This window comes from Molothrus ater, chromosome 2 (genome assembly GCF_012460135.2).
Source record: "Molothrus ater isolate BHLD 08-10-18 breed brown headed cowbird chromosome 2, BPBGC_Mater_1.1, whole genome shotgun sequence".
NCBI lineage: Eukaryota > Metazoa > Chordata > Aves > Passeriformes > Icteridae > Molothrus > Molothrus ater.
Genome location: NC_050479.2, coordinates 23,819,384 through 23,891,472, shown reverse-complemented (window position 1 = coordinate 23,891,472; position 72,089 = coordinate 23,819,384). Strand labels below are relative to the sequence as shown.

The 72,089-nt window shown below is 38.0% G+C and overlaps 1 protein-coding gene across 1 annotated transcript; it reads right to left on the bottom strand.

The window, feature by feature from the left end:
• Positions 1 to 35,279: 35,279 nt before the first annotated feature.
• Positions 35,280 to 54,052, bottom strand: MXRA5 (matrix remodeling associated 5). The gene is made up of 7 exons (XM_036393648.1): positions 53,963 to 54,052; positions 51,615 to 51,830; positions 49,198 to 49,327; positions 48,473 to 48,863; positions 41,012 to 45,988; positions 39,479 to 40,379; positions 35,280 to 37,949 (listed from the first exon to the last, which is right to left on the bottom strand). The coding sequence occupies exons 2-7, from the start codon at positions 51,803 to 51,805 to the stop codon at positions 36,038 to 36,040; spliced, it is 8,502 nt and encodes a 2,833-aa protein (XP_036249541.1). The 5' UTR covers positions 51,806 to 51,830; positions 53,963 to 54,052; the 3' UTR covers positions 35,280 to 36,037.
• Between the last annotated feature and the right edge of the window lie 18,037 nt (positions 54,053 to 72,089).

Genomic DNA, 72,089 nt, shown 5'->3' with positions numbered 1-72,089 from the left:
ATGATCACTTCCCTGGGGAGCCTATTCCAGTGCCCAGCCTCACTCTCAATAAAGAACCTTTTCCTACTATCCAGCCTAAATCTCTCCTGACACAGTTTCATACCTTTCTGGTCACCACAGAGAAGAGATCAGTTCTGCTCCTCTTCCCCTCACAAGGGAGCTGTAGACTGCAGTGAGCTGTCCCCTTAGCCTTCTCTCTAGGCTGAACAAACAGTGACCTCATCTGCTCCAGATAGGGCTTTCCCTCTTGACCCCTCTTGATCTTTGTGACCCTCCTTTGGGTGGATAAAGACTCAATCTGAGTGGGGCAGCTCATTTGCTGGAGGGAAGGGATGTCATCTGGAGGGAATTTGACAAGTTTGAGGAGTGGGCCTGTGCAAACCACATGAAGTTCAACTAGGCTGATGTAAGGTCCTGCATGTGGGGCAATCACAGTACCAAAACAGGCTGGGGGATGAATGAATTGAAGTAGCCCTGCAGAGAAGGACTTGGGGATACTGGTGGACTAAAAATATTGTACAGGAATCAGCAATATTCACTTGCAGTGCAGAAATCCAGCTTTATCCTGGGCTGCATCAAGAGCAGTGTGCCCAGTGGGATGAGAGAGGTGACTGTGTCCTCTCCTCTGCTCTTGTAAAATCCCATCTGAAGTACTGTGTCCAGATCTGGAGACCTAAGCACAGGAAATTTGTGGATTTTTTGGGTCCAAAGAGTGACCATGAAGATGATCAGAGGTGTGGAGCACATATCCTAAGAAATGGGTTAAGAAAGCTGGGCTTGTTCAAGGGAAAACAGTTTTAAACAGTCAGAGGGTAGATTTCAATTGGATGTAAAGGAAGACATTTTTTACAGGGAGTGTGGTGAGGCACTGGAATGGGTTTCCTAGAGAAGTTGTGGACATTCCATACTTGGAAGTGCTTAAGGCCAGGTTGGATGAGATCTGGAGCAACTTGGTCTAGTGAAAGGTTTTCCTGCCCATGACAGGCTTGCTGAGCTAGTGGATCTTTAAATATGTTCTTTAAAGGGTGTCCCAATACAAACTATTCTGTTGTTCTATGGTTCTATGATGTTATTATTCTACATACTTGAAGTCTTAATTTTCAAACATATTCATTAGCCTAAACTCTCAATTTGACACTTGTTTCATCTTACAAAGCACTTTTCAGACACTGGGGAAGAACTTCAGATGCCTCTCTTGTTTATATTAAGGTGGCATGTATGCTAAATCTTAATAGGAAGATTGGAACACATTTCAGAAAAGTAAATAATGTTCAAATGGAGCAAAAAGTTATGGGTAAAAGACAGGGAAAAGTACAGCAATAAAATGCATTCATTGTTGGCACAAGAATAGTTAGATACTCCATCTGCTTTTGCATTATCTGAGTAATTTAATGATAGAACTTTATGCTTATAGATTTCCTTCTTTGGATCGTCTCAAACCTTATCAATAGAAAAATAAAAAACAAATTTTATTTGTATACTTTTGATATTCAGAGGAATGTTGTGCTGGTTTTGTTGGTCATAAGTCAATTTTATCAATTCCAGTAGTGTATTAAACTAACATTGCAATTTAGTCATCACCTTTCATACTGAAAAGTAGGAAATTATCACTCAGCTACCTACTCTGACCTTTGTACAACGTGTTTTAAAATTTATACATGTAACTTAGGCAAATGAGCGCAAAGTAAAATATTTCCCTGGTTATGGTGATGCTCTTTATGTTTTGTTTACAGGCAAAATAAATTCAACCACCTGGAAAAGGATCCAAACTTAGTATCTCTTTTCTCTTGCTTACATAGCAAGAATAGAAGAAGAAGTCACTCCTGAAATAATTCTTTGTAGTGAGATTGTTAGCAGATCAGTGTTGGCTGGTAAGGTCTCATTACTCAGATGCTGTCACACTATTTTCTTGCTTGTTCGCCTTTGAAGCACACGTAGAAAGTGAGCTCTGTTGCACAGGGAAGATTCTCGTCAAGAGAAAGTACCCAGTGCTGCTTCTCCTTTTGTGAATTATAGTGGCTTTGTTCTTACTGAGTCCAGTGGAATAGACCATCTGAAAAAAACCCAAACTTTTCACACTTCATCAGGTTAAAACCCATGACCTTTAGCATAATTTTTTTAGCTGCTCAGCTCTTGCATGAGGTATCTTTTATTCTATATGAGACAACATTTTTACAGCAGGTTTGGGGTTACAATCCAATCTGTGAAGTGTTTGTCTAAAAAAGAAACAACATGGCTTCCTTTGCTGCTAAAAATAGGAAAACTACTGAAAAATCCCTGGCATTCAATTGTAAGCAGAATATGTTTTCTAAATCTTTGGCTGCATCATTGCATCTCATCCTTTTATTGGTAACAAGACTTGTGTCAAAAATAATATCCCCTTCATTAAGTTGAACTGATACTGCCCAGTGACTTCAAAAAATAAAGATATTGTCAAATAAAAGATTTTTGAGATTGAGCTAGTGGGAAATCAAGAAACGTTTTTAAACTAATTTAGCACATTGAACTTATTAAAGTATGAAAGCTAATTGAAATCTTACACAAACTTAGAGATGACAGGAGTAGCTCCTCCCAGTAAACTGCAGTGCAGTCAGACTGCAGCCTCTGGCTGGTGTGTAAATATTCTCCATTTTGGTTGGTGGTCTGTTCCTAATGCTTGCATTTTACTTAGTAACACAGAAACAGTGAAGTTTTTAACTGATTCTTTCTTACATGTTTTTTGGTGGGTCAGGTCAAATTACCTTTTATATGCATCACTATCTCTTCTCTATTACTGAATGCAAAATTTGTAGGCTCCTCAGATTGTGACCCCTTCCATACCAGAAAACATTGTAGGAAGTGCCTAAGCTATTTCAGGTACTAAAAATGCCTTTCTATTAAGGTGGTGCTGTGTCCCAGCAAATTGTTTTGGTACATGGCAGCTGCATAGCTCTGCTCTGTCTAATCCTGCAGCAATAATTCTTCTGCTGGTCTGATCAATAGATATGCTTTGGCACTGCCTTAAACATCTGTGGAAAACTGTGTAGAAAACATTGAATTTGATTACTTAGCAGTCTCCCTCCTTGCCTTAAAACATGCTTGGGCTTGTGTTATGAAATTAATAAAAATTAAATTAAAGACTTGTTGAATATTAGGAGCTCTTCTGATGAGCCTCTCCTTTTTTTCTTCTGATTTTAGTGTCAAATAGTTGGCAGGAAAATCTTTATACTTTCAAAGATGATGAACAGATCTCTCTAGAACTGAATTTTTTTGAGTTCTTCATCTATAGAATGAAAAAAAAAAAAAGCAACTTGAAATTGTTGAGAGAGAAAAAAGGAAAACAGGAAAACAGGTAAGAAAAGAGGGGAGAAACCCATTTACCCAAGCATTAATATATTTTTCTGTGATCATAAAATCAGCGTCTGGTAGCTCAGTTAAACTAAATTTCATAAGATTGACCAAGCAGAGGGGGAAACTGAATCTCAGCTACCACCACTGAAGGTGGATTCTGTCACAGTGCGACTGCTTGCTGGTCCAGGAACTGCATCTTCTTTTTGCTGTTGAGCAGTCATTCAGTCTGGGTGAATTTGGCTCATATAATGTTGCACAAATTGATTCTAGCACATCTCTGATTTTGAAGAAAATTGCCTTTTATTTGCTTTTGTGGTCAACGGTACACACACTCTTCTATACAACAACTCCCGTGAAAACTGTTAATACTTCACCAGCCAGCCAGGGTGAAAGCATCTGTCTGGGGTGGAAGAAAGTTATTGAGATGTCAACAGGGATTCAACAAAAATGGAGAAAATTATGAAATTGTGGCTGAAATCCAACCTATAAAAAACTAATTACATGTGAAACCATTACGTAAGGCATATGTTTCTGTTCATTTCCTTTGTGTACCAGGTCAGCTTGACTTGATTGTAATATTATGAGAAGGATTTTATCATCTGCAACACTGAGATGACTAACTCACTGTAGGGCTGAGATTAGAAAGTGGTTTTGTAACACTTCAGTGAAAGTAATCCGTGTTATTGCTCACCAGAGAATGCTGTCATTTTAAGAAAAATGCAAAGTTCAGACGTCAAAGGTCCATGAGGGTGGAAGAACAAACCCTTGTGGTCTGTTCCTGATTGCCTTTTCCTTGGGCAGAGTTTATGGAGGAGTGTAAAGTAGTCTACCTACTGAGAGCAATACAACTACACATCCAAAATATTTTTAGACCACACCACTTCTGCCTTTTCTACAAACATCCATAAGTGAGCCCTCTGTTTGGGAGGTACAGATGCACAGAGTAATTAATACAAGCTCCAAACAGTAGGAAACATCCCTTGATCTTGATTGGAAACACCAAGTCCAAGCAGCATGGGTATAGGCAAGAGTGACTTCTAGAGCAAAACAAGGAACCTTCCTTCAGCTCCCTTTTCCAGAAAGCATTTCCTGAATTTAATTCAAGAAAGAATTTTTAGCTAGTGAAATTCTTTTGACAAGATTTTTGATCTTGTAAGACAGGAGAAAGAAATAAAAAACTGAGTTAAGGAAAATTATTAATAAAATTGATATTAATTTATTATCCAGAAATTTCATCTATTCCAAAAACACAGTATAAACATTTAATTAAGAACAAATATGATGACCACAAGTTGGAAATGTAATGACATGTCAATTAAGTTAGATAATTCATTCCACAGATCATAGTCAGTTTCAGGTCTAAATAATATGTTCTGAAGAGCCTAATATAAGCTTGATTTTATGCACTCAAAATAGCAAGAGGACATACAAAGGGAGGGAGGGAGTTCACAAAGCTTGTGAACTTACGTGTACATATTAGTGGATTTATGCCTGCTTACTTTATTGTTATTAGCAAGTCAGGTGCACAGGCAGAATATTTGTCTTGCTGTGGTGTCTTGGTTTCAAGATATGAAACCTTAAAAGCCTAAGCATGTGGTAATTATGTTATATAAATATATATATTTAGGAGAATATTTTGTTACAGGAGAAAGTTTTAGTTTGACAGTTTGTATGGAATATATTTTTAATACTTCATGATTTTTCAAAAGTAATTTCCAATCTTCTTTTGTTCGTTCCTTGGCTAATTTGTTAGATAAGAGATCTTTTTACTTTTACAAGGCCTCCTCACATTGCAGCTGTGACCTAACCTACAGAAATACCTCCCCAAATATTACAAAAAAAAAGGGCTCACTATCACTGATTAATTCATATATGAAATTCTCCAGATGCCAACATCACCTCTTTCATCGCAATAGTATCTAGCATTAAATTCTGCACAAAAAAGAGACATTCCCTCAATGTCTCTAAGCAGCTGCTTTTTAATTATAGGGACAATAGACCAGTTCCCTAACTGAAGCAAATTTCTATTCCCAAGATAGCTATTATGATTATCACCTTCACAGCTTTCTTTTAGTACTGTTCTTGTAATGAGAAACCTCGATCTGGAACAATACTGGTCATTAAGTATCTCATCTGATCACTCTGCCTGGCTACTTCAGAGCAGCGGAAAATCAATCTGGGACTTTGGTCCCAGATCAACACTAATTACCACCCTTAGAGATAAATGAAGGAGAGATTCAATAGCATTCTGAAATTTTTGTGATGGTTTAGATGGTGTGAGAGACAGAACAGTTTTTGTAGTCTCTGCAACTCACTGAAATCATTCAAAAATATGTCTTTTGTCTGAAATGAGGTATAAATTAGATAGAAACTTTGGCAGTTTCCCTGGTAAATTTGCTATTCTATAAAAAAGCACAGAAGTGAGGTATCTGCTGCTAATAGTAAATTTACCAGTGTGATTTTTTTAAAATGTACTATTACAGCAGTGATTAGCAAAAAAAAAAAAAAAGTATATCATATGAAGAATCTGAAGCAAATATTAAAGAACAGCTACTGCTAGGGAGTTTTCATTTTATTATTTATATTTATTATTTATGCCATTCATGAAAGTTTGTTTTCTATCTCGTTGATACTTGAGTATTCTGTGTTTAACCATATGGTTTGGAAAACTTGGAACAAATGGGGCAATTTAACTTTGTCTATACTGCTTTCAAACTGGAAATATGTAAGACAGTGCATTGTGGTTCCTAAAGTTTCCAAGTGATTAAGAGTAGATTCAACAGGAATTTTCATGACAGATGGAGGTCTCCTAAACCTAAGGGTGCTGGTGGACAATAAGCCTTCCATGAGCCAACAGTGCCTGTTGTGGCCAAGAAGACCAAGGACATTGCAGGGGGCATCAGGAAGAGCCCTGCCAGCAGGCAAAGGAGATCCTGCCCCTCAACTCTAGGTAGGCACCCTACCTAGCCCTGGTGAGGTACATCTGGAGTGTTGTGTCCAGCTCTGGCCTCCTCAGAACTAGAGAGACGTGGAGCACCTGGAGCAGGTCCAGTGGAGGGCAACAAAGATGATTAGGAGAGAGGAGTATCTCTCTTATGAAGAAAGACTGAGGGAACTGGACCTATTCAGCCTAAAGAGACAGATGAGAGGGGACTTGATCCATAAAGAAGCATCAGTATAGAAATATCTGAAGGAAGGGTGTCAAGAGAAAGGAGCCATGCTCTTCGCAGCAGTGCCAAGCAAGACACTCTGCAATGGGCAGAAACTGCGGCACAGGAAGTTTTACCAAGAGGAAGAACTTCTTTACTGTGCTGGTGACCATGGTGCACTGGAACAGGTTGCCCAGAGAGATTGTGGAGTCTCTCTCACCAGAGATATTCAAGAATTGTCTGGATACATTTCTGTGTCATGTGCTCTGGGATGATCCTGCTCGAGCAGGGAGGTTGGACCAGATGACCCACTGTGGTCCCTCCCAACGTGACCCATTTTCTGATTCTGTAAACAGACTACAACAGGTAAGGAACTGGAATGTACACTCTCAGTGCCATGATACAGAATTTGTGAGATGTGTGAGGTGCCTAAGCATTACCATTATAGTCTTTTAAAATTATATCTGATTATCTGTAGTTGTTTAAGTGAACTTCCATGGAGCACACTGTGAAATTAACTTACTTGCATTTACTATTTAATTCAATCTGTATAAAAGTTTAACTAGATAAGGGGAATAAATGTAAATAAAATAAATAAATGTTGCAAAACATTCCATTCAGTTGAGAAAAGATTATCTCACAATTTAGATGGAAATTATTAATTTTTTCCAACACTGAGGAGAGCCTAGTGTTTCCCTAACCACTGATTTGTGGTGATCTAATTTGGGAATTTTATTTTCTAACCCAGATGTTTCCTTTATTACACATCTCTAGCTTGTTACAGACATGAGGGAGCAGATAGGAAGGTGATTTTTTATCTCCAACACATGTTCAGAATTTATTCTCTCTTGTTAGTCCATTGGTTACAATTTTATTGTACATTTTACTAGGTTTCCCCTTCTCTTCTTGCCTCCCTCATCCTCCCACCAAAAGCAAAACCTGTTAAACAAAACCCTTTGCTCAAACCTCGACAAGTCTATATGCCCATTGAAGTTAACAACAAAGTCACATACACAAATATTTAGTAGGAGTTTGTTTCCCTGTAAAATAATAAAAGAAGAAAAGGGAAAAAACGCTAATTTAAGATCTTAAAAAGCCACAGATTAGAATGATCTAGTAGGTGAAGTCAATTCTAGCAAGGCTTTTTTAAAATTTGCAATGACTCAGACTTCTGCTAGATCAGCAATTCACCACATTACTTGCTGAGGTCTGGGTTCAGCTCATCCCTACGTGGGTACCCATTTGAATGGCAGATCACCCATTTGCTGGTTCGGGACCAAATCCTCCCTTGCTGTCTCCCTTGTGAGGAGAGGATTAATGCAGGTAATACGACCCAGACAAGACCTGGTAGGAAAAAATTTTGTATTAACTGAAAAGGAAGAATGGTGGTTTAGGGTCTAGGGTTTAAAATGCAAAGCCATATCCTAGGAAGAATGAGAGAAACTAAGATTTCTTGCCCTTATTCTAAAGGAGGAAAATCTGGCCTCTTGAATGCAGAAAGTCCATCAGTTCTTGTGTCCTTGCAAGGCAGAGCAGAGTGAAATAAAAGTCAAACAAGCCATAGCAACTTTAAAAAACATTAGAGAATTAATTTAATTTTTTTTCAAGATAGAAGTTTCAAAATACCTATAAGATTTAATTTCCATATTAGAACAAAATTTTTTTAAAATTCCTTTCATACCTGATTTTCAGTGAATTAACATCTGGCAGAAAGAGACTGAGAGAGAAAGCATTTTTTTCTTCCCACAAAAATGAAGTTAAGAAAAGGAGACCTGAATTTTCCTTTCAAAATTTTTGACAGAGTTAGGACGTTTCCCCTTTCATTTATTCACATATAAACTTTCAGCAGTTTGCCATAATGAAAAAAGCTGATGGAATGTTATGTGTTCCTGTTTTGGTCTGTTTTTTTTGGTTTGGTTTTTTAGGCCAGATACACCACAGTGTAATAGGCTTAGTCTGGGAGCAGTTTGTAGACTGGATAGGCCCAGGATGTTGTGCATTAAGCTAAATCCATGTTGATATTCCACTGTGCTACTGTCCATGCTCTCTTTATGCACTTCTAGGGACCACACAGTGAGGTTCTAGATTAGTCTGTGCAGAAAACATTGCGGAAGAAGATTTTAAGAAGGGGGAGAGAAGGGAAAGGTTAGAGTGCATTTCTCACTGGCTTTACCTTCTATTCAGATGTACCAGAGTTCTGGTGATAGTAATTCTATAATGGTCTTCCTTGACCAAATTCAAACACTTTTGATGACAAAAATTAACTTAAGTGTGGTTTTTTCCAATGACCTAATTAGAAAAATTAATTAAATTGTTTTATTAATTTCATATATAATCTGAAGTCATTTTAGCTCTATTTTTGAGACTATTATGAAAGAAATGGATTTAATAGACCAGCAAAGAAGTCTATGATTTTATTCCTGCCTATTAAAGCATCTACACTGTCATGAGATTATGGGATTGCCTGCACTGCTTTATGGGCTTCTTATGCAGGTTAAGGATCCCTACTACTCCCTGAGACATTTTTATTTGTAAAAGTGTTTTGTTGCAGATGCATAGGCACTTTCAGTTAAAAACTATATCTGAAGCTGAAAACAAGGTACAGTTTCTCCCAGTAGTATAGATTTTTTCAGCCTGAGAAGATTGAGACTGTTCAGATCTAGATATTTTATTTTGCCACAGAACTATAGGACTGACTTACATTAAGAAATAATATGACAATGGAAAAAATGGCTGATTCTTAGGTGAATATTGTTCTTACTTAGCCATGTCTGTGAACTTTAGCAAGGCAGATATCTGATGTGACTGAAAATGCTCCCTATGCTGCTTTTAGGCTATACAAAACTACCTTCAAGTCTTTTCCCACAGAGAAAGAGGAAGATTGAATATCACCTGGGACAGCTTAAGTTTTACTTCTCTAGGGCTGTTGTCCTGGCATGCTGGTGCAGTTCATGTGTCCAGGGGGGAGTGCCAAGGACCAGGTTCTTAGGGGCATCTTGGGCCCTAATATATTATTGTTTCAAAGGTGTTGAATTAGACTAAGTCACTTGCTTTAATTCCCGAACAATGAACAATTATTGAATTCTTTTTTTTTTCACTTGACACCTATCTTAGATTATATCAGTGAGACTTTTTCTGTTATGTTTACAGACAGCTCAGTTCATCTTGCTATCAGTGTGGGGAAAGAGGTCCTTTTTCTTATTTTATGTCAGATCATTTCTTCCCTATCTCTTACATAGGAGCTGCTTATCCTGGTACAGAGAAGTCAGTTACAGCTGTAACTTCACATATTTTCAATCTGTCAGCTATTCTTTTAGGCATATATACTAATAACCAATATATATTGCATAGTTCTATAGGTTCCATAGATTACATTAATGGAATTTTACTTTTGCTTCCACTAGAGCAGAAACTTGGTTGCATTTCTAGTATTTTCTGCTTGTAATTGCAGCCCTTCTTTGTCTTAGAGTTAAAATATTTATTTTTAAATAAATATTTAAAAACTGTCCTCAGGGGGACAAATTTACCCAGCACAGCCTAAAATCCAGATTTGCATCCATTCATTTTTGGTATACAGTGAATTTTAGACATCTTCTCTATGGTCCATTTGCCTCATGTCACAGCCATGTTTACTGCTCTTTTAATCACCATGCACGCAGTTAAAGTAGATCCATTCAGAGGTCAGTGGGTCACTGGTGTTAAGACCAGGCCCAGGAAATTTGTGAAGAAGCTGTGATCATAACACTATCTCTTTAAAAGAATTCATATAAAGAGCCATGTGAATAGGATCCTTATGCATATTTGTACTTTATGTGTGTGGCTTTGTTTACTCTGATTAAATCCTCCATCTTGGTATAAATGTGCATAATTTCTTTTTAAATTAGTCTGAAAAATGATTAAAATTTCTGGCTTGGCATGCAGCATGTTGCCATAGAGTGACATGTGCTATTTGTTACTTAACAAACCTACTTTTGAATTGTTTTCAGTGATATAGTTAACATTTGTGAATTTATAGCATAGAAAATTTGCTTTGAAGACATTTTAATGTAAAAAAAGTAATGATCATATCTCTAGACAAAAAGTTAGCACACGGTGTCAAAACTATACTGAATAATGGTCCTCATCAGGAGTCTGCTGCAGAGCTTTTCCTAGCAATAGCTTTACTATTTTTTACAAGTCTGTGTGAGTATGTATACACAAGGAATGGAGTTGGCTCAAGACACATAAACTCTTTAGAACAAACAGTTGCCTTAAATTTTTTTTGTATTGTTACTGCTAGTATTGCTCACAGTATTTATACTTGTTTCAAAAAACATTGTTTACACTTATTGGACTCTTGTATACTCATTTATCTTTCACATCTGATCTCTCACATTGCTTACATAAGACAAATAAATTTTAAATTTATCTTTTACTAAAAGAATAATTACTCACTCCTAAAGAATTTGGTTTAGACCATAAGGAGAGGGGATATGATTAACAATTATAATTTATTGTTTCCCCCAAAGATAACATTTACATCAATGTTAAATAAAATTATCAAGTCTGCATTTCTATGGCCTATGATTCCCTTTCATGTTGAGTTGTCTTTTTCTTTCTTGTGAAGCTGCTCCTGGATGAGTTTTAGTGCAGAAACGTAAACATGGGAGCACCATGGTATTTCTGGCAGTACTTCCAAATGAATTGGAGCAAGGAATCCATAGATACCATCACCATCATTGCTCCTGAAGATTTCAGGATAGTTTTGCAGCTGCAAGTAGGGTAGTTTTGCAAGATGCTTGGATAAAGTAATTCAGGATGGCTCCATTTTTCTCTGGTGTCAATGTTTATGTATTGTGGAATGGTGCTCTACTCAGACTGAAAGTGTTTACCTTCCCGTTAAAAAATAAGGGGAAGGTAAATTTTATTGTTTAAAATTATTAACAAAATCTGTCAAATGATCTGTAATGATACTGGGAATGTGAATAAAATTGCTTCAACAACTTAAAATAAGCTTAAGAATATTTTAGATGTGTTACACGAACATCTTGAGCACACCTCCTCTTGGTCCCACGTAATTTGGCTTTAACTCATTGGCAGGTATGCACTCATTAAATATAAACATCCTTCAAACATAGCTGCCCTTACTCCACACTGTCATCTCAGACACAGAAATTTTTTGGTTTCCTCATTTTCAATTTCAGAAGGGAAAATTACAATGCATGCAAATTTCACAAGTAAATTCCAGGTCATGGAGACTATCAAATTTAAACCTAACATCGATGTGATCACTGATTTCCAGTGTTTTCTTTGTTTTTGACAGCAGAATATAAGTTTTGGGAGGAAAAGCCATGACATCTGGCTTGAAATAAAACTTTATAACCCACCTATTCCCCTGACAAAGTACTTGGCAATAACCTGAGATGATCATCTGTGAATGAACACTGTCATGTTCATTACTCTGGACATCATATCTGTGTTCTGTGACTGCATGGAACTGATACTTGTCAAATAGTTTTGCTTTCCTTTTTTTTTTTTTTTTGTTCTTTGATGGCACATATAAACCCCCAGATGGGGACTGTACTATGGCAGATACTCTATACAATATATGAACAATATATGATTATGCTTTGCATGTACCCCTAAGATATTCTGGCCGTTGTCCACCCTTAGATGCTTAGTCAGCCAGAACCAAGCATGAAGTTCATATTCATAGTAACAGCCTTTTCCCAAGTAGTGGAATTTAGATATATGTTTGTCTTCTGAGCAGAGATACATGAGAAATAGGATCTAAAATTAATTAATTGAAGCATGGATTTTAAAATGGAAAAAAAAAATGCAAACCTTCTTAACTTGTCCTGAAGGCAAAATTAAAAAGAAAACAAAAAACCTCACGATAAACTAGTAAAAAAAATATCTTTATCAGACATGATTCTCAACCTCTTAAAAATAACAGCAAGTATCAATGCTTATAGCTGTTATTTATTCTTTATGCCAGTGGGGATAATCTGGATGTATTTAGCTCTGAGCACATCTTGTTTAAAACAAATATATTGGAAATAAATGAACTCCAAAAAATTTAATGAGCTGAAAGATAGCTTGAGGAAACAAAGGGTGTTTCATTGTTATGTATATATATATATCTACAATATTCTTTAAAATTTTGATAATTATTTAACTTAAATACTTCCATGTTCCCCATCTCGGTAAGGAATGCTGAAAAATAAACTGAAACGTAAAGAATGGAATGTTTTTTATAGAGAACTTGAAAATATACACTCTGAATAAAAAAACTAAGAAAACTTGAAACTGTTATTTTCTATTTACTGATGATATTAAACATTTCTGTTAAAGGGGAAAAAATTCCTCTCATCTTGATGCCATCCAGATGTTGGTTAATTAGGCTCTTATGTCTTGTTCCTACTTTAAATTAATTTAAACTTATTTTAAAGGAAATTATTCTCAGTGATATGGAACAAGTAGTCCATGAAACAAAACAGTAGGCTGCTATCTGGATGATGTGCAGGAAATCTTTCCACCCTTTTTTATATGACTTCTGAAATGTAAACGAGGCTGATGGAATATGAAAGAGCTGATATAGAGAGGATGCCATCTGGGAAAGATGTATGTGATTCCCTTCCAAACTGCATTATTATACAAACCTAAGTCTAAAAATCACACCTTTCTCCTCCTTACATTTGCTGCAATTTCTTTTTAATGCATTTAAACTTGGCAGATCTAAATAGCAAGACACAAAATGGTTCAAAAGGAGAAACCATTTTAAGATGAACCATGTTAATAAAACACATGGATTAAGAAAGTGCATAGAAAAGAGAGAAAAAACACAATATGTTGGATTAGAAGTTGAGAAATAGTACAAAGAATTTTAAGAAGCATTTCAGCCTAAATAGATTCTGGGTGTGGCTTCAGTCTGTGTAGAGAGTTTTATTGTACACTAACATTTGTGAATAATCTGAGAAAACTTTTGTTCATATGAATGTTTTCAGACAGCAGATTCCAAATCTGTAAGTAATGGTTTTGTCTCAAAATGTGTTCCAATAAACAGGGATCCAAAATTCACTGTGGGTGGAACAGCTGTAGAGCTTGGCTCTACTAGTCAGAGAGCAAAAGCAAAATCCTGTGGCAATTGACAGAAAATATCTAGGACCTTACTCAAAGGATGTCTATAGGTACAGGATGAAATTTTAAGTTCAAACAGGCCAGAAAACAGAACAATTGCTCAATAGTTTTGATTATCTAATATTTTTATAATAAAAATTGCAGCTTATTGATGAATTAATGTTAAATACAGAAAACATTGTTATTTAGGGACCTTAAAGACAATCCAGTTCCAGCCCAGCGTGCCATGAGCAGTGACACCTTTCACTAAACCAGGCTGCCCAGAGCCTTTTCCAGAGATGGAGTGTCCACAATTTCTTTGGGCAACCTGATCCAGCGCCTCACCACCCTCACAATAATGATTTTTTTTCCCTGATACCTAATCTAAATCTACTCTCTTTCAGTTTGAATCCATTCCCCCTGTCACTACATGCTCTTGTCAATTTGGCTCTCTGCATCCTTCTTGCAGGCTCTGTACAATTTTCCTTACATGTCTAAGAAATCTGTATTTCTATGGAACAAAATCATGAATGCTTCTATATGTGCATCAGACATTCATTCCCTATAACTTATGAGGTGTCAGAAATATATCCTTGTAATTTATTCATTCAACGAGATTTCTTTTGAACAGACGCAGGTATCTTCCTGAATTATATGTAAATATAAGATCAGTGTTTGAAGATAATTGTAAGAAATTATATTTTAAAAAAGCCAAACTATAAAGCTATAATTTAACCACTGAGTTTTATGAAACATTTATGGGGTTGTGAAATGTACTTCTTTTGCCAGACAGCAATTCAAGGGCCAAGGGGCAATAGAGACATGACCACAATACATATGGGAATGCTGTAGTACAGACAGTTTGATGATAATTAGGGCAACAAAACAAATTTTAGAGAAGGAGAGAAATGTGTATATAAATCCAAATCTACATGCAGTAATATGTCTTATAGTATAATATTGCTGCTGTTGCAAGTGACTCACCCTAACAGAACTTCAGAATAGAAAATTCTTTGTTCAGATAGCAATGTACACAATAAGTCCCATAATAAATAAAAGGAAGTTACAACACTACATGAGAAGAACTCATTTTTTTTTTACATGTTTACCACCGGGTCATTTTGTAAAAGTAAAGCTCACAATTTAAAATTCGGACTTGCTTCTTTAGGAATGTAGAAACAATAAATACCTCATCCAAATAATGGAAAATAAACATGATGATAATTTAAGTTCATGTTGCAGTGTTTACTTGTGTTGAGACTTTATTTGCTATAACTGACCCTGTGAAGACGTTTTTGAGACAGAGTTATTAAGCCCTGAAAGCAAGGGTGGAACTGCAGAACAGCTGGAAACAGAGGGATCACAGCTTTAATAATGGCAGGGCATGCACCAGTGGAATATCCTGTATGGAAAACCCATTGGGAACTACATGGTGTTTCCCTGGTACACAAATAAGACAGCAATTGCACTGTGGCAACTGTCCAGCAGGCAGTTGTAGCAGGTGGTGGGATGCATACTCTGCAGCTTGTCTGAGGTGGAAGAGCTGTCTTTTCCATTTGAAAATAGGAATAGGACTGTGCCCTTGGAGTTTCAAGGCAAGGAAACTTCCCAGGATTGTAAAGTTTGCTTTGAATGTTTATCTGTAGTATCCATGTGTCTTTTTTTTAATTTATTTTTCTTTCCTGCTGAATCTTGCAACCAGTTTCTTTGAAAGACATGGATTCGTGACAGACTTCATTGCTGATAGAGCAGCCTCTCCTAAAATGTTTAGTTCCCTGCCTCTTCTTTTTGCGGTTTATTCCATCTGTCCAAACACCACCCCACCTCAGATATTGTTGTACTGACTCTGGCTGCGGTTGATGTTTCCTCCTACACATGGTAATACTTACCATGGCCACAGATAATTTTAGAATGACAGAATGGAATTTTTACCATTATGCACAGAATTTGAAATGTTTCTTTTTGTGATTGCACAAAATGGTGCAAAAAGCCAAAGGAAAGTTTGACAGGTAATTTGCCTTAAATGTATTACGAAATTGTTCCTTTACATAGTACAGCTTCAGGAGAGAGCCTATATTGATATGTTTAATATACATCTCTGCAGAAGACAAAGATACTCTATAGACAACAGGAAAATGTTTCATACAAGACTAACTGATCTTGTTTGGTTAATAAAATAAATCTCTTTGCAAAGACAAAGCTTTTAATATATAACTATGATATAGTTTAGATTGTGCTTAGTCTAGATTAACTGAGATTTCTGAGTTTCCTGTCTGATGGGAATAAGGAGGCACAGCTGAAGCCTTACCTTGGGTCAAATCCAAACTAATTCTCACAGGGAACTATGATAGGTGGTTTTGATTCCTCAGACCCTAGTCTAATTTTGGAATTCACTAGCACATGAAAGGCCAAGGTCAGCTGAGCTCGTGTGATTGCCATGCCACCTCAAGCTTTGCACCATGTCACCTCAATTAGCTATTCAGTCCTGTACAAAAAAAACCCCTAACATCTCTGTCTCTCTCTCCTCTCTCTCTCTCTCTCTCTCTTTTGTCGAACCCCAAACTGACAAAGCATTTTTTTAAATTGTTGGCGGGGGGTGGGCAAGAGGGAAGACGCCTATTTTATATTTGGATAAAATCTTCTGCTCCAGGTGTCTAGCCAGCCCTAGAACATTGCCAGCTGAAATCCACCAACTGATGGCCCCATAAAAGTGGTGCCAAGAACACTGGCTCAGTATATGGCAGCCAGTCCATTGGTGAATGCCAGAACAGGGAGTGATTTCATTAACTCTTGTGAGGGAAATAGGGAATTGCTTGATTTATTGTACATACCAAACTTTTTACTCACATCAAATGAAATTCTATAATCGCCATATGATTTTTAAGGTAACCTATCAAATTCAAATATGTGAGGTGTTAATTAAATTCACCAAATAGAAAAGATACACATGCAGTAAGAAATTGGTCTGATATATGATGGACACTGAGATATGTGAAACATTTTGTCCAAAAGGTTTAAATTACAAAAAAAAAAAAAATAGAGATTTATTTTCCTGTAATTTTCCTGTTTCCCGGAGTAAAAATGGTCTTCCATGGCCAGAAAAACCTGCGAAGAAATGTTGATGGAAATGTGTTTTATTTTATCATAATCCATTATCATATGTTTTCTGATGGTTGTTGACTAGTCAGACAAGTCAAATACTTCTGAGATGCATAAAAAAGTGCAGTCAAGTTCATATTTATTTACATTTCTATATCAGGCAAGTAGACCTCCATGCACAAATGGACGTATGCTGAACAGCAGAATCAAAGCCCTGTATGTGATAACTAAATGTTCTGTATAAATTTGAAGGACTGCCAAGGCTGGGAGTACAATTTTCCTAAAGTTACCATCAGATCCTGATGGAGACAGCTGTGCTTTCTGAGTCTCACTCTAATTATGAAATTTGATTATCTCCCTCTATCATTCCTTCCTCTGGGATTTGTCTTGACCCATCATTTGCAGTTAGAGACTTTAGCACTAGAGAGGCATAACCTTCTGTCCCACCTAAAAAAACACATGGAGGAAGGTATGAAATACTTGATCCAGTTCTCCTTCAGTGCATCTCTATGCGTATATGCTCAGTTCTGAGAAAAAAAAACCTCTGAAATAGAGTAGGGTCATCAACAAAGGCAGTGGGACCAAAGACAGACTAGTTCTTAATGATATTCAGCAGAGCCAGCAGCCGGTATGTTACTGAGAAACATTTGTGAGAGCCAGCTGTTTCCAGCTGCTGACTTTTGTGAGTATTTTCTGGTTCCTAAAACCACTGAAAGAGAAAAAATGTGGTGTGCCAAACAACTCTGGGAAGACTGTATATATTGAGCCAATATAGTTTAGGGCTAGGGAGAATATTCTCCTTCCCACCTGCTGAAGTTGCTCCACTTTGCATGGACAGACTGGAGTTTCCCACTCTGTGCTCTCCCTCACCCTGAACAACCATGAGCACAAATATGATCCAGGTCATGACATAAGCACAATCATGATGTAAGCACAATCAGTGCCAACATTTATGCACTGTCAAATCATCTACAGTGTCTGATAAGGAGCTCAAGTTAGTTGTGTGCCTTTGTCCCAGCCTGGATCTGGACGTGCATGACCAGATGATCCCTGATAAAGTTTAAAATGTTAGCCTAAACACATCAAAATCTTGTGGTCACATTTGCCTTGGATCAGTGATCTGTGCCCTGTGACTATGATGTCTGACACCAACTTGTAACTCTAATCAAAGGTCCCATAATGTCTAGGTCCCAGAGGAAGTATGATCATAATGATGTTAGCAATAGAAGTGATGACCTTGACCTCAGGGGACAGGGAAAACAAGGCAAGATGGAAGTATTGTTGTCCAGTTCAAATATTAACGTGTACAATATTTGCATAAGCAATAATCATAGATAATTCTCTCCTGCACACAAAGAAAATAGTAAAAGTTTATGTAAAATCTGCTTTTGAAGGGGAAAGAAAATTCATTTATTGTCAAGATAACAACAAACACTTTGTTGTTATCTTGGCAATAAATGAATTGCCCACCCAAAGATATTTTGTTTGATGCAGTTTACAAGGGATGCAGTTTGTGAGCAGTTTATTAGTTTGTTTTCTGCTTGGGGATTTTGTCTTTCGTGACAGAGATCCTGAAGCACAGCACTCAAATGAAGGCTTCTGGCATCTCTATTGCTTTGTCATTAATTTCAAAGCTCTTCAGACAGAAGGATTACCCAATGGGAAAGGCTCAAACAATGAAAACACCAGCATCCTGAGAGCAGGAAACACAGTCTTACACATTCAGTTTCCACTTTTTCAAAGGTAAAAGTCATGAGCAGCAGTGAGAGATTCTGAAGGATAAAGAGAAAGCAAAAGGGACTAGATGCTGGTGTCAAGCATGTATGGAAATCTTCTGAGCAATATTTGCATGTTTTACTTCATTAACAGAACATATGGAATAGAGATCTGAATAATGAAACAATATTGAAGGAAGTCTGATGAATGAGGTGGCTGGAAGGATTTGCAGGCATCTCCTGAATGAGATGAGCAGAGAGTTATGAGACCTGAAACATCACACAACATATGGATGCCAAGGGCACAGAAGTCACAGAAGTGGGGAACTGAGTGGCAGAAATGTTCTGGTAATACTAATGAATACAGAAAGGAAATGAAAGATGTAGATGTAAAGCAGAGAAAGAGGGCATCTACTGCCAGAAGAAAGAAAGGACTATGATATGAAGGTAACAGAATCAGGACTCCAAGGAGAAAGAGGCTGATGTTTAGGATATCTTGAGCAAGAACGAGAGAAAACATAATCTACATCTAGCAGGAAGAAATAGAAGATAGAAAGAATGTAAAATTTATGCCAGGGCCAGGAAGTTTTCTCACTTTATGAGAGATCTCCTTTTAAAGAAAAAATTTCATAATTTCTTTTGATGAAGAGATATTTATTAAGAAACAAAACAGTCAATAACATTCTAGATACTTCAGGATTTAAAACTAAACCAAACAAAATTAACAGCCAATGTAGGTTCTGTCTTCATAGAACACTAGTCACAAGAAATTATTTAAAAATACAAAAAATGTAAAAAATAACATTTATGTCATGAGTCTTATCTGGGGATATTAACAGATAACATGGAAAACTAAACTAATTGGCTCAAAGTTGAGTACAAACAAAGCTTGATATGGGAATTTGCTGTACTTCAGTGTGTTTCTTAACTATTGCTAGAGAAATACTATTGAGAATTATGTAATTACAGAAAAGACTAATTATTCAGAAGCAAATTATAATAGTAATGTTTGTGAAGGAAATAATAAATATCTTCATCACTTACATATCTAGGAAGAAATGAAGTTGTTTGAGAATTGTTGGAAAGGGGTGAAGACACTATACAGAAACAGTGTACAAAGTAATTTTGGATGGACCCCAGAAAGACAATAGAGTTTAAGTGGAAAAAAACCCCAGAAGTAATTAAAAAACCCAAACAAAACAAAAGAAAACCAGCAAAAAAAACCAAATTCTCCTCAATTACAAAAGTATCTAAGATAGATATTAAAATATTTATTAAAATATTTATTAAAATATTTATTAAAATATTTATTAAAATATTAAAATATTCATTATTTAAGATAATTTAGTATAAATTATCTAACATTAATTTTTTTTATTAAGCCTTGGTAAACTGTGAGAATAGTTAACGAAATGGGCCAGAAGATAAAAATCAGGGACCTATATGGGGTACATCACAGTTTGTGCACCAGTGACTTGAAAAAAAAAGAAACCCACCTAAACTCCTCTATTTGAATTTGTACTCAAATCACAGGAAAACTTTGCTAGGCAAGCGTTTTTGATGGAACTGGCCTAAAAGCTAATGAAGAAAGAATATAGATACAAGAGAGAATTCTATCAAATGAGGCAACAAGGTGCAAACTACTCATGAAAGAAATCTTCTTTTTGGGGAAATAAATAGTTGAAGGAAAGGAAATAGCAAAAAAATTAATTGAATAGGCCCTCTGAAAACCAAAAATCTTCCAGAGGAAATATTTGGAGATGAAAAAAATTGTGTTTAATAATTATTTCCAACATAAGTTTTATAAAGAATAATCTTTATAAAACAGAATATCATGCATAAACTGATGAAGAGCATATAATGAGATGGGTTTCAGCAGCCTTCTAACCATGAGAGTATTGAAATGTCAAAACATCCTCCCTATAATAGGTAACTTTCTAAATATCTAACTTTCTTAATATGCATTAGAGTAGCTCTAAGAAGGACACAAAGTCACCTTTTCCTAGCAGACCTGAATCAAAGCCCTTCTATAAGACATGTAATCTTATTCTGCAAGAGAGAAAAACTGAACCAAGCATCATATTTATGAAACAGAATTCTCTTGACTGAGGTACTAATTACAGGTATTTTCACTGAAGAGTAAAAGGAGAGGGAGAGAAGGGAAGATGGATGCAAGGATACCACATTTATCCATCTCATTTTTTTCCTTAGGCTTTGTGTAGACTTCAATGAGTATTTGTCCTCAGAGGAAGCATGCTGGGCTTTGTTTTGGGACTGGAATTGAGACAGACTGTAACTGCACAGTATTTCTCATGTTGAGTTTTCTCTGGACAGAATTTCTGTCAGCTAGGGAAAAACTGTTTTCTCAAACATAGATTAGATATGGATCTTGACACCAAATTTTCATCCTCTCAGCTGCAGGCTAGCCATGAATTAATGCAAAATATGAGTTAGGACTATATACTAAATCCTTCAATAGGCCTAGTCTGCAGTTTGAGAAAGTTTGCCTTAAAAGGTAAAGATGTAAAAGTTCATTAAGCATTAAGCTGGCTCTGATTTTGCTTGCATTTAGATGTCTTTTCTCTTTTAAATAAAAAATGTCTGATTTCCTTCACCAAATTTGCTTTTTGTTCTGGAATAGGAAAAAAATTCAAAGGAGGACTGCAAGCTTGTTAAGACTACTGGCCTGACTAATTGGTGAAATGGTAACACAACCTGACACAAACCAAGCAGACAAGTTCTGGGGAGACTGCTGGTTTTCCTGGAGATCCATAGAGGTAAGAACTGAAAAGTTGACACTGCCAAGGAAAGCTGGAAAGAAAGGGATTTTTTCCAAGTCAAGGAAGGATAGCTCAGACTAGGGAGGTTATTGCATTGCACTGAACTAAATACAGTTCTGGCAGATTACTTGAAAACTGCTTAGGGCCCCAATCCAGAAAAGCACTTAAACGTATGGATACCCTCTTTGCAATGGTTGAGTAGACACCTACCTAAAGTTATGAGTTAATAACTCAATTTTTTTTCCAAGGACAATAATCTGAATTTTTTTCTCAGAACTAGGCTGAAGACAAAAGCCCAGAAAACTAAAGAAAAATCTTTCCCTGTTGCTGTGGCTGAACACACATTCTGTTCATTTTTATTTGTGATGGCATTTTAAGCCTTGATATATCTTTATATAATCAATTCTTGTTTATAATAGAAGAAAACCTGTCATGACTATCCTCATTATTTAAACCCTCTCTTATATTGTGAAAGGAAACAAAAGTTTTGTAAAAAAATGCATCAATCCCCTTGACATGTAATGTCAGGGACATTTTTATGGCAGTAAACAAAATCACTGGCTACCAGATGTGACACCACTTTTATAAGATACAGTAGGAGAAGTCAAAATAAATTTAAATCAAAGCTCCAAGGATTGTTTCAATGGAAAATAAATGGAAGAAAATCCCATAGGAGTCCACAGTGTGTAAAATAGCAAATACTTCAAAAGTGCTGACAGCAGGGCTGAACTGCTAAGGTGACAAATGCTCAGGAAGCTGTACAACATAAACAAATGTGTGCTTTAAGTACACAAGGGAGGCCATACTTTGAGAACAACGTCATGTCCTCTCAGCCTCCGGCTGCCTGTGTCTAATATTGTCTCAGTGCTGGTAAACCAGGTGATTACATTCAAATCCCAAAGACACTAAGACCTCAAAGAAAAATGTAAATGGTCTGCATTACAACTCTGTGATATTTCAGCAGTATTTCTTATAAAAATATAGTCAGCAATATTTCTTGACTGTTGTTAAACCAATTGGTGAGAATGCAAGCCCAATTCAGTAATTACTGGTCTATTCATTGCTCTGTGGCAAAGATGCTTAACTGAGAATCTACATTAGAAATATGTCATCAGGAATCCCAGAAAAAGTGTAATTTGACTGACTGGGGTAGTGTAATACATCTCTTTTTACAGCATTGTCCTATGGTCAAGAAATAAAAATTTAAAAAAAAATAATAAAAAGAACCCATAAAGAACAATATTCTCTTAGTCTGTTGGACAATGAACACATTTATTTATATTACTGAGCCTAGGAAGCATTCCAATTTCCCAGTATCCTGTATTCATTTTGAGGCAAGATATTGGCATGTCACCCACCTTTCTGCTTCATATTCAAGTCTTTTTTATAGAAAGGAGGCCTGGACATGTGAGCTTGCAGGGATCCCTGGCAGATGTCTGAGCTGGAAGACCAGGAGACAGAACCATGGTTTTCACTGCAGTTAATCCCAGCAGGTAAGTCTAGACAATGAATTTATTTTTTTTGATTGCACATTGTTTTATAAAGCAGGAGGGATTTGATCACTCTAGTAGTTCTTCTTCATTTCTGAGCCCTCAAACTTGCTGGAAATCAAAGTAGGGCAGAGGGAGAAGATCTCAGTTGACATATAGTTGGTTGCATTTTCCTGAAAGGAGACATAAAATCATAAAAAAGAGATATTCTGCCAAAAGAATTACTTCTCAAATGTCTGAAAAAAATTAATATGCTCTCAAAGCATATCATGCTTGCCCAGAATTTTACAACATGGCAATATTTGTTTACAATTAATTATCACACTATTTGGGGATGTAGAACCTTTATTGTTGTCCCAGTTTGAGGTTTCCAGGACTGCTGGAAAAAATGAGTATAATTATTGAATTACATTTATTTTCATGTAGATGTGGGAAATATTTTCAAAGGCTATGGTCTTCTCATACTTGCCTGTATCTCTGTTTTACTTAGATACTGTTGGTTTTTAATCTGATGACCTCTTTACCAGCTATGTCCTAAAATTGATTTCGATAAGACTACATTCATCAAAGTCAAGTAGTCAAGTCAAGTAGTTTAAAAACTCAGTTCCTCTGCTGTCATGGATTCATCTTGATTTCCCATGTCAATGTTTGAGTTTGCTGGTTTTGGTGATGGTGGTGGTAGTTTTTTTCCTTTTCTTAGAATTCAGTTCTTCATTATCAAAATTTCCTACATTTCATAAAGAGATGAAATCCTTATTCAATTTAACCTGAGGTTTATTTCAGCACAGTGAAGAAGCCCAGCCTATTCTGAAAGATTCTGAACATCTGTAAGTGTGGCAACTTAATTTTCGGTTCTTATTCTCCAAGATGGAATCTGTCATCCTTACAGGATGTAGAGGCACCACAGGGAATTTAGTTTACAGCATTTTCTTGCTGGGAGTCATATTAACCAATATGATGTTCGACCCATATCCACATCATTTGTGGTAAGAAGAAGCCATCTGAGACTGAGATTTAAAACAGCAAACACACACACACACACACATCTCCTTTGATCCTAGAATTATTTTCTTCCAAACATCTTAGTCTTCACCAAATGCTTCAATGAAATAGTTGGAAAGTGTTTGCAATACTGGCAGAAAGCTTTTCCTTAGCTTCATTTTTGGAAACAACTGAGCCTTTTTCAGCAATACCCTTTAAGAATTAAAAAGAAAAAAACCCACAAAAAACTGAAAACACCATAAATCCTGCATCATAAGCAAAGGACAAGTATGGAAAATTTAAATCCAGCAATTAGTTTAACCAAGTTATAAATATCTGCAAGCTGAAGCTTTTCGTGTTTCCATTGCATTAGACAGTCTTAATTTAGACATCACTACTTGCTATGCTTATAACACAATACCCCTCCCTCCCCTGCCCTTCCAAAAATGAAAAGGTCTCAGTTACAGCATTACTTATTTGATGGTTTCTATTTAAACTCTTTTAGACTTTTCATGCAGATAATGTAGAAATAAGAATCAGTGTCTGAATATTTTTCTAATCTGTCTGAGTATTGTTCTAATCTAATGAACACATGAAGTAAAATAATCAGACACTGGCAAGAACAGGCTGTTTGGACAGTTCACTTTCAAACTACTGTGCAAATAAGTCTTTCAAAATTTAACTTGATTCATCCAGTGGTTTCTGTTGCTATTCTTGTCCAGCTTCTGTGTTCAGTTCTCTAGTTCTTAAAATTCTTCCCAAAATTTTCAGTACTTGTTTTTAATTTACTGTTCTTACACACAGACCTGCCAGCTGCTGTCCTGTGATTTGAAAATTGGTGCCAAACATAATGATTGCTTCATACATTTCCTGAACTAAAAGCTGAGAGTATAGTCTTGATACTATAATAGTCATAACAAAAAGTAACCCTCAACCCCCCAAAAGAATCTTCCTACATGATATCTGAGATTTCTTAGGTTTCTGTGTCATCTTAATTTTTCTTCAATGGAGAAATCATTGCCAAGGATTGAGCTATGTTCATGTATCAGAGCTGAACACAGGCTAAAATCTTTCTTAATTTTTAACTATCTAATCTCATCAAAGGATTATACCAACATGAAACAAAGCAGCATTTATTCACTTGCCTCCATTCTCTGTCAGACTGCCTATAACAGCAATAGTTCTTTTGATAACTTCTGCATGTCTTGCCTATTGTATCTTGTAATCTTGCTTATTATCTTTCTCAGCATGTCTTGCAGATTAGTACAAAAGTAGAGGGAAAGGTTAAATAGGAAGTGTTGTATAAATATCCACCACCATCCAAGCATGCTTGAGTTCAACAGACACTGTTTCTCTCTTGCTGTGCTGGATATAGATTTTGGCAGCCTTGAAAACTTCTAAGAGAATGTTGCAAGACTAAGAAAACATTAAATTAAAAGCTTCATCAATACCATTTTAATATATGTATTTTTAAATATGTAGTGTAATCCTCCTGCTCATTTGTGTTATTACTAAGCCAAGGAAAATCACGATGGAATTTTCAAAAATCTATTTGCTTTATTTAGATTGTAAATCTCATTCATATTCCATTAGCAGATGCTGGTTACTGCTAGCTACTGCTAGTGTCTACTATGGATCATGCTGGCAGAATATAAGATAAAAGACTTCCAGAACTGAGAGTTTTCCTGAGATGATCAAAGCACTGCAAAATTTGCTGTTTCACTGTAGCATCTGCAGCTGGGTCATCAATTTCCAAAGCATCTCATGCTGGCTGAGAAGAGCAAAAAAAGGCTATTCAAAGATGAGTTGGAAGATACTCCCCTGCCAGGAAAAGCAATAACTGAGCCTCTGAGTGAGGTGGAATATCTGGGTACTTCCAAAATCATAAAAAATGTTCCCTCGGCGAGCTTAAGTGTGGTATTTCAGACTTTTGGAGCACTGGCTGGTTTTCCTCAAATCTAAGACTTCATTCACATGACAGTAGAGTACTTCATGCTTAGATGTAAAGAAAAAGCATGTTTTTTTCTTATCAGGCCAAATAAATTTGCTCCATTCACCACTACAATTTATTTCCCTCCTTTATTTACAGAGAAAGGGCGGTGTTAAACAAAAATTTATATATGCACATCCAGATACACACATATATACCAAGAGAACATATGTATGGAAACATAAAATACATGCATGCACAAAGACACACATATCTAGCTAAAGAAAGAAGGAAAGACACACAAACGTGTACACATACAAGAATCTGCACCTTTGGAGACAACTGATATACCTGCAAAATGTTACACTTAATTTATAATTAACTTGATACAATGGTATAATCCTGGGGTTTCTATTTGGCTGTTTGGTCTAAGTGAAGATTGAAAGCAAATTATGGTCCAGACAGCCACACTGAACAGCATGTCGTAGGATTACTTTTGGAGTAAGTCACTATGACCCAGGCTGTTAGAAACTGGCTGTAAGTGACAGCACCTCAACTCCCATTTTTTTTCCATGGGTACTTAAGCTCACAGAACAGCTGCAACAGGGAGATGGTACAAAGCAGTTGGACACTGTTGAACAGGAAGCAGAGTTTAGCCATTTTGTTTCCCCATACCTGGGACCAAAATTTCACATTTCAGCCTCTAATTATTAATACCTTGCTGCATATGTATGTTTATCAACTACAGTTATATTTTACAGGCAGGTAGTAGTAAGGGTGAGAAAAGCTAGGACAGTGTCCCTATGACTCAGTAAAAAAATTACTCTAAGCTACATTTTCCTCTCAGGAGTGGTCTGACATCTCTAATTACTGCAAATTTTTGTTTTCCTCCATTTGGTGGAACCTCATACAATGTCAGGAAGAACAATTCTAATCTTCAGTAATTGAATTTGGCTGATTGGCTACATCAGCCTGTATGGAGAAATCTCTAATGAGGGACAGCTCAAGACGGTCTGCTGAGTAAGTTTCCCATGATCAAGTAGTTTTGTTTCCTATATTTTCAAATGTTATGTATCCATGTGTTACCATGTTTTATGTGAGGGTAATCAGACAGAGAAACCACAACTTTTCTGATTCCATTAGCTAACAAATATTAAGCCTGTCACCATTTGCTGTGTGCGATTATGCAAAAACAGTCTGTTTCTTATTTGTTTTATTTTTTATGAGCTGGGAATCTCCCTCAGATTCACTGACATGTTGAATGAATCACCAGAACTTTTTTTTATTTTAATAATAGGTCTTTTATAAAAGTTCAACTGGGTAAGCTGAATTCTCTTAAACATTGTCCAGCAGTTTAAGAATGGAACTGAGGGCTGTAAGAAAAAAACGTAACAGGATATATTTTGTTTTAAAGGCTTGGCACAACATATTCCAAATACATTCCAAAGTGAATTCTGAAATACTAAAAGAGTCACAATTCAGAAAACTCAAAACTCAGTCCCTCAAACTTTGTCTTGCAGATAATTTTGGTGATGTGGGGTCATATATCCAGAGGGTCACCTCATGCCTCCTCTATTTTTAACTTTTTATATGTCTTTATCTTGACACAGCAAGAATCCATTTATATCAGTCAAAACACAATGATTAATGGAACAGCATGAAATATAGCATAAGTTCATGGGGCCAAGCAGACGTTTGTTGTGTGTGTCTTACAGTGCTTCCCTGGGTACACAAAATGTTCCTTAATGAGGGGAAAAGGAATGAGACCCTTGCTTTTCTCATTATTGTTGGCTTCATGGCCGTTATGAAGCACAATTGTCTGTCAGTGTGTTGAGGTGACTAAGGAATAGATTAATGTTCCTTTGTTGTGCAAGGTTATGAGAAAGTTGAGGATATGGTCTGTTTGAGGGCAAGTCTTCAAGATGTCCAGCACACAGAGAAAACTGAGAAATTCCTTTGGCCTTAGAAAGCAGCTAAAAATTCATTTGAAGGAGTTCCTCCTTTACATACTGGAGAAAGCATAATTAAGCATTTCAGTTTGTGAAAAACAATAAAAATGTTTGTATAATAGATTTTGCCTGAATTTTCTCTTTCTTACCAATATTGCCTTTTATAAAGAAAACACTTCTCCCCTAAAATGATTATTAGAATACACAGCTATCATGCAATCAAGAGGAATGAATACACTGTGCATTGCACGAGGAGGTACTGCTTCATTATGATTGCAGTAAGAAAGGCACTCCATAAAGGGAATTTTAAATCAGAATTTAATAGAACTAGCATTATAAAGAGGGGAAGTAAAGTATAGATAACTTTTTTTTCCCTTCAGGTTCTGGAAACCCTGAGTTGTGCAGTGCCAAACAGGCCTCTAATCAGGATGAGGAATGCTGGGCAGAGCCCAGCCATGGTACAGTTGCCCCAGTTTGGTAATTTGAACCATTTTTAAAAAGTAAACAAGTCTACTCATCATTTCTATTGTCAAACAAAGAAGATATGCATGTGTGAACTCACACTGTGAGACAAAGGCAAAGCCATGCAGGCAGTGTAAACGCTGGCATTGAGTGGCAGCTGCCTGCAGAGCTTCTCTTTTATAATTACTGAGTTAATTTTACAGTCAAGGGATGTGAGCAGGACATGATGAGTCTGAAGGCCATGCTGTATGTGTCACACAGCAGTGCAAGCTCTGCACAGGTCTGCACCTGTTCAGGTTAGTTGTGATGTGGGTCACCAACTCCCCAGTTACAGTGGTCTTCCTGTCAGCATCATTACCTGCAGTTATGAAGGTACATATACTTCAGGAAAACATCCACAAGTCTATACAAAATTATGCATATTGAACAGTTTAGGTATAAGAGAAACATCTTTTTATACTCTAAGAGGGTATTTTTCCCCAGTTAGTCAGTGGTCAAAGACAGATGAAATGTCGGAGGAAGCTTAACAGTTTACCACAGTTGGAGAAGGTGATCCTACTTTTCCTTGCTTCATTTCAGATTGATGCATATTTGCTTTCTTGCTCATGGACCTTTCACTAGTAACTTGGATGAGCCAATTCAGCTTACTGACCAAGCAGAAAACTACACACTCCATGTGTCTCCCACCCCTCTTGATTAGTTATTTTAGCAAATTAATGAATTGAACTGGCTGAAGACAGAGTACACATTAATAAAAGAGCTGGCATAACTAGATCATGGGGAAATTTACTGCTGAAACAGGGAAAGGAGAGTGTAAGTTGAGGGTTTTTTTGGCAGCATGCTAATAGATTAGCTAATTCCACCTAGCCTAACTGCATTGTTAGCAATCTTCCTATCCACATACCCACTGCCCCCCATATTGTGTTACAGATGTGGGACCTAAAGATGAAGAGAAATAAATTTTAATTATAGAATCGTTGCAGCTTACAATACGAAGAATGTAATATAAGATGCCTGTTATAGTTTTCCTATAACTATGTGTATTTGTTTATGTACATTTGCTGTAATAACAGCACAGGAATATTGTCACTAGGACTCCCTAGTAACACTTTGTATTCAGATTTTAAGCAAGATATTAGCAGAATTTTTAAAAGCAACTGAGCAGGACAGTAATGCCTTTTTTTGCACACTGTAAAAAAAAACTTTGACAAGATGTTAACTTTCTAAAGGTATACAATGAGATGTTTACCTCCATTTTTATATAAGAAAGGCTCTTTGCATCACTTATTCAAGTCCCAATTGTCATACTTTCCCTTTGCTTTTTCAAAATACTTAAATTTTTAATTTCCTTATCCTCATCCTTTCCCAGTCTCACTTTACTGAAAAAGATGATTCAGTTAAGAAATAGTTAAGAATTTCTTTGTCTAGACAATATGGAGTCCAGGAACTTTCCCACTGATTTCAGAGAGATGTTTGGGTTGCTAGCTTCACAGGAGCTGCATGCATTTGTTATCCATGACTACCAGGGTTTTTTTCCCAGGTTAGTAAATAGGGTTTTATTAAAATGTTCCTCATCTTGTCCATTACTGTAATATTCCAAAGAAGCTCATAAAAGCACAGAGCAGTTCTTAGTAGTTGAGTACAGCAGCTTACTCCATTGACCCTTTGTGGCAGAAGCAAGGAAAAAAAATCTAGTTTTGATTCAGAGCCTGGAATATTTTTAACTAACACTGGGAATAAACGTAACAGGGAAACCCATACATGTGTTGTTAATTCAAGGGTTATGGAATATACATATGATATCAGGTGTGCTTTGAATGATACAGAGCACCAGAGGAGGTACTTAGGTGTGACAGTACCACTTGTTCTTTTAATTTTATGATTTGACTATCCATCTCATGTCATTCTACTCCTCACTTGTCAAGACTCACACTGCTGGCTGCCATCTCCAGTCCTGGCAGCTGTGAGACATCATATATTTATGCCTCTTAACCACTCAGTGATCTGGCACATCATGCATGGCCAGTCTGTGAATTCTTTGATATAATGGCCAGCTGTGCTTGATGAATGGGGTCATGGAGAAGGGAAGAAGCAGCAGAACTGCTGCCAACACGCATTTCCCTTTGTGGAGGTCCCACATTCAAAGAAGTGCTTAGTAGGTGGTACACAGCTGCAGTTCAACCTCATAACATCCACAGTCCAACGTGATAGCATCTTTGCTGCTGCATTACCCCATGTGTCAGAAGCATCACTCTCGCCATATATGAAGACTAGCAGTGGGTCTTGCATATGGGAAAGAAAGAAACATGAGAGGTCTACCTCCCAGGCAAAGAAAAGTGTTCTTATTCAAAAGAGTAAGTAGGGGTCAGAACTTCCCATGTGCTAATGACTCTTGAAAAAAAGGAGTGTCCTCCATTACCACTACACTGTCTTCTTTATTGCTTGCACTCTGTTTCACTCACTATTGTATCACCTATGAAACTCAATTTCCTTCCAAGTAAAAAGGTAGGGATGCTCACGAAGTGGGTGAACATTTTGGGTGGCTCTTGAGCCAGGGTAAACTGATTTATGGCAGGTGAGATTCTACCTCAGATAATTACAAAAACTACTAGAATTTCTGCTAACTGTTCCATGCTAGTGTTACTGGACTGAGCCAGCAAGAAAGGTTTTCAGGAAAAAACAGTATCTTTTCTTGGGCCAAGAGAAATAGCAGCAAAAACTATACACAGCTTTGGGGCAAACAAATTCTTAACTTCATACATCAAGAAATTGCAACAGTTTCAACAAACCAGTATTGCTTCCACAGGATTATAATCTGCCACAATCTACTTGATGTGCTTCCCCACTGTGTGCAGGGGCTTCTGTTTTATCATCTTTTTCAGGATGATTGAGGGGTGATTAATGGAGTGTTAAATGTTCTCTGTGAGGATTTACTCTGCCTTCTATTATTCAACACCTGTTGTGGTCAATTTGCAAACAATAAAATAGAGAAAATTATATTAAAAGCTATACATGTGCTTGTACAGCTTTTAGGATATTTTCAAGGTAGCTGGCTGCATTGAAAGATTGCAAATGCATTTTTGAAAACATGTAGATAAATAAAACCCAGGCTAGGTAAAAGAAACACATAAAGTCCTCACAGTTCCCTATTTCTGCTCTGGACAAGCCTGTAAATGATGTGGTGTGAGATGCCTTTGTCAACCAAACTATTTGAATGACAAAAATATCCTATGACATAGCTGCTTCTAGAAATCTCTCCATGAGATTTCCATCACAAACATGTGGTCACAGTGGACCTATTTGTCACGTTCCTATATCTGTTATGTATTAAATGGTTAACAACCCCATAGATTATCATGAAGATTACATAGATACAAATCACAAGCCCAGACTAAAGCTAGCAAACAAATCTTTTACAAATGCACCTAACTAATAGGAAAATCTAGGAAAGATAGGAATGTAATGAAACCCCAAATAAATGTAATAAACTCCCCAGGTAAATGTAAAGAAACCCCAAGATTTCTCAGTTTCTTGGACAAGGATGTTGATTACCTGTTTCAGTTGTCAGACTAAACTTCTTTTAACTGTCTACAAGAATGGGAATTTCAACATTTTCTCAAGAAAAATAATACATTGTTCAACTCTTCTTACAGTTACAAAGTTTTAGTATTTAGCCTAGAGCTTGCTCGGAGTAAGATTCTCATACTAACCTCAGTGAGCTCAAAAACAACTCATCACTGTTTTGTCAAGGACTACACATTTTCTTAACTGTTGTATTTAATATTTAGCCTTTTTTTCTTACGCAGAACAAGCTCATCTAATTTCAATTAGCATTATAGGTTACCTTTTCTAAATCACTTCCTTGGATTCTTTCCAATTTCTTTGTATTTGAGCCTGACTGTAAGAAGAGTATGTCCATTATGTTCATTCACACAGCCCTCATGAACGATTTCAAAGTGATAAGGTTTTGTTTGGAATGTCACGGTGTTAACTTGTGCAGCTCCTACACCTTCTTCACTCTTCATTGTTTACTGTATGTGTATTCATTGTCTTTCTTTTGAATATAATTCTCATACTTATATTTATTGGAGGGGGGGAGTGATTAGTTTTTATTTCTGATTATTTCACCCATCTAGAAAGATCCCTCAGAATTGCAACTTGGTCCTAGGTACTTTAATATTATTCAATTCAATAATATTTACATATCTTTGAAATGTCTTCTCTATACCTGATAGCCATTAATGAATGTGGGAAGCCATCAGACCTAAGCTGGATTCAGCTGACATGTTCTCCTAACTGAGAAGCATGTTACTCATGTACTCATGTACTCAACTGAGAAGCATGAGCCAGTTACTCATGAATTCTCTGTAACATCCAACTTCACACTTTATAAAAGATAAATCACATTTCTTTAGTTTGGACATGAGGACATCCCATATGGCTGTGTAAAAAAAACCCAACAAACTGCTAAAGTAAGATATACTATATCAACCCTCTCTTCCCATACTCTGAACTAACTACTTGTGTGAGAAGGTAACTAGATGGTTGTTATTTGATTTGTTACAGAAACAGGCAGAGCAGCTGCTTCCTATCACTCTGTTATTCTACAGATGCTCTTAAACTGATTGTTTAATAATGAACTAAACAAAGTACCTCTCTTAATACCAGAGTTTTACTGATTCATGTTTTCTCAACTATAGCTTTGGAATTTTTTCCAGTCTTCTTGTACCACAATTGAACTTCATTAGCTTTTGAAGATAATCACTAAAACATGCATGTGAACTCAATAGCGTTTTAGGAATTTTATCAGATCTAGACATGAATACCCTGGTAAATTCCCTGTTTATTGCTTTTCTGGTCTATATTCCTACATCCATTTCTGTTACTAGTTGCTAGTTTTGTTCTGGATACGGTCACAGTGAATCTCTTTTTGTGAAGGCCATTGCAAAAAATGTGTCTACAACTGCAGTAATTTTCAATCTGCACGGTTGTAATAAGTCACCTTGTTATTCTGCTTATCCAAATAGAAGACAAATCTATCTTCTCCATTTACAAAGCAAAACCAAGGAATGTTTTTCCTTTCCATGGAAACTATTCAGAACCTGCTTTGATTGATCAAGTAAAAACTTAGAAACCTTCTCAAACCATGAGCAAGCACCTAATTTCCCAGTATTCCCCAAATCAGAAAAGAACAAACTACATTGCCTTTGAATGCATGGGTCCTGCTTTGTCTGAAATAGGAATGAAGACTTTGAAGAAAAAGAAATTAATGAAGTGTTGCATCCATGAAGTAATGTGAATTTGTCATTGATTTATTTAACACAACTTGCAGATAATTACCTGGAAATAAAGGAATAAATTTTGATTCAAATTCAGTGTCCTACAACTGGCTTCATTTGATGGATGATTGAGCATATAGAGTGACACATAGATTCAGGCCCAAGAATGTAAGTCCTAGAACAGACTTAGTTTCCCTGTGAATGTCTTTATTTCTGCAAAAGGGACTCAAGATGGGTATCCTGGACAACAGGCATATCAGCACAGAAAGAGTATGACAGACACAACATATGGCCCAACACTGCTTGAGTGTAAAATCATTCATTTGATATTTTTAAGTTGTGGTTACATTTATTTTGGAAGAAAATTATATGTTATAGATCTCTTATTGGGAGCATATTTTCATAAAAGGGGTAAAGGCAAAAATAATGGAAATTATAACACATTAAAAAAATGTTAAATCCCCTTTTGAAGGAATTTTGCAAGCATGCAAGTTTTGACTTAAGAAAATGTCTAGAGCCAAATCTTTCATATCTTAGCCTCCAAAACTTCCATTGGCAGCTGTGAAAATTCTGAACTGAGGAATAAAACATGATCTGATGCTTTGTTTGATCCTGAAAGATCAAATGTTTGAATTTGGGTTTGGATTCTGTTTTCTTCTCTTAACATAAAAAGAAATCTACTTAATAGAAATATGCAGAAGTAATTCAGCACCCAAGAATATCTCTAAATTCCCATAACTGTTAAGTGAAGGCTGGACAAATGATTAAAAGTGCTTGAGTCCTACTACAATGCCAAATGCTGACTTCAGACTCTTTTACAAGATGTATTATTATTATTAAATACTGTATGACTGTTTTCCAAATTGGAAAACTACTATAAAGTTAAAAGTAAAGGATCTAAAGATGTATCTGATATGTTCAAGGAAAATAGCCAGATTAGAAAGTACCACATGGGCAACCTAATTAAAAATCTTAAATGCTTCTTTTCTTTCGTCATTAACTATTCTCACAAGCAGCTACATCCCTGCCAGGTATTTAGGGACATGCTTCCCCTTGAGCACTACTTGGTGATTTAAGGCCCAAGGGTTTAAACCATAAAAAAGAAACTACGACATAATTAAGTGCTATTTACTTAGGCAACATATCCACAACTTTAATAAAGCTGCGTACAAACCACAGATTTTTAACCGGCACTGCCTTTTTTAAAAATAAGTTTTATAAAATATTCTATAATACAAATTGTACCCCTTGTATCTTCAGTAATGCCCATTTCATTTAGTTCTATATTCTTGTTCTAATAAAATACCTTTTACTTTAAGTAGCTCAGTTCTGTTTGCCATTATGATAAGTATATATTTTGCAACAGCTTACTATTTTCTAAACTGGATAAACTTGTGGGGCAGGAAATCTTTGATTTCAGCTTTTGCAAAATGTAAATATTAGCAAAACACTTTACATTACTGACATCTTTTGATCAACAGAGAAGATAAAAATAAAGCTTTTATTCTAACCATATTCTAAAATATGAGCAAAAGTTTTATGAGCAAGCAGAACTTTAAGAATTCAGGAATATCTGACAGAAGCCACATGTTTAAAGGTAAGTTAACATTTCCAAAATTCTGATTGTTATACTTTGTTGAAACATGGGGATATTCAGCACCTTGTAGCAAATATTTCTAAAGCACAAGAGATAAATCTTCAGAAAATTATGGATATTATCCAGTGAACAATCCTTGACTGCAGAAAAAGTATTACCATTGGAAATATATGCTGAAATATTCATAAATTTCTATTAATAAATGACGTTTAAAAAGATAAACAATTATACTAATTTGTCTTCCCTAAAATACCTATAAATGAATCAAATAGAAATTGGGTCAAATACAAGTACATATAACACTACATTACTCCAGGGTTTTTGACCTAACTCCATACTCCCACTGCTTGGAGTTCCTTATTTTCTGAAAAAAAAAAAAAAAAAAAAAAAAGAAAAGAAAAGAAAAAGAAAACCAATGAATACATTCTTTGGAAAATATTTTATTTTTTTATTATAAAATGTACAGTATATTGACCTTAATATTATAAAACACTGTACTGTATCAGAGTCTTGTAAAGACCAATAATTTATAAAATGAGACCAATTTCATTGTTACTCTTTCTAGTCTCATAGTCAGATTAAAAAATATATATAAAATAGATAATGAATTAATTGACCATAGCATCCTTAGTAGCTGGCAAATGTATGTTCATATGTTAAGGCAGCTAATCTCTGCATGTATTTTTATTAAAATAGATCACTCTTATTTGCTAATTTAGTCTTTGATTTTGAAGAGCTGATAGAAGCATGAACAGAAAGGTTAATAATCATATTCTATAAGCCTAGATTATGAAAAGGTGCTGCAGGGTATAAAGAAAATTATGTTTTACTAAAGTACTTCTATCACTGCAGCTCACTTATGAACAGTTAATACTTCTTTGGTACTTTTAAGGTGCTTGTTAGAACAAGAAATAGCTTTGGACTATTGACAATAGAGTACTTTAGGTCTCAGATGCTACTGGATAGCATGAAAAACATTGTCTTAACAATTTTAAGACCTTTTACAACATGTTAGTCTTCTCAGTTCCAGACTTATTACCATACTGAGTACAAAAGAAATGCAGATTAATTCCTTTTTCTTCTCTTGTTAGCCATTGTTGCAAGCAGTACTCTCCTCATTGCACTCGTTTGGCAGTGACTTGAACACAAGTATCCAGTTAAAGGCACTTGTTTTAATGTTAGAATATGTGTATGTAGGTTGTTTTAGAATCACTGCCTAGTATATTTTTAGCAGTGCATTTATAGAAGCCTGCATCCCTTTGAGTGGACTGCTGGATGACTAATGACCCCTGAGGATGGAGGAATTTGTTTCCATACAGACGGGATTGAGCTCCTGATGTCAGATGTGATTTATCTGGAAGCTCCCATGTTATTTCTGCTTTAGGAATCCCAATGGCCATGCAGTTCAGTTTAACTGAATTTCCAGGTCTGGCATAAATGACAGGTGCTGGCTCACTGGTGATCCGAGGAGGATAGGCAATGACAATGACAGGCACAGTCATAACAGAAGTGCCATACTCTGTTGACACTTTGCACAGGTAAGTGCCCCTGTCAAATACAGAAGCCTCACGCACTGTCAATGAGCCATTCTCCATCAGGGAAAAGCGACCCACGGCCTGGGGGGCATCCATAACCATACCATTGGGCAGTGTCCAAGAGATCTGCGCCCGCTGGTTTGCCTGGGTGATGCAGTGAAGCTGCAGAGTTTCTCCATTGATGATGCTCACCAGGTTGTTGTACTGGTTGCTAATTTCTGGCCTGAGTCCTACCTTCAGGAAGACTACTCGTTCCACATACCCTCCTGGGTTTCTGGCTGTACAGCGGTAGGTGCCAGCATCCCCAGCAGATAAGCTGCTGATGTGTAAGATCCCATCCCTCTTATGGTAAAATCTGTGCAGGCGACTGCCACTCAGCACTTCAGAGCCATTGGGAAGGATCCAGCTCGTGCTGGGTTTGGGATTCCCCTGGACTGAGCAGTTCAGATTGATGCTGTGCCCAGCAATGGCAGTGATCCTTTCACTGACAGGGTCTCTGAAGGAGGGTTTCTCCAAATGGTCTGTGATGAGGAGCTGCACAAGCAGTCTCGCTTCCCCACCTTCGTTGCGCCCAATGCACACGAGCTGCACGGCGTCTGTCTGTCTCACCCCTCTGATGTCCAACGTTCCATTGCGATGCACAGTGATCCTGTTCCCGTAGTAGGGAGCCGGCAAGATTACTCCTTCTGGAAAAGCCCACAGGACACGAGGAGCAGGGATGCCCTCAGCTTTGCAGTCAATAAGTTTCCGGCTGTCTCTGGTGGCTGTCTCCCGCACAGATGTTATCGCACTGAGATGACCATTGATTCTGGGAGGCTGAACGTCAACATGGATCCAGACTATCTTCCGATCTTCTCCAGCACTGTTCCGTGCTACACAAGTATAGTTACCACTGTCAGACCTTTGGGCCTTTTGGATGAGGAGGGTGCCATCTCTGTATATCTGGTACTTGTCAGACAGGGCAGGAATAGGCCTGTTGGTTGGGGAAAGCCAGGTCACCTTGGGAGTGGGTTCTCCTTTGGCTTCACATGCGACTGTGACAACATCGCCATAAGGTACGTTAATAGTGATGAATGTTTTGTTCCTGATGGTTGCAGGCTCTGCCACCACTTTGACCCGGACTTTCATTTCATCCTTCCCAATCTGGTTTTCAGCATAGCAGGTGTAGTCCCCTTCCTCTCTCAGTCCAACGTCATTGAAATACAGGGTTCCATTATCAAAGACCACATATCGCTTCGTCCGGCTGCCGCTGTCATCCGACTGCATGAAAGTATTGATCATGCTGCCATCTGGAAGACCCCAGGAGATCTCTGGGTTTGGCAGACCTGTGGCTACACAATCAACTTTCAGGTCCCCTCCATACTTGACCTTGTGGTTATTCTCATTCTTATGTTCTATTTTTGCTGGTTTCATCATCACATTCACTTTGAGGACCACATAGTCATCCCCTATCTTATTGCGGGCCACACACAAGTAGTCTCCTGCATCTTTGTCTGTAACTGAATGAACAACCAAAGTCCCGTTGCTGAATACTTTGATTCTAGTCTCCAAAGTGCTGTAAGAAAAGAAAAAAGAATCTAACATCAGCTACAAAATCACATTTTAGGTATAAACTACTGAGAAAAATCTGTGGGAGAATAACAACTCAACAGTATCAAAAGAAAAAAAAAAGGATAGGAGAGGAAAATTGCTACTGTTAAATAATTAGATGGTCACAAATTTCCAGGATATTCACCACCAAAAAGCAAATGGAAAAAAATAATTCTACTCACTTGTAACCAAGTAATTTTATTGTGTTTAATGACTTTAATGCTGTTTTTGACCACGAAATAACAAATTATGGTGGTTTTGACTCTTCTGACTACTTGTACATTATTTTATAACAGTGAAATATGAGACCTCTGAATTATATAATCCACATGAGCCCATATGGACCATAATGGAGTCTGGTACCTTGGTCTTCAGCTGAAAACAAATCAAGATGAGGAACCTCCTCTGGCATTGGGTATAAATATTAAACCTTTAGAAAAGTCACAAAGAAGCCAAATGTTGCTAAGCTTTCCTTTTTTCAAGGAAAAAAAAATCCAGTATGCTAAAAAAGCTTCTTTTTCCTTTCCACTTCACTATGGAATTGGTGTATTGTTGTCAAAACCAACTTCCTCAGTAGCCACAGTTTTCTTCCCAAAGTAGATCTCTAGTATTTGAAAAGCAGCCCACATAAAGATCATGAGGGAAAATTAAAAAGAAACACAGTATTTTTTGTTACCACTATGAGGCATAAAATGCAATCTGGATTTTGGGCTATATATTTTGTGATATACAGGTTACCTAAATATATTTTTGTCAATATAAAACAAATTATGACTATGTTCAGCTGTGAAGAAAGTTGTTCCCAATTATGCATTTTAATTACAGTGCATTTCTCATCTCTTTATAGTGCTCTAAGGTGAGTTACAAATAATTTATAGCACAGAAATTTGTTTTCAACCAAGTGTTAGGACAGTTAATGTAGAAGTGATATTTTACTTGATATTGCAAACATTGGAAAACATATTGTTTTAGGCATTTACATACAACCAGGTTTGCACAGACCTTATTTTGCAGTAACATTTGTTTATACATGACGTTTAAATTATTGTGTTTGTTTAAGTAATTATAAGTTGATTTATTTGCCCTGTATTTACTGTGTGTAATAATTTGCCTAAGAGGTAAAATTCAACGATCCCTTTTCTGCAGGAGAAAAGCAGGCACCTGTGCAATATTATTCAGAGTAAGCACATTGGAACAAGTACACAAGCTGTATATCTGGACTTTTTGCTACATTTACAAGTGGCTGTAAAAGACAAACAGTGGCAGCTTATCCTAAAATCTTGAAGCTAACTTTTCAAGAGTAATACTGCTTTCAAGAAAATTATGCTAAAATATGACTTAAATGTTTTGATATAATTTGAAATTTCTTCTTAAGGATTGGGAGGATCATTCAAAACCTGCAGAAGTCAGGAACGAAACCTGTGAGTGGGCTTTTCTCTAAGTTCATCCAAACTGCAATTTACCTGCAACACCCCCAATAGTCGATTCCCTTACCTGTGAAGGGAATCAATCATCCTTTTGGAAGGCAACCTCCATAATATCCGAGGCCAAGGGTCACCAGAAGCACTACAGTCCAAATGCAGGATGCCACCATATGTTACATCTGTTCTCTGAGGAGAGCTCCCAGTGATCCTAGCATTAGATGTGTACTTCTTCACATGGAGTTGAACTGTTCTCCTGGCAGCTCCCACCATGTTAGCAGCAATGCACTCATAGGTCCCACTGTCCTTGGGGGAGACGTTGCGAATGTAAAGAGTCCCATTAGGAAAAACAAATAAATTCCCATTGACAAACTGAGAAGGTCGGATCTGGGTGCCATCGAAGACCACCCAGCGAATGTTGGGAGCAGGTGCTGCTTTGGCAGTGCAGTGGATGTTAATACTGCTACCAAGGGGCAGGGAAATGTTCTCTTGCTTTTCCTGCTGGATGATGGGGGGTAAGGCTGCAATGTGCAGCCTCACTGCAATGCTGTCAGCTCCTGCAGCATTGCTTGCTACACATTTGTAAACTCCTCGGTCTGAAAAAGTTGCTTGCTTGATAGACAAGGTTCGGTTTTCATGAAGCATTATCCTGCTTTCTGTGGTTGTGACTGCCTGCAAAATCTTCCTATCTGGGAAAATCCATGAAATTAATGGGCTTGGAGTCCCGCTAGCCTGACACTCCATTGCTATGGTATCTCCAAAGTATACTGTGACATCTCGATAGCGGGAAAGTAAAATTTTGGGCTGGTGGGCTACAATTGTGAGCATAACCATCATTTTATCTTCGCCATGCACGTTCTGAGCTGTGCATAAATACTGTCCACGATCCTGAAGCTGAGCATTTCGGATAAGGAGGGTACCATTTTTCCAGACTTCAAACCTTTGTAACTTGCTGTTGGCTGTCATTAGAGCTCCTGTGAAAGTGAGAGGAAAAAAATAAAGATCAAGTCAAAGGGTTTAAAATGTACATTATTGCAATAAAGAAGTCCTAAGTGAGATTTTAGGTTTACTCAACACCAATTACAACTTTGGAGGGCCTACATGACATCTTCTGACTCTATCCATAGCACAAATTAGTCTTAGTTTCTATGGCAGAACTAACCACTATCTTGCAAACATGGACAGCAAGGAAATTTTTGAAGGCCTTGTTTTAGGATCCCTCTTAAATCTTGTTGTAACTTTTCTGTTCCTTTTGCATGTGGAGATGATACACACATCAATATTTAAGGTAGCAATGTTAACAAACCCATACTCAAAAGTATTGCTGTAATAAATTCTAACTGCTATGAATAAGCAGAGTTGGCTGCTTTTCACAGCCAAAAACTATTCTTCAAAAATGAACGCATTAAATGGTTTTCTTTTACTACAAGAAACACTGCAAATCTATTATTACTTGCAATGATTAGTTGCAATTAATCATTTTCTCTACAATGATTATAAGTGACAGGAAGCATTTTTCAGTATTTTGAAGTATTCCTGTGATCATGTTGCACTTCTGTGCAATACCCCTACAGACCATGCAGAAGAAATTTTTTATCTGTCTTACCTGTAGAGACTTTTGTCCAAGTAATAAAAGGCTTGGGTTCCCCAACTGCATCACAAGGGATAAAAGCATCCATTTCAGCAAGGATGGATATGGTCTGAGATGCTTTTGTGATAATTTTAGGTCTTTCTCCATGTACTCTAAAATTAGCGGAAGACTGAATTACAGTTGAATTGCGTGGCATAATGCCTCCCATGTAAGGAACAGATGGAAATTTTTGATGACGAAAATGGACATTTTTAAAAGGATGAACTGTAGTGCTTATTTGTGGTTTTGTGCGCTGAAAGGCTGGAGGGGTGATCTTTAAAATCACCCGTGGTGATGTGGTCGTTGTGGCATGTGGCATTGGAGGCACTGGAATAGCTGTAGCTTTCTGCACTGTAATCCCAGTAGGTAAGACCTGAGCAACCTTCTTCTCATTTGTGTCTTTTGGCACTGGTTGACTAGGAACATCTGGTTTAGGATGCATACTTAAGTTAGGGAATATCCTTGTTCTGTTGAAAACGAATGGTATTCTGGAACTGGGGTAATAGGGGATCCCTTGACTTGGTAGTCTCCCAGATGTGCCTCTGTTATCTGGAATATGGTTATTTCCAAAAAATCTTGAATTAAAATTGTATCTGTTCTGACCCTGATTACTGAACTTGCTTTCGGTTAATGGATTTGTTTTGTGAAATGGAGAGGCTTGTGTTGGGGCAGTTGATTCTCTCTGGGAAGCAGAAGTTTTCCTGTCCTGGATGGTATGTGCTGCATAGGCTGTTATCTCTGGTTTGTTTGTGTAGTGAAGAGGTTGATGTGTTATAAAATAGTGAAGAGGGCCCTGTGTTACAGGAAGCTTCATTGTGCCTCTTACTGGAATGTGCTTTGGAGGCACAACAGGTAGTCTTTGGTTTATGCTTGGTATCATTCCAGCAGGTGGATGGGGAAGACTTGGATTTAGCAGTAAACTGTTGTTTGACTTGCTGCTATACAACTCATTGAATTGCTGCTCTTTGGACTGTATGCTAATCCTGTTCTGGTTAGAGGAAGGAATAGGGTGAACATTCTGTTTTGAGGTCATCACTATTTTGTCACTACCTGCTCCAACTTGTTTTGCTTCTGGGAACCTTTCTTGGTTAAAGGCATTACTCTCCTTGGCTGTATAATGAAAAGAAGAATGGGAAGTGCTTGAAATGGAAGGGGGAAGAGTGATAAGTTTTGTAAATGGAATAAAAGCAGTGGATGTAGTAGGAGGCTTTTCAGTCGTCTGTGAATGATAAAACACACGTAACATAGATTCCTTTCTGTCCAAGGAAGATGGCACTGTCCCAGCCTGGGAAGTAACATATTTCTTTGTCTCTCTGACTGGAAAAGTCTGAGTTTCTGCAGTGCTGAAAGAGGAGGATAAAGTAATTATCTCATACTGCTGAGGTGGCTCAGCTTTTGCTGGTGTTTCTACAAATACTGTGGGCTTCCATGGCTCCTTTGAAACTGAGATGTCTTTAAAAACTTCGACTGTGCCAACAGGAATACTTAAGTCACTCATAGTGGGATATGCCACCTGGAATGTTCCAGCAGTTGTTTCATTAACCACAACTTCTAAGTCAAATAGGTTAGGCTCTTCTTGAGATTTTGGTTTTGTTGATAGTATTGAGTATTGAGTATTTCTATATGCAGGAGAAGTTGTGGTCCTTGATTGTTCTGCCGTATGATCCACAGTTTTAGAATCTGCTTTCATGTCCTTCTCCGCAGTGACATTGTCTAATGAGTGGTATGCTGGCACTTCACTTTGCTCTGGTTTCAGAGATACACTTGATTCTTTCGTGGGAAGCCCATCATGTACAGCATATGATGATAAAACTGTGATGGGCTCAGTCACTGGAAATTCCAAGGTTTCAGGGTTAGTAGGGTGTGGCACATGTTTGGCTCCAGGTGGAGAAGCAGTAGGCCCAAAAGAGGAAGTTGTGATCACATCTCTGATTTTTGTAGTTTTCTCTGTGACACCTGAATCAGGAATTAAGGAAGGAGTGGATTCCATATGCTCCTCTTTCCTAGCCTGTATTTTGGTGTTTTTAAGATCAGGACTTTTAAGAGTTGCAGCAGAAGTTTTGGTAAAAGCTTCAATTTCAGGTGTCCTTGGAATTATAGGCATTGCCTCTGTGGTTAAAACAGGACGGGGCAAAGGCTTTGGTCTTTGTCGGATTCTGTTTGGCCTTCTCCTTCTCCCATAAGGCCTTTTTCTACCATGCTGAGCAATAAGTGAAGGCATAGTCTTTCTATATGGAGTTGTTGTGGTGGCCACAGTGGTCAATCTAATCATGGAGGAAGCCGTTTCTAACTCCTCTGCTGTTTTATGAGGAGCATTAGCACTATGCAAAATGAATATGGGATTTTGTTTTGGAATAGCCAAGTTTCTATGTTCCTCTGTCTGAGAATTGTCTGCATAACTGCTGGGTATGCTTTCTTGAGTCACTGTATTCCTCTGAGTTTCAGGTTCTTCTTCACTCTGAACCCTAATGGGGGTGACAGCTAGAAAACTGTTACTTAAGTCTGCCACTTTAGTATGACTTGTAGATATTTTTTTGAGCTGGTATCTTGCATCATTGCTCTTTTCTCTAATAAATGGAAAAGTAGATGAAGGAGCAGTGGTAGTGCCTACGGAATCTGTTGGGATGATCTCAACAAACTGAGAAGGTGCCGAAGTTACAGTGTCAACACTAATTGGGCCCCCTTCATTTAACTTCAAGCTTTCCTCCAAGGTGCTATGAAGATCCACAGTCTGAGACTCAGCAAGGAGAGTAGCATCAAGTGGTAGCTCAGCAAAAGCAGAATTTTCTTCAGATATAGAAGATACAGTTTTATCTACATTTTCCACTGTGAATAAACTGCTCTGAACATTAGGAAAGTTTGTCACAATTTTTTTGGCTAGAGGTTCTTCAGTAAGAGCAACTGAATCATCTATCCTGACATCAAGGTGCTGCTCTTCTTGTGGTTGTGGAGTTGGAGAGACAGGAGTCAAATATGGACCTGACAAAGCAATTTCTACAGTGTCCAAACTTGCAGGTGTTTCTAAAGCCCTGTGGCTGGAGAATGGTTCAGTTTCTGACCTTATTAATTCAGGCTGGACTGAAAACACTTCTGTGTTCTGTGAAGCAGTGACTGAGAATTGCTTGTCTTCACCCACAGGTGATGCATCAGCAGAGGAATCCACCACATCAGCTCCTGTCTCTGAAGACGGAGGGCTGGCTAAGGGGTAAGGGGCAGGAGTAGTTTCGTGCATAACTGATGGCAGTAAAGTTGTTGCAGAGACAGTTGTAGCTGTCGTTCTAGGAAGATTCTTCCCACGGACCTTTGCCAAAATGTCAGCCCAATGCTGTGGATTAATCTGTTTGCTTGCCACATTAATTCTCCTTCGAGATTCAAATACTCTCCGGCCTTCTGCAACATTGCTGTCTTGGGTTCCATCAGTACTTTTCCAGATTTTCATTTTCCTTCTGCCTTTCTTCCCCTTTTTAATTTGAGCTTCTGGCACTTGGTCACTTTTTTGTTTAAAAGGTATTTCCCAGTCTTTTAGGCGGTTCTTTCTTTGTGGGAACTCCTCCACCCCTCCTGCCCCTGATCCCTCTTCATCATCTATGACCCGCCCTCTTGTTTTTGACAAACCTTTCAAGCCTGGGCGCTTCTTTAGTTTGATTCGTTTAAATGACCTGTCAGACACCATTTTATTTACTGTGACCCTTACAATAATCTGATCTGATCCCTGCTGATTGACAGCCACACATCTGTAATGGCCACTATCAGTGACATGGCTCCTTGGAATAAGCAAAGTACCATTGGGCAGCATATAGCCTTTTGAAGAGTTTGATAAATCATTGAGTACCTGACTGTTTGGAAGAATCCAGCTCAACTGTGGATCTGGGATGGCAATTGCATTGCATGGCAAAGCTATTGGATCTCCAACATTTTTTTCAACTCTCACTACATCTGAATCAGCTAGCTGAATAGCTGCAGGCTGCACAGCAAGTCTGTAAGGCATTATGTCCACATCATCTCTCACTTGGGCAATGCAGTGGTACACACCTCCATCAGTGTAACTCACTGCTTTGATTATTAGTTGGCCACTATTGAGAATGGAAAACCTACTGTCTTTGTCATTAAAAGGTGCCTGCAGTTTAGTTCCATCTGGAAAAAGCCACTGAATGGAGGGACTCTCAGAAGCTTTCACACTGCAGCTCAGCTGACACTCTGACCCTTCCACCACACTCTGTACTGTCCTTGTGCTCTGATTTTGCTCTATCATTACCCAGTTTCTCTGCTGCCTGGTGGTTTTGGTATGAATTCTCTGAGAAAACACAGTAAAAAAAGATAGCACCACTTTTTTCCCTGTACTCTCACGCCTGTTTAATTGGATATTTATAAGAGGCTGCATCACCCAGGAAGGCTCAGCAAGTATTTGAGCTTTTACACCTGTGTAGTAAAGAGCATCATAATCTGAGCCTTGCCTGTACTGATAGATTATTTTAGGCTCTTTTCTGAGCATAAGTTCCCTCTCTAATTTAACAGGTACTTCACTGTAGTAAGCTATAAGCTTCCATAGTTTTTCATAGTTTTCTCGATTCATTGGACATTCAAAATCCAGTGCAATTGTGGCATTTATATCTATCTCCTGAGTCTGGATTTGATTCCACTGAATTTTGGTAGAACCTGTTGGTTTTTTGATTTCACAGTTCAGGTGGACTATATTGCCATGCTCATCAGTCATATTTAGAGTAATGTTCCATGGCGAGGCCTGAAGTTCTTCCAAAGGGAGTTCGTAACTGTCACCATCTTCCTCATTTTGAGTGCTGCTATTTTGCCTCAGTGAGGACTGAATTACAGGCTTCCTACAGGAAATATCTTCCAAGTTTTGAATATCTTCTTTCTGCAGTTGTTTTGGGCTGCTGCACTTAGCACACAGCTGCCCCCCTTCATAGGCCTTGTCCTTTTTGCATTTTAAAACACCTGAAAAAATAAAAAAGGAAGAAAGAAATAAAAGGGAAAACAAGACATAAATAAGCTGAAAAACTGTTCTAGTTAGACAACTCTCAGAAATATGAAATAAAATTCATGAGGATTGCGTATGATTATAAGGCAAGACTTAGAGAATGGCACCTCTTTGTTTTACAGCTGAATGGGCACCCAATTCTCAATCTGACCATGATTTCTTTGCATAGAAATCAAAGTGTGCAGGTCAACATTTAAATCAGCAACAAACTACTCTCTGTGTCAAAAAGTCTGCATTTGTAGTGACAGCCTAACTTGTGGATCTAATATGAAGAGGCGTGGGATCTTTCAGCTTTCGAAAATAGAGCATTTACCAGAGAAATGCTGGACTTCCTCATTAAATAATCCAGGAAGCTTTTTATTATTTCTCTATTGATGAACAGCATTGGCAGTACACAAAATTGCCAATGCTGTTCTTTTTTTTTACTGTAGCTACCAAAACAGACTGACTAGTTCTTGCACTTACAAGCTATTTATCAGCAGGAAAAAAATAAAGTGCCACTTCTTCCCTGACCTCTGAAACAACTGCAAACTTTGTAATAATATAAAAAAGATAAAACAGAGAAGGAGAGCTAGACCAGGAAATTACAGTCTTGACTCCTCTCTTCTGTCAATGCAGACTCTTGTCTGCCAAGTAACAATCATATATTTATCACATTGTTCTGCTCACTCAAATGTCAAATGTACCTTAGGTATTCAGTTTGAAACCATATAGTAAATAAAATGTATTACAGTTATTCTAGGAATAAGTATCATCCTGAAGAATGAGGGATCTTTGAAAGAATGAACAATATACCAGTGGGTTATAAGGCAAGATGTCAGGAGAAAGGGAAATACACAGCAAATTTTCATACCATTATTTTAATGGAAAATATGTGCTTTGCTAATCTGAAAAATCAATTTTCTGGAAAAGGTGTTAAAAATTAAATACATATACATATATGCAGTTTGTCACTTGCAGATTCAAAACGGATGTTTCAAAGATAAGGAAAAACTGGCCCACAATCAACTTGGCAGTGGCTACACTAGTCTGAAGAAATTTAATAACTCTTTCTAGACAGAATTCCCAAAGAAGTAAATGTTATAGCAGACACAGATAAAAATCTGTCATACATGAAACTGGAATGGATAAATTATTCCTCCCTCCAAAAATCACTACTGTTTTAGCATACAGAGGTAACCTAACTGAATAAAAATACTAGCAAGTCAACACTGCACTAAGGAAGGAATGTTCAGCTAATATATCATTATTATAACTTACAGTAAAATTTAAGTACATCCATTAGACATACACACACAATTTGAATCAAGAACAGAATGTAACAATATTAAAATGTAAGCTAGTGAAATACAGTATTTCAGTCAGATGACTCAAATATCTGTTTAGTCAGGAAGACTTATATTACTTATTTAAGCATCACACATTCCTAAAAAGCACTGCCCTACAGTCAAGTGCAAAACTGCAATGAATTATGTATTCTAAGATTACAAGACCCACCATCATTCACCATACGTGCTCCAAAATAATTACATAAACCTTGGGACTCCATCACTTATTTGAGACATCTTCAGTTACAATTAAATGCCAATCCCCTTTTAATAATTTTGCAGAAGCTCTGGTGTGACACCAGCTCTTCTGCTGCACTGAGATACCCAAACTGAAAACTGACGCTCAAACCCCTCCTCATTTAGTGTATTCCTGATACAGAAGCATTATAAAGCTCTCTTTTTTGCTTCTGCACACAATCAGAAGCATTCCAGCCTAGACATTGTGATACTTTTCTCATCTCTAAGACTGAACAAAGACAAGCTATTTTATGAAAAAAAATACATGGTTGAAAATAAATACATTGTATGCACGTGAAAATACCTAATATATATTTGCTCCATTATAAAAGGAAGTTGTGGTCAATGAAGAAACACAGATGGACATGAAGAATGCATATTACAGCATTAATGTTAATAGATTCAAAATTAGAGGGCTTAATCAGGAATTTGGTAACCTGATTTCCTTCCTTCCTTGGACAAACAAATTCAAATCCAATGTTACCACCTTCCATGAGAGGATACAGTCAGCAGCTTTGTTGGCTGAGGACAATTGGCAGCCCTTACCAAAGGTACACTGCTGTGCAAGAAAATGCAGTAAAAAGTTATAACCTCTTTCCAGTTATAAACTTCACTACCACTTCCAACATCCCAAATGTAGTGGCTAATTTCTTTGCTGTTAAATACATATTTTTATCTAATGAAAGAAAACTGCTTGCTTTTTACAGTGTTTTTCAAACACATACATTTATAGAACAGTAACATGATTTAATACTGCACTTATACATCATGTAGGTAATAACACTTAGGAAATAACAAAACCATCAACACACAGAACAGGAAGAAAAAAAAATCAACATTAGGAGTTCAATAAACATTGGTAGCCTATGCTCCTACCTCCAGAAACTTCATTCCATTCAAGGAGCCACTTCAAACTGCAGTCGCAGTCCCATGGATTTCCATGAAGGTAAAGATTTTCCAGCAGTGGCATGCCTTGAAACATCCCAGCAGGCAAGGTCCTAAGAGCATTTTCAGATAGGTAGAGATGTCTTACTGTTGATAATTTGAAGTAATCAAGGACCATAAATGTTGAAAAGGTGTTGGGGTGAAGCTGCTGGAGCAAATTTCCTTCCAGGTGAACAAGTCTTAGAGAGGTTAAACCATTAAAAGCATTTGGATGAATAAACTCAATTCTGTTGTGGTCCATGTGCAGTCTCATTAAGCTTGAAAGTCCTTGAAGAGTTTGGCCAGTTATGGTTTTCAATTTATTGTAACTAATTTTGAAAACCTAAACAAAAACCAAAACAAACATCAATTAAAAAAAAAGAACCAGATATTATTTTTATTATCTAAATCCAAATAGAATAGCAATCAAGCAATTTTTTTCCTCCCACATTCAAATCTTTTGCACCACTGAAAAATGATATGTTGGCCAGAGGTAGAATAAAACTGAGTGTTAGCTGGCATTATCAAGTTAGATGTAGGCAGAGTTAATAGATATCCAATGTATTTTGGGGGAAAATGGTATGTTAATCCTAAAAAGGCACTATAAAGAACATTTAGTTTTATTTTCAATTTTTCATTGAAGTTAGTTTTGAAAGTTAGGAAAACATAAGCATTACCTGTAGAGACACAAGATCTTTCAAAGCACCATTAGGAATATTCTGAATATCATTTCCATGTATCATGAGCAATTCCAATTTTGTAAGTCCTGCAAAGGAGTTTTCATATATAGACTGTATACTGTTAAACCTGGGGAAAAAAATCACACATGCAGTTACAATTTATACACTGACTGTCATGGACTGCAAATGTAAAATTAGTATAATCTAACTTTCAGGAAAAACTGGAGGGACTTTAATGCATTGTCAAAAGGCCAGAACTTACTGAAAGACATATACAAGGCCCAAGCATACTTAGCTCATGTTTACACTACGATTTCTTTCAACTCACTTTGTCACACTTTAGCCATAAATTAGGAGTAAAAGTAATAAATAGGCATTTAAGTTCTAATAGTTGTCAGTATATTTTTCCATGCAGCTCAGTTTATAGAATGGAAATAAGTTAATGGCCTGTGGCCAAACCATGATGCTATGGAGCCTGGCAAACTAGACAAGCTGCAGTGCTGCCAAAGCAGCATTTAAAAATAAATACATAGAGATTTGGAGAGTAAACATTAAAAATGGGTTATCTCCCAAACAGCACAAGAAGCAGTAAGTCACATCCTGCTTCACTTACTGCTGCTACAACATGTAATTGGCTACATTAACTAAATACATAAGATCCAGGAATTGACCTTCCAATTCCATCATTTCAGCCTTGAAACTCCTCTTAGATAAGGAATACAGAAAAATCTACTCTTTGAAAATGAATCAGTTTTGCTTTGGACAAGCAAATCAGACTTCATTTACCAGTTTGGAAGAGTTACATTTGGTGGCCTAGCTCTACATTTGTGTTTTTCATATGTATACAGAAAATTAAATGTAGTATCTAATCTAGGCATGAAGTCTTAAAACTAAGCATAGAATTTTAGAGATTTTTTCCAATTTCTTGGTATTTTCTAGAAAGCAAGAGAAGACACAGCATGAAATTAACATACTTTGAATATGGAGAAAATACTTTTGGATTTTCACTATATTATCTATCTAAAAATCCTTAATTTGCTAAAATTTTATAATACTGTATTATATTTTTAGTCCTTCTGCAGATCCACTAAGCTTATAGCAGACATCTTATTAAAATTCCTAATTTCAAAATCAGTCCTTTGAAAAAAAATATTAACTTGTCTAAATAAAAAAATTGCCTGAAAAATTATCGGTTAGAAAAAAAATCTTCACCATCTAAATGTATAGCACTTAAAACAGTAATATGGTAAAGGTACTCAAAGTGCAACAACAGACAGTTAAGACAGTTTCTTCCTGGGAAAGGACATAACTCAGAAAATGTCATTTGTAGTGATGAAATACAAAGGGAGGAAATGTTTTTTATGCTAACAGTATATCAAATAATGTACTTTACTAAAAAAACCAGCCCAAATGCCTTAGTAACTTAGAAGTCTACATCCCATTTTCAAAAGCAATTGAAGGATCTGAGTACATATTTCTTTAATGTAGCTTTACTGAGCATAAGAGCATTTTGAGAATAAAATTAGGCTTTAGGTGGATAAAATGTTGGTGGATAAAAATTTTAACTATAGAGAAGCAAAAAAACCCCTAACCAATATATTATATATCACTATTGCCAGTCATTGCATGATCAGTTGCAGCTCAGGCTGCAGACCATGAGGTTGCCAGGGTGAGTTCATCATGGGTTGTGGGGCAGCCCTGACACCAAGCAAAGAGGACTACAACTGTTGCGTGTCACACAATGACCCAACATGGTACTTTTGTGAGATGAAGCCTACCAACAGTCCCTGCTTTCTTGTCTGAAAATCTGACAGATGTGAGTTGGCAATATCCTGGCAGAGGACAGTGAGTTGGAGTCTGAGCAATCTCTTCCCAAAATATGCTTATACGGTGCTTAGTGGCTTAAAAAAAACTGCAACAAAACCACAACTCCAAAGGCCATGGATCAAATCTCTTTCCACTGTATTCATTTAAGATATGCTATATCTCATTGTTCTCCAAAATGCTCCTGGGTTACATCATAGAATTTTACTCCTACGGTGTCTTTTTTTTTTTTTTTTTATTCAGGTATAAAATTCCATATTCTGTAGAAATCTCATAATACATTTAATTAAATATCTTTTTTTATACACTTTAAAAGTCTAAATGTTCTATTTGCCAAAGAAGAATTCACACTGTGGTATAAAGATTTATTTGAAAATAATAGTAACTCTTGTTTGAAAAAAAAAGCTAAGCTAATTCCTCCATGCCAGCAGCTGTAGTGTTTGAAATGCAGCACCAATGGGTAAGTAAGTACCCATCTCTGTGATTCTACTTGGGAAGTACAGAGATCCTGGTTTGCCCGAGCTGCACGAAGCATTCCAGGCTCCTGCACTAAGAGCACAAAACTGTTTGCCCCAAGCTGCCATACGAACCCGAAGTTGATCCTTTCCACGTGTTTGGGGATTCGTGCTGGCACGGCTGCCAGGGAGCGGAAGGTGCAGTGGACCTCGGTGGGGAGGTAGCAGGCGCAGGGCTGGGGGCAGCCCAGGGCGCCCCGCGGCAGCCCCAGCCCCAGCAGCAGCACCACGGACAGCGCCCCAGCCGCCGCCCGCTCCCCCATCATGGCGCCTCCCCTCGCCTGGCAACTCCTGCGTTGTTGGGGGGCAGGGAGGAAGAAGAGAAAGAAGAAATTATTATTTTTTAAAACTTTTATATCTTCTTGATATATTTTAAACCCTTTCTATACCTAGTGATTACCTGCATTGTCTAGAAAGTCTTTAGACAACAAAGGCCAAGTTCAGTTGGAAAGCCATTTTCTTTATTCCACGTCATTTTCTGTTTCAGTGTCAATTTTTCCCCCATTACTCACTTCTACTAAATACCTATTCTAAAAAAGTTATGCTATCTCCCTATGGTAATAAATTTTATAGGCTTATTCTGAACACCAAGAATAGTACTCACCTCACAGAAAAGCTAGAAAACTTTTAGAGACATATCTAGCTCAAGCAAATTGCCAGGGCTCCCTCTACAGTCAATGAAAGAAAAAAAAAACAAGCCATAAAGCCATAATCACTTGAAGATTAATAATATCAGTTATGTACCTCATCAGATAACGAGAAATAGTACAACTGAGGTTCATTAGGTCCCAAATTAGCAAACCCACCTCACCTAGCTGCCTAATTTTTAGACAGGCTATTAACTTTTGGTATGGTAAAATGTGGCTCAATAAATCTCATTCAAAATAGATATGGGGAATGATTGAGATAGAAAGTGAAAGAAAGAATTGGTTGGCCATAGATCTAGACTCTGTCATCCTTTGCCATGGGTTGCTCTGTGATGTTGGATATACTCTAATGCTGCAATCAAAACAAACAGGTATTATGATAGATCAAAAATGATAAAACTAGACAATTTGTTTAAAAGTGTAAGTACAGATCTTAGAGGAAAAGTTTATAGTATGTCTACCAATACTCAAGTTCACATTTTTGCAACTGCATGTCAAAGTCTGAATGGCTACAGCCATGGAGAGTCATTTGAAGAAGCACAGACAAGAAAACACAACTGTTACTGATTTTCAGCACAAGTAATTTCTGCAAATCAAGTCATTTATGTAATGTCTTATTACCAATTAAGCACCCTAACTCTGGACAAGTAAGTTTAAAACACTTCTATTCTTATTCCTACCAATAGAATAATTTGAAAACTTTTCAAATTAAAGTCATACAAGAACACAGTCTGTTATTAGTAACAGACATTTAATATTCATGCTTTACACAACACTGTGACAATAACAGAATTCACTTGTACCAGGTATAATTAGTTCCATTAGTTATTTGCTTGTAGTATAAAATTCAGATTTTCTCAGATCTGCAAGCAACAAGACACACATTTTTTCCCCAAGATTACCATGTGCAAACTATTACAGTTCAAAGGAGAGGCTCGTTGGGATGAAGAGTTTTCCCAAATATCTGTGGTCAAGTTAATGGGATGTTTAGCATTCTTTACGAGACAAATAGCTAGTAATTTGTTTAAGAATTTTCAGGTGCTGTTTTCCTTACATTCTCCTTAATGAAAATTCCTTCTACAAAACACTCCTACCCATTCAGATTCCTTTTGTCCCTTTCAGGGGATGCTCACTGAGGTGAAGAGGAGGCTGTAGTGCCTCGTGAGGGGCTGGGAAGGGTCGGCGGGCGGGACTCACCGTGCCCTGCCCGTGTCGGACGGAGGCACGGCCGGCCCCGCTCCGCCGGGATCTGCCGCGCCGCGCCGCGCCGCACGGGGGCGCGATCAGCCCCCCCTCCGCCATTGGCTGCCTCCACCGCCCCGCGCAGCGTGTCGGCCAATGGGCTGCGGCCCCGCCCCGGGAGGCGGGGCGCGGGCGGAGCCCCGAGCGGCAGCCCTTCCCTCACGGCTCCCGGCGGCGCGGGCGGCGGGAGGGCGTGGTCGGTGTTGCGCGGCCCGGGCCGTGCGCCAGCAGCGGCTGGGCGGAGGGGGCTGCGGAGAGCCGTGGGGAGCCGTAGTCCCCCTCGCCTCCGTGTTTCCTTCTGCCATACCGGAGGACAGATGCTTCCCATTAAGGAAGAATGTCCCCGCCGGACCGGGCGACGGGAGCCCCCGGGCTGAGGGCGAGCGCCGACACACGGCGGCACCGGCTGCGGGACGCCCGACGGCCGCCAGCCCGGCAGCCCAGCCGCTTCCCCGCTCCCACGCAGTCCTGCCGGGGAACCCTAAAACCCAACCCGACCGCCCTCCGGGAGCGGTGGCGTGCGCCGCTCCTTACCTGCGGCTGGGCGAGGCGCTCTCGGCAGGCGCTGCCCGCCGCTCCCGATGCTCCGGGCGGCTGCGGGCGGACGGCGGCGCGGGGCCGGCGGTCACCTGGACCCCGGCCTCGCCTCCGGCACCGGCTCGCCGAGCCTCATCGCTGCCTGCGGTTGCCCGCCTCGACGCCGACTTAGGACTCCTCATCACCCGTCATCCTGCGGGATCCGCCGCCGCGGCTGGGTCCCCCCGAACGAGCATAAGCGACGCGCGGCAGCCGTGCAGGCACCGCCGGGTGCTGGTTTGTATTGACTGCTATTGTTTCCGAGCGCTCCCCTTCTCCGGGTGCCGCACGACCCCGCCGAAAGTCGGTACGCCGCAAGCCCTCAGCCCCGGCGGGAGCCCAGCGCGTCGCTCCGGGGGCTCCGTGGGCCAGCGGGCGGGCGGGCGATGCGGGCGGCCCCGCGCCGCCGGACGGGCTGCCTGGGCGCGCAGCTCTCCCCGCGGCGGCAGCGTCCCGCCGCCCGCCGCCGCATGGGGACCAGGGATGCGGGTGCCGGGGCGCCGCGCTCCGCCCGCCTCCCCGCGCCGGGCGCTGTGCTGGGGGAGGGCGCGGCGCAGCGGCTCCTCTTGCGGGGTGGGCGGCACCGCAGGGCAGGGGGCGGCTGCAGGCGGGCCCGGGGCGGGGGGTGGCTGAAATAGGCTCCGGAGCCGGTGGACAGGGGTCGCAGCAGTTGTGGTTTCTGAAGTTTACAGAAAGTTTGTCTCTGGGACCTGGGTGCATCCAGCACCGTTGAAGCACTCGGACGTGCAGCTACGCATCTTGTGCGTTCGCACACACGTATACTCACAGGAATTCAGCGCATAATCCCTAACTGGACTCAACAGTTTGGGTTTCTTTCTCTTCCCATAGTGATATGGTGCTTAAAGACATGGTTTAGTGGTGGGCTTGGCAGTACAGGGTTAATGGTCAGACTCGATGATCTTGAGATCTTTCCCAGCCTTAAAGATTCTTTGTTATAGGTCTCCCATCACAACACAAAGAATCAACCTGACATTAATCCTTATACTTCATACTGGCACAATTCTGCTGCAGAGACCTGTATCGTGCCTGTGTGGGAATTTGGTCTCTGTAATCATACTCAAGAACAGAAACTCCAATAAATGCATGTGAACCGAAAACCTCAGAACTGAAATAGAGAGGAAATTACAACAATAGAGGAAAAGACAGCCACCAGTAATTAACCAGGCTGAATGTAGACCCAGTCATTAATTACCTTTTAAAATGCACCAGAGAAGCAAACTTTAGTTTAAAGTCATTAAATCATTGACATCCCTCTTCTCAACTTCTCTCTTAGCAACTGTTTCAGTACAGAAAAGTAAGCCTATCTCTAGTCCAGTGAAAAATGCATGATTCAGAAGACCATACACTAGTATCTAATCGGTTCTGCTGTGGGGTTTTTGGATATGCATAATTTTCTGTTCCCTGGATAGACAATGTGGCCATTTCCCTCATCTGTTCTAAAAAGCCAAAAAATTCAGTCTTTCAAGTTGCAGAAATGAGCATGGATGCATCTTAAGTCGTAAGAATGCCTCTGAGTTTTGATATGGAGCTTTCAAATTCCATCTCCAAGGTAAGTAAATATAGGGAATGGCATTATATTCAAGGCTGTAAAATTGTGGCCAGTGGATCATCACCAAATTAATAGAAATAATAAGAATCCTAATCAATTACCCATTTTTAACTTTGAAACTGTGAGTGGTGTGATTATCAAAATGGTTGGTGGGCAAACCTCTTTAGCTGTTTGCAATAAGCTGTTGTCAGAATCTGGACGAGTCATATCTTCCAAATGCTTTAATAAAGTTTCACTTTCAAAAGAAAAGCTCATTATGCATGCTTTTACCTGCAGATTCTTTTTTTGTATTGTGATATGTTGTCTTTTATGTCATGTTGACAGCTTAGCTCCACACAACTAACTTAACTCCAGTAAGTCTCCCTCACTTACCCAGTTTGATGTGGGGGAGGGAATTGGAAGGGGAAAAGTTTGAAAAATCACGGGTTGGGATGAAGACAGTTGGATAGGTGAAGCACAACAAAAGCAAAACAAGGAATTAATTCACTACTTCCCATGGGCAGACAGGTGTTCTGCCACCTCCAGGAAAGCTGGGTGTCATCATGAACAAAATTGACTTACTTGTGGAGGCAAATGCTGTAACTCCAAACATTCCCCCCTTTGTAAAGCTGCCCCAGCTTTACATGCTGAGCATGACACCATAGGGTAGATATCCCTTGGATCAGTTGGGGATTGATCCAAGGAGCAGTCCCAGCTGTTTGTCCTGCCAGCTCCTTGTGCATTGCCAGCCCGCTGTCTTGGCAGGATAGTGTGAGAAGCAGAAAACACCCCAGCACCACATCAGCCTTGATCAGCAGTAAGATAAAGCATCCTTGTGTTTTCCACACTGCTTTGGTCACAAATTTAAAACACAGCACCATATAAGCTACATTTAAATAAATGCCAGAATAAAATATTGCAGACATTTAGAATAACAACACGACCATGATGTTCACTATCTTCAGCATAACTTTTTTCAGCCAAGCAAAGCCAATACCAGCCCATATTGTTGTATCAACTCTGTATTAACAGTAAATGCATCAACAGTTCCCAGGGTAAAAACCATGCTACTTTAATAACAAAGTATATGTATGTTTAATTTATTGCAAAGTTTTACCATTTTTTAAATGTAAGTTGTGAGAATGAAAAGTATTAAGGACAGGATTTTTTTAACTGATGTGTAGTGCTTACAGTTAGGGAGTTAGGAGTAAATATTGTCCTTGATATGAAACTTGTAGATGTGACATGTGCTTGGACAGCCCTGTGGTCACAGTATTTTTTTAGTTTTTTACTTTGAGGTTTCAGCTATATTTCAAGGGGAGGCATTTACTGGTATCTAGATAGCTGCTGCAGCAGTGTAATTTCTCTGATGCTAGCTTGTCTGGCATCTGGTACAGTGAATGGTTGGAAAACATCTTTACAAACTGTTTCAAGTTTTTACACTGTGTATAGGGACAGGAAGAGCACATGAATGGTGAAGGAAATCATCCATGTCACTGATATTTGCCATTTCAGCTGTGGTACCTGCTGTTTACACAGAATTTATGGAGTGGTAGGAAAATATTTCAAAGGAACAAGGAAAACCAAGTAGAAATACTTGAACTGTAGGGAGCACCAAGTGAGTTTCTGATACAGTCATTTCTGAAAGTTAGTCTGAAGGTAAAAGGCTGTTCCCATGAACAAGAACCTGTTTGTTGTAGGTAGCAGCAAATGACAGGCTTTTTGGCAGGACTGGGAGGCAGCTAAGGGTAAGTCAAGCATGAAAGTTTGAGGAAATGGTGCATTTAGAGAGAACTGTCTTTCTTATTTTCACTGAAGTTCACTAATTGTGAAATACCTTCACTTTTTTCGGATTGGCAATGTTTGAGGGAAAATTCCATCACTACCACTGTCCTTGTGGTCACTTAGCTCACAGGCTGAGACGTTACCTTCAACTTTCAGTAAGAGCCAACACTGAAGCATGGTTTTGGCAAACTATTGTAGCATGACTGCTCTCTCAGAAATGAAGTTTTGGGTTTTCTAGGAGCCAGTTATCTGTTTCTCTCTTTGCAGCTGCAGTGCCAGTATGTTGCTGCCCTTTGCAAGGGCTCTTCTCTATACCCTTCTTCAGACAACTTATCTCCTGCTTGCCTTCAGGTTTTCCTCTTTGTTTTTTGTTGGGTTTTTTTGTTTGTTTGTTGTTTGTTTGTTTGTTTGTTTTTAACATGGTTTAGCTGCTCTTAATGGTTTTAGGCTGAGAGAAGATTTAGATTGGATATTAGGAAGAAATTCTTCACTGTGAGGGTGATGATGCACTGGAACAGGTTGCCTAAAGAAGTTGTTGACACCATCCCTGGAAGTGTTCAAGGCACAACAACTCTATGCAGCACTACAGGCTGGGGGCAGAGTGGCTGGAAAGCTGCCCAGTGAAAAAGGGCCTGGGGGTGTTGGTCAACACCTGACTGAACATGAGGAACATTGGAACAGGCTGCCTGGGAGGTGATAGAGTCTGGGAAGTCTTCAAGAAATGACTGGACATGGCACTTAGTGCTATGGTTTAGTTGGCATGGTGGTGTTCGGTCAAAGGTTGGACTTGATGATCTTGGAGGTCTTTGTCAAACTTGATGATTCAATGATTCTATTCTATGATTTTAAGGCCAGGTTTTATGGCACTCTGAGTAAAGTGGTAGAAGGATGATCTTTAAGGTCCCTTCCAACTCAACCTGTTCTATTATCCTATGATTATCCTTCTTGCCCAGCTTCTGCTTCCTGGTATACAAAGGGTACTGCTTTAACCTATAGTTCTTGCTGAAAGAACAGCTGTAGGTGCAATGAAACTTCCAGTCCTCTTTCGTCCCCTATTATCTCTGCCCAGCACCATCCTTCTCATAGCAATGAGTTGGGATTCTCTCTCAGTTTCTCTTGTCAAGCAGCCTCATGCAGGAAGAAGAGAGAGCACTGAGATTCTGTTTATTAAACAAGACAAATTTTTTGAAGTTGAAACTGATGTTTTTTATTTTCTATGGTTTAACAAAGCAAGGAATAGACCATCACAGTCTTACTGATGAATAAACTTGATGGACAAGTGGACTTTCCTGACAGCTGTCTCCAGAAGAGGAAAAAGAGGAAGTCCAGAAGACTGAAAATCCCATGAGTGACACACATGAAAAAGCAGAAGTTTTTAAATGCCTTCTGTTGGAGATGGTAATAAATTAACTATTGCTTTTACCACTTGGCAGCAAATGGAGGATAAATTTTTGCAGATGAATTAGGGCCTTGTTTAACTTCCAGCAGAAAAATGAAGAATTCTAGAAAAGTTGATGGACTGCATTCAACTTTATGATGCAGAAAAACAAACTGTTAGCTTACAGAAATAATACCCATGTGCTGTTATGACTTGTTCATTGCTTGTCTTCAGGCACTGAGTATTTGTATTGGGAGAGCATGCTGGGTCTACTGCCAGTGTCAGTATTTCCTTTATTTACTTTTGATCTTTCATGTGTTTGAACTATAATGCCTGACAAGTTATATCACAAACTAATTGGAGTAAATGCTGATTAACAAGAAATGAAGAAAAAAATAAGGGTCAGCAGTGTGGGAGGGAAAGCAATGCTAGGCCAAGGCTCTCACTGAGGTATGCAGGAAACACAGGCAGCAGAGGAGGCAGGGAGTTAGTAACAGAGGGTGTATGGGGCTGCCACAGCCTTGGTGGGCCTTCAGCTGCCATCAGCAAAACAGAACTGTTTCTTGTGCCAGTGCAAACAAAAATATCACACGGCTGTCCTTGCTTCCAGTGCCTTTGGGCATGTCTGGTGGGTGGCTGGAGCCCAGTGGCTGTGTCTGCAGGGCAGCTCCAGACGGGGATTGCATAGCTGTGTTAGCTTGATCCCATGTCTGCCTTTCCACAGGGTTTGTTTGCTTGAGCACAGCGCTGGGCTGACACTTCTGCCCATCACATATCTCTGGATTGACTTGTATCCGGAGACCTTTGAGCACAGAACAGACAAGTGCTGTATACACTGCCCCACTACACAGGGCTCTTCAGTTTCCCCCAAACCAGTTAGCCCATTTGGACCTGGCTTATCTGAGGGGTGACTTGGATGAAAACCCACGGGGCAAGTTCCTCTTGTTACCTCGAGAGATGCAGTCCTGCTTTACCTTTGTTCTAAATGACAAAACGAAAGGGCAGGAAATGGTGTAGCCTCTTAAAGTATTAACAAGTGAAGGAATAAAGAGGTATTGTGATTAAAAGGATGAATGAAAGAATCTACTTCAATCTGTAATGAGAGGTACCGCTAGAAGAAGTAGGTTTAGTTTCCTCTGACTGTGTGCCAGTATCTCTTTATTTCTCTTATTTTATTTCTGTTTTCCCAGTGAATTGTTGTGAAGAGGAAGTTTTTCTTTTAACTGCATAGGATACTTCTAGCAGACTGTTAATAACCTGGGAGTAATAACATGGAAACTGTTGTTGGGCATTTTCTATGCCACTTCCACATCTTTCAAATGAAGCATAAGAGAGCCAAATTTTCTTCTTTATGTTGTCAGCTAAAGAATTAGCTGAGGAAAGAAAAATATTTCCTTCTTTTTAAAAAAAGAGCTGGAATAAAAGAGGTGATGAGAACTTTATTTCATTTGTTTTCTTTCCTCAGCTAAGAATTCAACTTTTATTAAAGTATTACCAAAGGAAAAAAAAAAGGAAAAAGAATAATCTGTAGCAGTGGGCAGTAAACATTCTCCACTTGAGTCTTCTTCAGTGTACTGTGGTTTACACTGTATTATTTGGCATTGAAAATTACAAAAAGTTTCTCCACTTCTTCGGTTGTGTTGTTCATTTTATACTGAAGAACAACATTTCAAGTTGAAGAACAAATTCTGTCCTAAGAATGGTGCCAAACTGCTGCTCAGCTGTTCAAGTCCCATCTGCCAATAAAACTTAGACCCAAATACTTGGCTCTTCCCTTTAAGCTCTAAGACTTGCTACCCTTTTCGTGGTGCACACTTGAAACACTGCAATGTGTTGTTGCTTCTTGTTACCTGACTAGGAAGCACATATGACTCTTAGGCCAATAAACTTAGTCTCCTGATAACACAGGCTATCCTGATGTACAACTATTTCCAGAAACTTAACAAGGTCCTCAGAAACACTAATCAGAGATGTTTTCCCTCTTTCACTGAACAGCTATTCCAGCTCTATTTTTTATCTGTCCCTGCTTTCAGAAACACTCTCTTGACTGAAACAAGTGCTTCCCCTACCATTTTTGGTATTCTCATACTGTGCATTTCTGCATCAAAAACTAACAGAGAAACACTTCAGAGTCACTGGATTTTACATAGTGGAAGGCAAACTTTAATCCTGAAGTGGATGCCCAGGTGACTTGACACTGAATGTATTTCAGCAGTAAAACTGGCTGTACTGAAAGAGGCTTTGTATGTCTGGTGCCAGGTAATTAACAAAACTCTAGGAGTGTTAACAAAACATGCCACAAACCCTGGAGAAATCATGAGATGTGTTCTGCTCCATCTTTTAAATATTCCTATAGGCTATAGATACCTTAATGCCCTCAATAAGAACAGAACTGGACACAACAAAAACAATATATCATTTTAGAGGTTAGAGGATTTTAGCAATGAACAGCTTTTTTTAATTACTCATGTATAGATTTGCAGAATATAACTGTTTCATATCTGAGCTGGTAAGTAGCATAACAGCATGTGATTAAAGACAAAATATGTTTTCCTAATGCTCAGCATGTCAGGACAGATCAGTGCAGATTTAGATTATGTTTTGCTGTATCTTATTCAGTTTTACAATATTTTTAGTAGTGCAGCATTAGACAGATCTGTGTGATCTGAATGTCTAAATGAAGTCCAGTGGCCAGAACATTAGATATAAGTGGTTTTCATATGCTGCTCTGAAAAGCAGACATAGCAAAATCTAGGCTTTCTGCTACAAATGACACTTGGAGGCCATATCTAGGGAGAGGGGTTAACACAGATGTAAAGCTGAGCTGAAAGTACTAGGTTAATCTTTGCAGAAATATGTTCTGAAAAATGTAATATAAATTTATTTTTCTCCTACTGGAAAGGTAGATACATTAAAAATATTTCTTGTTTATTATTACCATTTCTTTTCTTTTCTTAAAGAAAAAAACAATATACCTCCACTGTATCTGAAGTACAGAAGTTCTTAGCATGTATTTATACAGACTTAGATTTGGGACTTCCAAGACCAGTTGTGCGACCATTGAATCCAGATGCAGGGACTTGGCCTTGCTTTTGTAATTGTTTCTGTTATAAACCTAAAACCCTATTTCAAAGTTCAAAATCTGGTTATAAAAATGCTTCCAGAATACAATTTGGCATCTAAGATATCAGTCAAGAAACACTTATTGCTAGTTTGATTTCAGTGTGGCTTTTTGAACTTACAGATGTGCCTTGAGAGTTTTATCCATGCTTTCAGACATTGTAAAGATTTAAAATACCTTTGACTAGCAAATGGAAATCATCACACTGTGTTTTGGAATGTTAGAATCATCTTTAGCTAAAAATGCTGTAAAAACTCCTAGTGGCCATGAGTTTTTTTCTAAATAGTAAAGTAGTTACTTCATGGCAGGTTTGCGCTAAGGGTAAATTGCAGCCTCACAATGCTCAAGTGAATATGTTTTCACCTAAAGAAAGGGAGAATTATCCAGCTTCCTCAAGCATAGCAGCTCCACTGTGAATAGTTAATGAGATAAGCTGCTGATTCCAGTTATAGAGTGGAATATTGGCTTCTGTCTTATTTCGGCTCATTACAGATAAACTGAGCCAACCCCAGCAGGTTTCTCTTGTGTCAGCTTGTTTGAAGACTGCATGAAGAATAACTTCTACACACTTGGGGAATGTGAAAATTTTGTCAAAAGCTTGTCAAGTTATTTTATGGATTGTAGAGCCTAAACAACCCAGGGGCATGGAACTGGCTCTTTGCCAAGGGTACAACATTAGCCCTACAGGCAGTGAGGTCTCTTAATCAGAGTCTTGCCTCTTTACAGTGCTAGTTAAGTAAGGTGGTGAAGCCCACTTGGCCTGCTGAATTGCTTCCTTTTGGCACACACAAAGTTGCACCTGGAGCAAAGAAGGAGCTTTCTGGTATCACTGTATTTTATAAACTTCAGCTACTGAAACAATAATATAAACATGTTTTTAAGTCACCTTACTGAGTGTGGCTGACCAATAAACCCTTAAAATGAGAGAAGGCTTAGAGAAGATGGTCAAGGACAATGTGACTGTCAAGTTCAGCAAATAATGCAAGGTAAGACTAACCTCAGATGTTGCAAAAAAGAGAACTGAAGGGTGACCTTTGGTTTGGATAACCAGCTATCAACAGTTGAGTGTTTCGAGCTCCCTGAGTTCCTTAAAAGAACGTGAATGACTTCCTGAGTTAGGCAGACCAGCATGGAGGGAGTGAATACATAGCTCAGCCCAACAGAGAGAGTATAAAAACTAGACAACTAGTAAAAGAATTTTGAAGAGAGAAATGGGCTTGACCTGTGGGCCTAATGAGTTTTAGCTGTGAAGTAAAACAACTCCACATCTTGTGAATATCAAGTATAGAAGTCACTTAGGAGGAGCCCTTGATGCCAAACAGGCTTACTGTATTTTAAGATTTCATAAGAACTACTTCTTTCTAATGAGTTTTTTTTTTTTTAAAGAAGAGCTAATAAAGAATTGATGGATTTTGACCTGATATCAAAGTTTCTTGCTTGGAGCAGGGGTGCCTAGCATTAGTGCTCTCCACTTTGTGTGACTGAAAGGAGTTCCATGCTGCCTCCCAGGGATCAAATAGTCTCTGGCATATTAAAATGTGTGAAGAGAAGTTAGATGTGTAATGGTGCCTTCATAGTGGAAAATAATTTGTCCAAGTCTTTTAAGTCATATTTAGACATCCAGATAAAAGTTAAACCCATTTTTTAAGATTGATTTCTACTTTGAACTGAGGAAATCTTTGGACTTCAGCCTTTTTTGAAAACCAGATACACAACATTTTGGATTGGGTGCTTCACACCATTAATGTCTGAAGCTGTAGATTTTCTTTCACAGCTGATATTTTCAGTGCTTGGTTGTCTTTGATTCTAACTGAAATGCAATTTCTATGATGTAGGTAATAAACAGTCTGCTCTAAGTTGGAAAACAAAGGCTGTCTGAAGTTGTTTTTTAAATTAATGAATAAATAAATTATTTTTCCTTGTTCTGTTCAGTTTTTCACAGAATTACAGGACATTCTGAGGGAGGTGGGACCCACAAGGATCATCAAGCCTTACTATTAAGCGAATGACTCATGTGGGGTCATTATGCACATTATACATATGTATAATTTACTTGGTGATTAAACAGCTGAGCCAATTAACATTTTCCTGTTCTGAAATCTTGACAATTTTTTCATGGAGCTTCTGAAAGCTGGGGAACAATTTTGGCCAACCAATAATAGATTTGCTGTTCACAAATAGCTTTCATATAAGTAATTTAGATACCTCTGTAGTTTAATGAAGCACAGGATTGAAAACTAATAATCTAGTTATTATGAACGATTATAATGTAGTTATTATGAATAATGTAGTTATATATGAACCATATTATATATGGTTCAGAACTGAAAAGTCAAACTGTAATGTTTGGAACACTTCAAATATTTCTGTGATATAGAACAGATCAGTCACTCCCTACTTCCACATCCTCATCCTGAGGGAGCTATCTGCACTGATCACTTCTGCAGCTGACAGTCCTGAGAAAAAAGCCAAAATTATAACCAAACCCAAAGTAATTAAAGCATCATAAAGTATTTTAGTTTGAATAGTCCCCATTGTGGATTTCTTAATGTTCAAACTTCTTTCCATAAACACTACATTTTAGAAGTCAAACCTGATTAGCATCATGGTTTGCTCTTATTTAATACTCAGAGTGTAACAAGCTTAAGTGTCTTCACTTTTTTTTTTTAAACTCTTACAGATTTCTGAATGTTTGCAAAATCTTGTCCCCTTTAAAGTCAACAAAAATTCAATTATGGCTTCAATACATGCAGGATAACCTCACTTTAATAAGAGTTTGCAGTTTATGACTGAATAGCTCCCAACTTCTGTTTTTGTCATGTTTTTAATTAAAAAAAAAAAAAGGGAATATGGTTCAGGTATAATAGGCATGATTAAGCTTGCCAACAAACCCATGTTTGTGGAATATCTGTTCAATGATCTTCCTGTGGATCTCTTCTATTGCTTAATGCTTATGTGTTCTCATATGCATAATGTACTCGGTGATTAAATTCAGCATTTAATACAGATATGTATAATATGAGTGATCAGATAGATCCAATCCAGTCTGTCTCTTTTCTCTTTTTCTGTCTAGTTAGGTACAGATTCATTGTTTTAGGAAGTATATATTACCTAAGAGGAAACTGGGCAATGGGGAAGTGGAGAGGAAGGAAGGAAGCTGCATTCAAACACATACACATTAAAAAGTCAAATGAAAGGGGTGCAGCTGTGATTTTTTAACATTTAATGCTCTTTTTCAAGGGGATGGCAGCACAAGAAAGGTGAATAATCCATAAATTTCATGGAAACCAAATATAAGCTGAATATATCACTGGGTGTTATTAAGGATATCACTGGGTGTTTATTGAACATTGCTGAAACATGGGGAATAACTGAATCAACTTTTGACATGCATCAAATAGTTACCTTCTCATAGCTTTCTGTTGAATTATATCACAGTGGTATTTTGCATTCTCTCTTGCATGGTACCCAATTCTGACAGAACTTGGACTGTGATGCAAAACCTGTACATTTTTTTTCCAGTCTAGACTCACCCTCCATGTGATATTTACATGCAGCACCCAGCTTTGATTGCTCTCCAGTGCACTGCTGACAAGAGGGTAGAGGACAAATACTTCTATTTCCTCTGCATACTTGGCACCATAAAGTGGTGGACCAAAGTCTTGCTTCTGTGATGCAAGTATGCTGGATCTGGTAACAGTGGGCCATGCAACAGTGCATTATACTAATAGATTTCCAAGGGCACCTTTTCCTGCTCTGAGCCCTCACTCCAGTGAAGCATCACCTGGGCATGTGTTTTGAAATGGATGGGTCCCAGGTTTTGGCATAGTTACCCTTAATCTTAAAATTTCTTTGTGTCTTACCTTATAGACAAAATTCTGGGATTCCATTACAGTTGGATACTTGTTGTGTCTACAACATACATTATATGCATGAGATACTCCATTTTGATTTTATAAAATGAACCACCTCTCTGCCATGTTTTAGATCATAGCTGGCCTTAAAAATTACACAGAACTGCATGGAAAAAAAAAGGAAAACCCAATTACTTCAGGATATAAAGGAAAGGAGTAAAGGAATATAATGGAGTAGTTGGGGGAACAGCTTAAAATCCAGTTTCAGTAAGAAATATTTTTCATCCAAGTATCTAGAAGTAATACACCAGAAATAAGCTACTTTATAAAGCAACCAGCCATCTTAGTGATTTATCGTGTCATTCCTTGATTGTCAGATAGAGAGTTAAATTATCTAAATGGGATGCAGAGGGTTGTGGAATTACACATTGCTTTCTTCCAAGGTCTATGAACTCCCTGTGTTATGACTTTCTTGAGAACTGCACTGTGCTTAGGTCACTTTCTGGACTTTTTTGGTTTCCTTGTGAGGAAAAACTAGTCTCACAATGAGAAAGTAGCTGCCTAGCATACAGTCTGAATTTTATAAGGTACAAATTACTAATTTCCTGATTTTGCTCTTCAGTATAACTTCTACACCAATTTGTAAGCAATAGTGTGACGTAGGTCACAAAATTCCAGCAGAACAATTTTATATGTGGCGCTTACAATTTAAATGCAGTGAGTCAATAAGAAAGCACATGTTAATAAGGATTTGGTTCTGTATCCATTCAAGTTAGTGGCATAATTATCATCCATTTAGGTAAGTCAGATTCATAGCTATGAACCTTCCAATTCTTTTTTGCAATAGAAATGCATTTCATATGAAATAAATCAACTAAGAAATTTAGTTTTTACTGCAAATGGAAGGTGAAATGTATATTACAATAATGTGGGAAATAGATATCTAATATAACTAACATTCAGGGTATGACTTGCCTTGCCTTCACTACCTTATCCTGTTCTGTCCTATCCTATCCCACAGCAACCTCCCTGCTTCATGTGCAGACTTTGAAGCTTACTCTGCTTTTCAGTTTGACCAATGCTGCCAGCTACATGTCTTTTCTATTTGATGGGGTGTACCACAGAACAGGGATTGTCTGCAAAAAATAGTTGCTGTCAAAAGCAAAATGTGAAAATAAAATGAAATATGTTTTCCTCCTCTTTTTGAGTACACAGTCATGACTTTTCTGCCAAATGTCCTCCTTCTAGGAGAATTAGACTGAGATGAGAGTCCTGAATGGGTGTACCTGTATCAAACATTAAACCTTGTCTATTCCAGCATATAGTTTTTTAGGAGACTGGAAAGACAGGAATATTTTAAAATATTTATCTATTTGCCTAAGAATGTTAGAAACAGGCAGCATACAATGCTGTGTGGTTTTTAATGAGAAGCACATTCTGGTGGCATCACATCTCTGGGACTTGGGTCTGTGGCAACAGGGCTTCCCTTGAGGCATCTGGTCTTAGCCTGATGTGCAATTTTTTATTGCCCAAATGCCGACCTGGCTAGATAGTTATTTTGAATAGGGGATCTGGTAATCAAAAAAAAATTGGTTACAGCCAAATTTTGCTGTGAAGGGTGTGTTCTCCTCCTTTTCCCCCTCCTTCACTGAAATTTGCATGCAGGATATGTTCATGAGCAGCTGGAGGCAGTTATGCATCTGTTTGGCTCATGCCCTGGAACAGCCAGGTAAAGCAACCTGGAATTAGAAGCCTGTGCACGTCAGCTCATGCCCAGCACCATGCTGACACTGTTGTTTTCCACATTTGTACAACCACGTTAAAGGCTGTGTGGTCTGGACACATGTCCCCTGGTGGGCAGGCTTGTGGCTTCATGACAGAAATCACCTTTATGCTGTGAGGATCTCCTCCAACAGGGTTACTTCACTAGACTTCCACTAGACCAGAACACTCAACTTTGCACTGGTTTATGGGCATGAGAGGCAGATTTATAAGTGCTGCTTTCCCCTTTGCTTTTTCAGTTTTTATTTATGCTTCTTTCGAAGCTGTGACACTAATTTCTTTGGGACAGCTTTCACCAAACAAAAGGACACATTTCAAAGAAAATATAGTTTATAGCTTTTTGACCCAGTCAGAACAAAAGGGTCCATGGGCCCCACACAATAGAGCCCTTTGAGGTACCTTGGCATGCAGATTGTACAAATATTATCATTTAATTAAATGAAGTTAATGTTCATGTCCTGTAGAAGATTTTGTGCCATTTTAAATGATTCAAATATATCTAAATACCAACTTGGAATTTTTCCATTCTTTAGTTATGGTATCTTAGTGTAATCCTATCTCTTCCCCTGAAGATTATTATACTAAAAAAAACCCAGATAACTGCAGTGTAATTTGTAAACAGAATGATAAATTTATTATAATTCTGTTATAAACTTCTGAAAATAATAGAGTTTCTATAATAGAAACAATGACACAACGTTTTCCATCTAAGTTTTTTTGGACTAGCCAGAACCAGCATAGAAAATATAAGCCTAATAAAAATAATTTTTAGTTTTATTTGAATTATATGCTGTTCACTTACAAATTCAATAATTCTGTGATTCTATTACAAATGCTGGATCGAAAGATTCTTTGTTTCTTATACAGCTGCTGAAATGGATGACTCAGTCTAAAATTAGTAAAGTGTAATTTCCAGGGAGTGATTGAAAAGGGAAATAAGGGATTGAAAAAGGCTAAATATCAGCATAAATAAATTCTCCATCTCAGAGGGCATAGTTCTGTCACATTTTTTATACATAGACAGTTTCTACAGTTTCTGAAACTGTTTCAGCATCTGAAACATGAAATGACTCTCGGGGGAGACAGGGAAAATGGATGGGCAGTAAATAAAATATAAGCATTTGATAAGAAACAAAATAATTGCCAAATGGATACTTTAAGATGGGCATTAATTATAATATAGTAGTCAAGGTGAATCTTCCACCCATGTATAATCTCAACTGTTTTTACACATGGCAGTTTATTATAGCTGTTTACATTTCCTATCGTTCTGCCTGGTTTAGACATTCATTCACAGAAAACAGTCATCTGAAACATTAATAACTGGAGAAAGACTTTTTTCAGACCTGAGGATAAAATATGTTTCTGCTGTTTCCATTTCATAAGCCAGGGAAGCTGATTGTCTTTGCTTTCGTAACACACATGCACTCTTTCTTTTTTATCTCTCTGTGTAAAAATATCTACACATATATGTATATGTTTGTGAGTTAAAGCATACGTATTCCACACATTTTGTAAAATACATGATTTTCCACCAAACACAGTAAAAAATATATCATGTGAACCAAGAGTGAAAAACAGACAACAAAAACATTTTCACAAAGGGTAGACTGAGTAGGAGTGTGAAGACAATATCACTCATAAATTTTCCCTAGGGCAACTGTAACTATCAGCTCTGCATTTTCTTTAAAATTACTTTCACAACCCAGCAATATTTACTTAAATTAGATAACTTGTCAAATGAATCATCCCTGCATGATCTCTATCTCAAGTTGTTTCCCAGAACTCATGGTTGGAACTTGATTTTCATTTTGCACTCTCGATCTAATTAAGATTATAATTTTCTTATGTGTTTGTGAAACACAAAGGCAGTTGTAGACACACAGTTTAGGCACAAAAAATTTCCACAATGGCAGTACTGCTTAGAATTTAAAGGACTTGGCAGCTGTATTCCCAGAAATTACTTCTAGTAGATGGTAGTTTAATTTATGTCCTTGTCCTCTTTTCTTTTATCTATTATTTTGTACTTTTATCTGAATTAAAACGTTTGCCATTTATCTGTCCATTTATCTCTCTGTTTGTCTTGGTTCTGTTTTTATTTTGTCTTAGTAGAAGCATAGAAGGTATTAAATATCCCACATGAGACTTTGGATGAAACCAAAATGCAGACATTTTTATTTCTAAACCATATGAAAAAGAGTCAGTTCTTCTCTCCTGAATTAAGTAATATATACAGTAGCAAAGACTGTGGAATTGGATATTTGTCATCAAAAGATTTGAGACTAATTCAACAAACCTATTTTTTAAAATAATAGTTTAAGTGTATTTGGCTTAGATTTGTACTGTGGGTGGAATGAAATTCTCTCCCAAGTACTTCTCTAGCTGTATTTTCCCTATTTTTTACTTCTTGAAGAATGTCCCTTCTATTCTGTGTAAGAAAGGTTGAAGATGATCAGAGGCCTGGAGCACCTGGAGCACCTCTTCTATCAAGACAGGTGGAGAGAGTTAGGTTGTTCAGCCTGGAACAGAGAAGGCTCCAGGGTGACCTTACAGCAACATTCCAGTGCCTAAGGGAGGCCCATAAGAAAGCTTTTCACAAGGTCATATAGGTGAGAGAACAAGGGATAATGGCTTTAAAACAAAAGAGTAGGATTAGGTTAGATATTAGGGAGAAATTCATGTCTGTGAGGGTTGTGAGACCCGGGAACAGGTTGCCTAGAACAGCTGGGGATTCCCTGGAAATGCTCAAGGCCAGGTTGGATGGGACTTTGAGCAAACTGGTGTAGTGGAAGGTGTCCTTGCCTATAGCAGGGGAGTTGGTGATCTCTAAGGCCCCTTCCAACCAAATGCATTCAATGATTCTATGATTTCTGTATCTGATTATCTCTGTTCAGAAAGAAGTGGGGAAAGGGTGTTTCTTCCTCTTACATGAATTGGTTTGTCCTTATAGCATACCTTACCCACTAAGGCGCAATCCAAACAGGCAAATCTGGAAATAAAACAGAAAATGAAATATTCATAATCTTTAGTTCATGCTTGAAAAGGAACGTGATACAATCAGGCTAATTAAAAAAAAAAAAAAACAAAAAACCTACAAACAACTAAAAGTATCCTCTAATGGCTCACTGAGAAGCAGAACTAAGCAAACCAGCCTCCTCTTACCAGCCCTTCATCTTACCTACATCTCTGCTGCTTAAAACACAGTGCTTCACTTCCTTATAGGATCCAAGCAATCATAATATTTTCAACTTAGTACCATAACCCCCAAGCACATTTTACTGCTCTCTAGCTAAGCAAGAGGTAGTGTTCCAAGTCAGTATTTTAGAGATGTATGTTCCTGACTGGCCTACCAGCCACTACCTCTTTAGTGTTCCTTCCCTTTTCCTTCAAGGGGGACACAGGAAACTCTAATCTTCTTACTGTCTTATTTTCACAGCAATATAAGAACATACTATAGCTTGGATCATTCACCTCCCTCTAACATATTCTTTAATAGCTTAAGAATATTATAGGTTACTGGATAAGGGGACAGGGGAAATAAAGGGAATGACATTCAGATGGACATGCAGATGGGAATTATTTAGATCTTAGAGATTATTTAGATCTTTCTCAGAGAACCAGGTTGAGGAAATCAGTTAAGGTAATTTCCATTAACTTGGATAAGAAAAGTGCTAAAAATCATTTAGCATTTTTCAAGAGAAAAAGAAAGTATTTTCTTTTTTAATTTTTCCCTTGGAAAGATTATTCTTCTCATTTTACAATTGAAAAAGCAAGCATTCAGAATAAGTCGTCCAGTCTCTTAACTTATTGTTACTGTTCAAAGGTTTCCTTGGTGTGCATAAAATTTGTGATCCTTTGTAACAAGGCCAAGCATGAAAACAAAGGGAGAGAAAGTCCATGGGTAACCAAGCTTAAGCATAATAGAAAAAAATCTCTTTAAGGGCTGTAGTATTATATAGAACATTTGCTCAGTAAAAAATAACCCAAACCAGAAAAGTTTCTGGATGTATTTCTTTCATGCAAAGTAACAGTCTATAAACACCAAACAAATAAGATAAAAAAAAAATCCAAATGAAACATCCAGTGTAGCTCTCCCTCCACCTACAGCAGTTCTTTTAGTGCTCATGCTTTCTAGGTTCAGCTGAACCTGGTGGTGAAAGTATCTGGTGATACAGCTCTAGTTATGAGCTCCAAGAATCCTCTAGCACTGGCACTGAAAAACCATGCCAACCTCTTGCTTCAAAAATTCATCAGTGCGTGCCATTGCTAAAACAGAACTTATTATTTTTAGAGGATCTCAGCCATTGGGAGCTGTAGGATCTGTGCACAATATCATGCTATATTAAATATTACTGAAGTCCAGCATCCTAGTCAGTGGCTAAACTGGAAATATTGGCATGGATGTTTCAAAGTCTCAGGATAAGAATTATCTCTCCTTTTTTCATTTTCTGGAAACTGTAGTTTAAAATAGCTTTATTTATTGGTTTATGTTAGGAAATCATTATGACTGAGTTCATGCCCACTTACTTAGAAACCTTTTGGGAATATTTGTGTTAGGAGCATTTAAGATAAAAATTGTCATTTATGTACTGAAAAATGTGGGGCTTTTTGGTGGA

Excerpts from the sequence above, each read along its gene's own strand:
- MXRA5 (XM_036393648.1), bottom strand. The coding sequence starts at position 51,805 with ATGATGGGGGAGCGGGCGGCGGCTGGGGCGCTGTCCGTGGTGCTGCTG. Across the intron at positions 49,328-51,614 it reads GTGGAAAGGATCAACTTCGG|GTTTAACAGTATACAGTCTA; the intron begins GTTCGTATGGCA and ends TTTTTTCCCCAG. Across the intron at positions 45,989-48,472 it reads ATGGAATGAAGTTTCTGGAG|GTGTTTTAAAATGCAAAAAG; the intron begins GTAGGAGCATAG and ends TTATTTTTTCAG.